This window comes from Camelus dromedarius, chromosome 15 (genome assembly GCF_036321535.1).
Source record: "Camelus dromedarius isolate mCamDro1 chromosome 15, mCamDro1.pat, whole genome shotgun sequence".
Lineage (NCBI taxonomy): Eukaryota > Metazoa > Chordata > Mammalia > Artiodactyla > Camelidae > Camelus > Camelus dromedarius.
This window is the reverse complement of record NC_087450.1, coordinates 42106732-42167769: the sequence shown is the minus strand read 5'-3', so window position 1 is coordinate 42167769 and position 61038 is coordinate 42106732. Positions and strand designations below refer to the sequence as shown.

Below are 61038 nucleotides of genomic sequence, written 5' to 3'. Positions count from 1 at the left end.
AGACCAAGCCCTGCCTGACGCCATGTTTAACACCCTCACACATTTGCAGGAGAACAGAGGAGAAAGCCAATTTCATTTAAGAACATCTTCGATAAAGCAGTAAAAAATGATGAATTTTAGAAAATCTCAACCTTTGAACTCATGCCTTTTCAATATGCTGTGCCGGGGAAGTACACGGACCGAGAACCCCTGGTGAGATCCCTTCCCACTTGCTGCTTTCCTTGGCTCCCCAGAGGGCAGATTTCCAGCAGGTTCTGGAGAGCAGATCTGGAGCAATTCCAGAGTAGAGCTCTCCAGAAAGTCTGCGACGTTACCTGGCCCTCAGTGACTTCTCGGCCGTGCAGGAACCACAGCCATGCCCTCTCTACCAAAGCTTGGATCAGCTCTGGGTTTGGGAAGGGGGTTCTTTCTTGGTCCTCCTATCTCAGCCCTAGGGATAGTGGTACCCTCGTATCTACTATGGTTGCTTTATTTAGCTCTCTTATTACTTCCTATACCCCATCCCTCGTTAATCCAATCCCGTTACAGTTAAAAAGTCTTTATATGAATGTCCCTGTTCAACTTACTATGTGGTTTCTCTCTCCTGGCTGGACCCACAGTAATATCCGTACAATAAGATGGTTTCCTCCACAAGGACCATCCCTGGAAAGGAAGCACTGGGCCTGACAGCTCTCCAAATGTTCAGTAAGATTCCATGGTGGTAGAAAGGGTTTTTTATAGCTCCTGCCCAGACAGCCTGGTCTTGCATGGGGTGCATCTGAGCTGGGGGGGCCTTGCTCATTCACAGAATGCCCCGTGTGCTTCTTGTGCCCTCTGTATCACGCATCTCACAAGACGGATGGAACGAGATGCCTTCCGGCTGAGTGGGGGAGGGCAAAGCCAGGGAACAACTCTGAAGTCGCCTATTAAACCTCTTCCTTCCCTCTCTTCCTCTACCTCCCTGGGGACTCTACTGAGGAAGGATGGCTCGGCAAGACCGCAGGGTCTGGGGACACCTCCTCTGCACCCCTGCCTGCCCCAGAGCTGCCCTCATCCTGGTCACACTCTCAACCTGGCCTTTGTCCAGGTCTCTGATGACATGAGATAGGACGGGACAGCCTCCTCCCCTCCCCTCCCTTCCAGAATGGCCTGTTGTACAGCCACCAGGGTTTGGGTTGACAACAGGCTTGACTGCAAAGGCACCTATCAGGCCCTTCTGGGGTTCTGAGAAACTTGACGAGACAGCTCAGAAAGAGTTAAGTCACAAGAACCTTGAGTCAGTTACTTACAGTTTGAAGCTTGCAGTCCTCCCACCCCCAGCCCCCGCTTCCCCATTCTGACCCCAGATATGGGGGAGGGGGATTACCTTGCTGCAACGGTAGCCTCCAACTTCACTGTCTATGAGCTACTTGAGTCACCAAACAGAAGGGCTCTCAGACCAAAGCAAGAGGCTCAGATCACATGGTTAATTGAATCAATTTAAAACGCAGCAAAAAGCAAGGCGTACTTAGGATGTTGTGGAAGGACCACAGGACTGAATCCTGGGCCAGGCACTGCTCGTATGTCCTGTCCCTCCGCACATCAGCCCTTCCTGCTGATGGCGTGATCACAAGCACTGGAGCTGAGACTTGAGTAAGGAACCCAAACGACAGAAGGTGCTGGGCCTAACCACACAGGGGCTCTATCAGCAAGATGGGGCAGGGGTGGTGGGGCACAGCTGCAGCCCACCAATTAGTCAGCTGAAAGCCATAGCTGCCTACCTGCATTTCTAGGGGTTAGAGTGGGACCATATGGGGCATCACCAATGGGCGGCTGATTGAAGATTGAGTGCCTCATGAGTCTCGTGTATGTCTGGTTTAGCCCGAATATTTGATGCTTCATGGGCCTCATGCATATTTAATGTGAGTCATGAATATTCAAGCCTCCTCAGCTCCATCATCCCTTCCTATCCGCGTTCACACCATGGTTCAGTCTCTTTATCTATGTCTAACACGTCTCTCAAGCCATTTGCTTCTATACTTAGTTTTCTCTATCCTCCTTGATTGTTTCTCTTACTTTTTAGAGCAGAATCCAAATTCTCCAATAATCCAGCAAATGCACATGACACAAGGTCTGTCCAGGAGAACAGTAACCCCCAGACCCAACTTTATGATTTGCAAGGGTCTCTCATGCTCACAGTCTTATTTAATCTTTGCCATCATCCTGGGAGGCCGGAGTCACCAGCCCAAAGCAGAAGATGAGCTCAGTGGTAAAGCGTGTGCTTAGCATGCACAAGGTCCTGGGTTCAATCCCTAGTACCTCCATTTAAAAAAAAAAAGATGAATACAGTGATACTCGGAGAGGTTAAATGACTTTTTCAAGGCCACGCAGCCTCACATCCAGTTGGTGGCAGAGGGTACATAGGCTCAAGTCATCTGGCTTCTGGTCAACTATGTTGCCCATTTCACTAGCCCACCCACTCTGGATCATTCTCACTCCCTTAAGAACACCAACTTTCACAACAGAGCTTGCAGGATTCAGACCTCACAGCCTGGACAGCCTGGCATAGTGTGATGTGAAGAAACCATCAGTTCTGGAAGCCTGGGTGTCGTTCACACATGCACTCGGACAGCCACGAGCTGACCTCAGCAACAATTTCACAGGCCCCTTTCCAGGCAGTGCCTGCAAATCCAACTGGCCTCTGGTTTGCTCTGTTTCATAAACCACTTACCTTCTCCCCCAGTGGAATACAGGGGGCACTGCTGAGTGGAGGCCTGGCTCTACGCTAAGCAGCTGACCTACATGATCATGTGATCCAGTCTCCCTTGGGACTACAGATACATCGGCAACTCACCAGAAGTAATTTACACTAGTAAATGGTGAAGCTGGCCTCAAGCAAGCATCTTTTTTTAAGCTCAGCCTGTGCTCCTGGCAAATTTATCTCCAGCCAGAGGCAGATTTAGAAGTTATACAGTCCAACTTCCTCCAACTGCACACATAATTTTTGTAAATAGTTGAATTGAGAAGTCAGGGAACCATCTAAGGCCCCATGGAGAGTTTTTCAGGAGAACAAAAAACACTCAGACTCCCTGCCAAGGTGAGGCCCTCCTCCTTCCACCACCCCACCCTGTTGGTGTCCGGCTGTGCAACTACTGTCTGCGTTTTCTTCTGTAAGCAGGAGCAGCTACACGCATCGAAGCTTAGGATGGAGATGAGGACCGAATAAGTAGGCTTGACCTTGGCCTGGATCTGGCCCAGGACCAGCCCCTTCCCACTGCTTACAGAACTTCCACTGCCACTAACACCCTAAAAGCAAAAGTCCCTGGAACTTTGCTCAACTTGTTAATCCCTCTGGGAGGATGAACTCTGAATGTATACGAGAAAATGATGCCCAAGACCCTGGAATGTCAAGATACGAAGAATGTCTTCAGACAGGGTCTAGTGAGCTTTTCAAAAGTGGTTTAAACTGCCCTCTTGGTCAGGGCATGGTGCTTGGCATCAGAGTGAAACTGTACCTCATGCGACACCAGAAGGACCCTTCTGGAGGAAAGTTGTATGTCCCTAAGCTAACTTTACATACTAATATTTTCAGTTAAAAAACTCAAATCGATGTGGACTTTTTAAATAACTCACCTTAAATTACTTCAAAAATCATTCATTCATTCAATAAATACCAAATGTGAGTTAGGCACTAAGCCAGGCGCTGGGGTGCAAGAATGAGTGGACTGGGAGAATCGTCAAAGAGATGCATTTGAAACAAGGGCTTAAAAACATAGTTTGCTTTTTTCAGAAATGAATAAACTGTATACAATAAAATGCAGTGCATCAATTAGAAACTAAGCAGGAAAAAGGAGGCAAGAAAAGGACAGTCAGTCCCTGTGGGGCTAAAGCTGGGCTTTTGAGCTGAGTCAGGCTGGCAGGACACTAAGTCAGCTAGGGTCTCCCAGACTGGAGGCTGAAGCTGTCCCCTGCAGTCAGGCACCCAGGAAAGAGCTCTCGTGTGGGGACAGAGCGCCATCTAGTGCCTGCACAGCCTCAGCACAAGCCACCATGAGGGAAGAAAGGTGACTCCCTCTGGAGGAGAAATCAGGTTAATCTTTTTAAGTGCACTGGCAAATGCCAGACATGTTCAAATGTCGTCTTATGAAACTCATCCTGTGAGGCTAGTATGGTACTCACCGTCTTACCGATGAGGCTGCAGAGATTCAGAATGGGGAAGTAACTTGACACAGGTCCCTGGAGCTAAGACTGGGATTTGAATTCATTTCTTCAGACTCTGAGGACCCTGCTGACAGTGGTGGAGAGGAAGGGATCGAGCATCTCATGACCAAGCTTGAAGCTCATGGCTGATGCCTCAGCCCCTCAGGAGAGAGTTCAATGCCAGGTGTCAGCTGAGGGAGGCTGGAGGCTGTAGAGGGATTCGAGGAGGTGAGCTGCCCAACTGGAAAAATGCTCGGAGAGCCGACATAATGCGCGAGGAGCCAACATGGAGTGAAACAGCACTTTCTTCCAGTATTGCAGCTGGTGGCGCGCGCGGCAGGCGGCGCTCAGCACTTTCTTCTGGTTCAACAAGATGGCGCGCCCCGGCGTGGGGCACTTGTCCTTTTTATATATACATATACACATACATATATATACACATACACACATATATAGATCTATTCTGCCTGCGCATGCGTATTGTTCATAATGCTGACTCACGAGACTGGCACATGCGTGGTGGTCATGCTACTGGCGCATGCGTACATTTACCTTTTACGAGGTGCAAGCTATTGTGAACTTTGGCCTGGGCCCCACGGCCTACTCACTAAAGGCTAACGACACCAAGACAGAGCTTGCCGGGCCCCCAATTGTCTGTGCGACCTCACTCCTGCCACTACCCCACAAGCTAAGCTCTCGCTGCTCCTTTTCTAAACACACCATTTCCTTCCTTGATTCTGTATCTTTTTTTTGCCACGTGCAGGACCCTCTATCTGGAACCTTGCTGCTCTCCTTTATTGTCTCTATTCTTTAAGACGGCTAAGCATCACTCCCACGAGGCCTCCCCTGACCTTCTCAGGTTGGCCTGGCACCTGCCCTCAGGTCTTCCATAGCACTCTGTGCATGCCCATCACAGTGCACCTCAGAGCACCTGTCAGTCATCTGTCACCCCAGTAGACCATGATTCTGTGTCCCCAATGCCTCACACAGCACCCGACCCACTGTAGGAGGCTGACACGTCTTCTGATAGATGGGTAAATGTTTGAACGGCTGGCTGACTGGACAAGTGGATAAGAGCTCACTTCCCAACTGGCCTTACCATGCCAGGCCTCATCAGCACCACATGCAAACCAGCTGAGTTAACCTACTGATCCAGTCAGTGGAGATCACTGCAAGGACGTCGGTCTAATGGACAGTAACTGCATCCTGGTCATGCCTTCTCCCTACTAGTGTCAGGTTAGTCCTAGGTCACATCTAAATTAGCCAGCAGAGTTTCTGAAACATCTGCTGGTCATTATGGTCTCCAGACTGTATCTGTGGTCCAGAGAACCCCTCGCTGACACCCTAGGGCTTCAATGAGTAAGCCTTCTCCTGCTTCCGAGGTTCCAGGTGAGCAGAAGGCAGAGTTGCTGTATGTTTCACTTAAAAGGAACTTCAATAACAAGATGGCCCCTTTCTCAGAGGTCCCTGGAGCTGGGACCCTGGCACTGGAGACGGGGGCGGCCCTCCTGAGGCCACACTTCACAGAGGTGGTGACATGTCCAGAGAGGGGATGTGGAGGAAGAAGAGGAAAGTAGAAATGGAGTATAACAGCTTGAGCATTTCAGAAGAGTGGTCAGGATGGGTGACCATGCCTTGAAAACAACAAACAAAAATAAATGTATATATTCCTTTTCATATTTTTTTCATTATATAGGCTATTACAAGATATTGAATATTCCCTGAAATTAATACAACATTGTAAACTGATTATACTTCAATAAAAATAAATAAAAGTACTATCTATTTATGAATTGTAAAAAAAAGAATCTAAGAGGTGTTTAGGATTATGGCTAAAAATGAAAATTTAATAATAATAGTTCATATTTCACAAATTACTCATAAAGTACAGAACCTTTAGGAAAAAACCCAAAACCAAAAATAAATAATAATAGTTGTAGAAAAAAAATACTTGAGCTGAGCAAGGGAAAAAAGAGGTGCTTCGTTTATCAAGTGCCGACAGCTTACCAGCATTATTTACTCTTCATGGTGACCCAGTAAGGTAGACATCTGGGGCTGCATTTTGCAAATGAGTCACCTGAGGTCCCACGTCACCCAGCTAGAATGTTCCTGCCCTACCTCCCCTCACTTTCATCCCTGCTGGATTTTGTACCTGCCCAGTCCTGGGGACACTGGGAGGGAGCTGGTAACTCAGGCCGTAGGGCCGGCGACCCCAGGGGGCCAACTTCCCAGAGCTCCCCCAGAGCTGGGCACACAGCTTGTCCCTCCACCAGGCCGGGCAGAGCTGGCCCTCCTTTACCCACCTAGTACCCACAAAACTCAGTTTTTCCTTTTTTATTTCAGTATAAATAGAAACACCAATATTTCATGGGGAAAACATCGGCTCGAAAATCTCAGAGGCTGAGATCACTCTAACCCAGCGTGATGGCAGCGGGAAGGTCGTGCTCCTTACAGCCAGCTGCTGACTGCCCTGCCCTGGGCCTTAACTGGAATCTGGAAGTTTCTCTCGGGTGACTGGGTCTTTATACAAAACATGAGAGAAGGGAAAGTAGAAAAGCAGGGATAGAGAAAGGGCAGGTATTTTAGCCCCCTCTGGCACTGTCCTTTTCTTTTATCAATTAGCGTCATTGTTCTCTGAGATTTGAAAGCCTAGGACAGGCTCCCCCGGCATGTGTGACTGCTTGGGCTGGACCTCTGGACAACACAACCTTCTGGACTCCCTGACCTCACCTCTCTTGGAATCTAAGGACCAACTCCTTGTTCCTCCTTTCCTGGACTTTCACCTGCTTCCACACCTTCCATCAGCTTGGTCATGATAAGCTTTGGCTTTTGACTTCTGGTGTCCACCACTGATACCCACCACTCAGACCTGCGGCATGACTTTATTCTGATGCTTGAACAGTCTATTCTGTCCTAGGTTTTTCCCTTCCCCCACACCCTGGAGTGACAGAAGATGGGCAGGGGCGAGGTAGGAGGGGGAGGTGGCTCTGCCCCTCTCTCCAGTACTCAGCTTTGGGGGGCGTTGGAGGGATCAGCAGGGGTGGAGGTCAGCAGGGCACACGTCATCTCTGAGTTGCCACAGTGGTACATAAATTCAGGGTAGTGAGGATAACACATGAGTGTCAGGGGGGCAGCTAAGACCCCCCAGAAGCCAAAAGGGGGAGGTCTATCAGATTTAATTAATTTGGACATAGATTCCTTCTGCACCAAGCAGAACCATCACACTGTAATGCAAGAGTCATGAACGGGATAAGGGTACCACCTTCCTACCACCCCAAAAAATCTGCAAAATTGCCTTCATGGAGCAAAGCAACAATTATTTAATAAAAACAAATATTTACAATGGCAGAGTCTAAAGACACAGATATTGATAAATAAATAGACATACAAATCTTTAAAAGACTATAAATACGTGATCTCTACAAAAGTAGTAATACCTCATTTACTACTGTAGATGGTACTTTATGGCAAACCATTTTACATTTTATCATTTGGAATAAATAAAAGTTTTTCTAAATAAAATGCTTTCCTACTTCCTTGAGCCATGCTTTGAAAGTGCTCTGTCCCCCTGCAGAGCCCACCTACCAGGCTGTCACATTTCCTCTAGTTCTGCCAATGGACACTCTTTTATCCCCTTATTCAGCCTCCTCCTTTAGCTGGAGCTGGAAACCAGATAGCAATGTTTTTTAGAATAGTTTGTAAATTAATAATAAATAGAATTTTAATGAATGGCTCTGGGTTGCTAACTTATGAGTAAAATGCATGGGCTTTGGAAAATGGCCACTGCTGTGGTTTTCCACCTGGGTTCTGCGTTGTTAGGGATGCTAGGAAAATGAGGTATCTATGTAGTTCAGAAAGATAAGATATACCAACTGTCTACAGATTAACTCAATGATGTAGCATGGATTTGTTGTTCTTTGAAGTAGATTTGATAGCCCATAGGTCAAGTAAATAGACTAACACCCATTTGAAGCAGGAAGCCCTTTAAGAAGTCAGGTGTTTTAAATCCACTGGTACCTCCCCAAGTCCAATCATCTGGAGACATTGTCAGCAGATCACCCAGTGACCTCAGGTGCCAAAGCCAGCCCATCTCACCTAGTCCCTGCCAATTTTGTCATTTTCTGTGATCTTGAAAGCTCAATATATCCCCATCCCTCCCTCAAACAGTTAAAACTCAGCCTACGCCTCTATCAATTTATAGATGCCGGTACAGATGTCCACAAATGTATCATTCCCTCTTCAGACATTGAAACCTAGACTATTACCCCAAATGTGATGACACTTGGCATGTCTAAGGTCATTTAAGTTGGACATCCATGGAGGCAGCATTGTATAAAGGTTAAGCACGCCAACTCTGGAGCAGATTGATTAAGCCACATCTCTGCTTGTGGCAAGGTTGTGATCACAGGGAAAGAGCTGATCTTTACAAGTCCAAGGTGATCATTACTATCTCCCTTCCCTTTTTGCATGCTGGCCATCCAAAGTGGGTGATCTGCAGAAAAGAAGTCTTGCCAGATGAGAAGGTGATGGCTGGAGATGTGGTCCAGCCAACTGCAGGTGGGTTGAGCATATGCTGGTCTCAGCCAAAGTCCACCCTTAAGCCATATGCAGAGTCCTGAATGAGGGCCGATGGGCGTCCAGCCTTCTCAGGTGTACAGAGTCATCATCAACCACTGGAATAATAGGAAAGCAAATTATGGTCTGTTCAGACCCATCAGTTAAGGATGCTTCACTTCACAGTCACCAGGTCCTAGAGCCTGACACAGGACTTGGGGCCTCCTCCCTCTCACTCCTGGGAAGCCTTGGAGACAGGACATTAATGGATGGTTTAGCCAGAGGGACCTCACTATCCGGTAGTAAGTATAAATCAACCTGAAATATAATCAACCTTGACTTCTCATGGTGCTTGTGAATGATGATAGCCAAGATACAGGCTGATTCTATATTCAATTCTCAATGCAATTTTCCCCCATGAATTCAATTTGGCATGCTCGTGACAGCAGTGTGCAGGTGTGGACCGACCAGGTAGCAGAAATCCATTAGCACATATTCTCTGTGTTTACATTTATGGGCCCATTTGTCTGACAGCTTTATGTGGGTGTGATGAGTGGTCCCTCTAACTCACACGGGGGGACCTCTGGGGAAACCACTTCCCAGGTCCATTACATAAAAATGGTGATGCGGATGCTGGAGATGATGAAGATGATGATGGTGAAGTTAGCAACAATGTCAGAGAAAACCCCAGAGGGAAACACCATCAAGTCGGCTGCCAGTCCCTGTAGACTAACTTGGATTGCCTTGAGGATCTCCTCAAGGAACCAGAGATGGTCAGAGCTGGAGAGAATCTTGAAGACCCAGCCCAGCCCACACATAGGGAAGTTGGGGCCCAGAGATTGAATGTGATTTGCCGACAGTCCCACAGGTAGTTACAAGGACTGCTATGGCTTCAACCCGAGTCTCGGTCCAGCTCTCTTTCCATGAAAGCACGTCTCTTTCAGGAGCCTGCTCAGGCTGTGGGTGTCCTGTTGTCCCACTCTCTCTGCTCTGAGCCTGCTGCTATGGAAGGATTGCTTGGGATCAGGAGGGGACCTTGGGTATCTGTGGATGTGGATGTGCTCAGAAGATTCTAACCATTGCCCCTCCAGCTGCATCCTACCTTCACACTCAAATATGGGAGCGATAGAGGGGGTCCCTATATCTTAGAAGATTATTACATAAAATGGACATCTGAGGTCAAGGAAGAAATCTCAGCTTTTACTAGTCCCTTTCTAAGCTGCCCAGAGGCTGTGTTTTAGAAAGAAAGGGCAGAGGACCCAATTCCAGACTCCAGTGTCTTTGCAGTGAACACCACCTGGTCTCACACCTGGCACAGCGGAGGTGCTCAGTGAATCCATGCAGCCTGAATGATCAGGGAAGACAATCAGGGTCAGACACAGATTGGTTTCCTCCTCAGCATATCACTTCATTCATTCAACCAACATTTATCAAGCACCTACTACGTGCAAAGCAATTTGGGAAGAGGACACAGAGACAAGATGGGAACCCCTGCCCATATGGGAAGGGTTCAGCCAGCCCTTGACAGGAGGTTTATTTCTAGCCTGTAGGTTTTACCTGATCTGACTGTGATCTCTTCAGACTCCTCTGGACCCAGCTTCCCCACTCTCCCCACTCCAGCCCGGAGCACACATGCCATCCCTCTCAGCCGGGCCTTTCCTCTTCTCCACTCTCCCTGCCTGGCTCCTAGTTATCTGTGACGTTTCAGCTTCGATGTCACCTCCTCTTGAAAGGCCTCTGTGGAAGGCTTGATCCAGCCAGCTCCCCTACTACTGTCTGTGCTAGAGTTGATTGCCAGTCCAGGTCTCCACCCTTCTCCGGGTCTACCCTCTGCAAGTGACTTTGAAGTTCCTCTCCTGGCAGAGGGGAAGTGGGCTTGGCCATAGGACTTGCTTTGGACAAGAGAAGGGGTTGCAAGGCACAGCTGCCAGATGGGAGCCCTGGCATCAGAGCCCCTGTGTGTTTTAGTGGCTCCCCTGTGCTTCCACATTGTCCTAAGATGAGCGAGCCTGGCCAGAGCTTCCTCAGTGAAGGAACCCTGGCAAAGCCCCAGCTGACCCACCGATGCATGAGCCAGCTGAGACCCGCTGATTCCCCGCCACGTGCCAGGGGAGCTGAATAAATGCTGCTGTCACCATTGAAGCTGTCTGGATCTGTTATGCGGCGTGATTGAGGTCATAGTTACTGGGCACTGAGTCGATCTCCTGTTCTTTGCACATGTGCCCAGCACACGGTGGTTGCCAGTGATATCTGATGAATGGATGACTGAGTGCAATTAATACAGCCCTGCATCCTGAACTCAGGAGAAGAAAGGGCCCCAGAACCCTTCTCCTTCACAGGACCCTGGACCTGCAGCGGCCACCTCTCCCTAAGATAATGTTAGCCAAGCCAGTGGGGAAGGTCTTACCTCTGGCTTCTGGAGGTATATCCCTTTGCCATCTTGGGTCAAGTTTTGGAAGACATCTGTGAAAATGCGGCAGAAAAGAACACAGCTAAGGTGTGTGTGTGTGTTGGAAACATTAGGGCCTAGTTCCTCCCTTAGGTCCCCTCACCCAGCATCTCAATTTTGGCCTCTGGGCAATCACGTGGCCACACTTATTATAAGCCGGCCACCTCAAACCTTTGCCCTGGAGCAGACAAGGTAGAGCCCAGCTGCAGGGGCGCACAGCACGCTGGCTGTGATTTCTGCACTGGCAGCTGTCCTCTCTCATGCTTGAAGTGGGGACAGGTGGGCAATCCATGAGGAGTGGAAGCCCCCGGGCCCCTTTTCCCCAGCTCACCCTCCATGTTCTCCACACGCAGCATCAAGTGGACGAAGCTGACAAAGTCCATCTGGAGGTCGGGGCCGCCGTAGCGGATAAGCATCAGCTGGCAGACGTCATCACCGAGCACGATTCCTGCAGCGAACACGCTCCCACCGTGGGTGCCAGGGCCTCACACCCAGCTCCCCTCCCACCAGAGGCCCCTAAATTGTCCCTCGACTTCCTGAACCCTAACAGCACAGGATCCTCTTTTACAGGGATCATTCTGTATCATTCAATTACTTAGCCTCTTAATTTTATTTTACCTTCATTCTCCATCTTGGTCCCCTAGGCAACCAGCATGAGGATCTTTTTATCAAGTGAATCACTAGCCTTCAAGGCAGGAAGGAAGCAGTCGGCTTAGTGGTCAGGAGCATCTCCCTTGGAGCCCAGGAGCCCTGGATTTAAGCCCCGGGCAAGTTACTTAACTTCTCTGAGCTTCAATTTCTTCCTCTGTAAAGTGGGGCTTATAACAGGGTGTGGCAAAGATTAAATGGGAGTGAGGATGTTCCAGCCTTCAATAAATGTTAGCTGTGATCAATCGTAGTGATGATAATAAATGTTTCAGTTATTTGCAGATCCTCGTCTCTGGGCCTCGAAACTCAGGGAGTAACTTTGCTTGTCAGAATTACTGCAGGACTTCGTGTACCCCTTCCCCAGCCTGCCTGGTGGGTGTGTGCCCTGGTAGCACCAGAACCCCAACCACTCCCCGCCACCCCGTGCTTACCTGCCTCCCTCATGGCGGCCCGCAGCTGGGCCCAGTTCAGGGATCCTGACTGGTTCGTGTCTTGCTTGTGGAAAACCTCCTATGAAGAAGCCACACCAAAGGCTAAGGAAGCCAGCCATTTCCAAGCACTGCCTGAGAGCTCCTCGCACCCCAGGGTCAAGGCTGCAGGACTATGAGGCTCCACCTATAGGGCCAGCTGCCCCAGCGAGATTAAGGCAGAGGGTCCATGCCAGGACCCCACCCCCTCTCCCAGTTCTCCTTAAGGCTTCGGACTGAGAGCAGTCTTTGTGTCCCAGGGGATGGACAGTGCGAGTATAGGTAAATGTGCATAATCTAAGCACATTATCCAGACTCTGAAGGGCTTCCAACTTTATGACTCAGGAGATGGGGGAGAGTTGTGAGTAATGATTGGAAAAGCAGAAGGGGGCCAATTTATGAAGGACTCTAAATGCCACGCTAAGGAGTGGGGACTTGATCTGAAGGCCAGGGGGAGTTTCAAAAAGCTTTTAGTAAGGAAGCGACATGATCGGATTTGTCCTTGAGAAGTTCAGGAGACTACTGCCACAGGCTCTCTGAGTTTGGGAGAGAGGGGAGGGCTCACTCAAAGGACCTTAGAGAAGATTGGGTGAGTGTTTGGGCAGGAGGGCTGAAAGGGAGAGAAGTATCTTATACAACTTTGCAGAACTGCCATTTCTGCACCATCCCATGGGACATGTGGGGAACACCTGTTCTTACCTGATAGAGCATCAGCTGCTTCCATAGGTCCCTGAATTCCTGGATACTCACGGTGCCAGATGCATTAAGCTGATAGCAGGGTTAAGGTCAAAGCCACCAGAGGAGTTTCATCCACAACTCTGGAGGCAGTGATGGGCCCTCCACAGAGCAGTGTGCCACTTGGGACGGCCCCATTCAATGTTGGACATCCCTAGTTGGCTTCCCCTGGCTGTGTCAGTCCAGCCCGGGGCTCCCTCGCCCTTGCTGGGAAAGGATAGAATGAGCTGGAGTATAACTGCACTGGGAGGAGAGGATGGTGGTGATGATGGAGATGCCAACAGCCACCATTTAGTGGAGCAGGGCATTTTGACATGGCCGATGTGATGTGATTGAAATAAAAAATAGTAACTTTTTTTCATTGTTGTCAAAACCAACTCATGGAAGGAGTCAGGCATAGAGTGGCTGAGAATGCCTCTTATATTTATTTTTATGAACAAAGCTCAATGGTTGGCCCTGTAGACCATGTCCAAATGCACCAGAGAGACTGGGTGAAAGATACCACCCCACGCCACCTCTGTTTGAGCCCTGACAGTGAGCCTAGCACCGAGCTACGCACTTGACTATGTACTTCATTTTCACCTAATAGGTGGGGTAGGTGCTAACTGCCCCCGTTATGGATGATGAAATGAGGGCTCAGAGAGTATAATCTTGTCCAAGTTCATACAGTTGGCGGCAAGGCGGGGACCTGCCCCAACACCTGCACACCTGACCACCATCCCCTCCTGCAAAGTTTCTGCAAAGACTTTTTGTATTTGCAACTTCCCTCCTCACACTATGCTTTCTATGTGCCTCTGGAATAGGGGTAACTAAACTCCGATTAACTTCTCCACCTAGAAAGGCAGAGGGTTTGCTTGAAAAATCAGTTGAGAACAAGAAAAGCTGAGTTTGTGGCGCGTCACTGAAATTCCCGAGCTCTGGTTTCCTGATCTGGGAATGAGGGCCACCATTGACTTGTCACCAAATGGAAAACTCAGGCCCCCTAGGCTCTTGTGAAAGCTTCTTGTAACCTGGAGAATTGTTACTAGCCCCAACCCGCAGCTGCCTCCTCCTATTAGGAAATAAGCATATTACTATTATCAATAACCATATGGATCCCTTATTCGATGACAGTTCTGTCCTGAGCACTTGACATGGGTCATCTCCTTTGCATTCTCATACCGATTCTCCGGAATAGGTTTTACTACCATCTTGGTGCTGCAGGTGAGGACCTGGGGGCATGATGAAGCCAAGTGACTTGTTCAAGATCACAGAACTAGCAAGTGTCAGGGTTAGGATTCCACTCCAGGCAGCCTGGCTCCAGGGCAGAGCTCTCAAATAGCAGCAGGCATCCACCTCCAACCCTGAAAGGATACATCCAGTAGGGCCAGGATCCCCTGGCAGGCCTCGAGGCTGAAGTGAGGCTGTGTGCTCCCTAGACCTGTGAAGGAACAGAAAGAGTCTGCATGGGGCTGGCCCAGGACTGTGTGGCTCTTTTCTGAACAGGGAGAGGAAGTGCTGTCTAGGCTGGCCATGGGTTCAAATAACCACCATCTCTCTTGGGGGTGGGGATGGGCAGGGAGACTGAGAGCAGTGGAGACAGAGAGAATGCTTGGCGAGGAGTCCTACACCCATAGAACACAGTAAAACCCTGCAGAGAACACCCTGGTTTTGCTTACACAGTGGGTCAGATGAACATGGCCTGACGTTACCTGGTGGGGCCAGGACCAGAGAGTCCTGGACTCCCCAGCCTGAAATGGCAACTTGTCCAAGCTCCCACCCAAACTGGGGGATTCTTTCCTCAAATGTCTTGACAGATGTCAGTTGCAGGAGCTCACTTTTTCACATGGCTGGATAGCTCCAAGTCAGGAGAAATTTCACACGTTCATTCCAACAGAAGCTCCTGGAAGATTCACTCACTAAATCCTATTTTTGCTTCCAGAAGCATATAAACAGGTACTGGACCCTCTTGGACTTCTCCCCTCTATTCTAAACATCTGAACATGTCTCCACCGGTTCCCTAGATGAAATGGTTTCTAAACCCTCACCTGCCTCTTCTGTGCCCTATGCATTGCCAGCATCTCTCCAAAATGTGGTACCAAGACTAGAATGCACATCTTCAGATGCAATTTGATCAAACAAAGTACAGTGGGTCTATCACTTCCAAAATTTTCAGTCTGCATTTCCCAAATTAGGCTCCAAGGGAGATATTTTGCAAAGAAAGGGTTTTGAGTTCCAATAAATCTGAAATATGTTGTATCTACAGACCCTTTTTCGCATTCACCAGGTACCTTAGCATCTGACAGGTGCTGAAGAGCCCACACTGAAATTTTCTTTAACATGGAATTTCCTGAGCGTGAATGACCATAGAACTTAACCCCTTTCATTTCATGGAACACTTACTAAAACCTCTTGGGTTCTAATACTTCTTGAAACACAATTTCAAAGACACACATCTAAATGCTTCCATTAAATACTGTCTGAATGTGAATTAGTTTATTTAGCAGCGACTTGAAACTGTTAGTACATGTTAAGCTTGAGGTCAACTAAATTAACCAGGTATCTTTCAAATAAGCTGCCACAAGGTGAAGGCTCTTCTGTTAGGAAATTGTGCAATCAATTTTTTAAACATAATAAATGGCAATTTTTAATTATCATCCTGACTCCATTTCATCTTTTTGGCGTGGGCACAGCTTGTGGTGAACATTTCTGACTTTCAATTCTGCTGTCTATTAAATTAACGATTCCTCCCAGCTCAATGCCGTCTGCAGATTTGATAAAGCCTGCAGATCCGATGTCTTCTTCCAAACCGCTGATAAAAGCTGAGGAAGTAAATGTGGGCCAAGGGCAGAATACAAAGGCTCTCCTCTAAATGTCTAAATGTATAGACTCCAACCTATAACACAGAATTATCCCTCTAGTTTTAGATTTATATAACTCTTGGGACTGATGGTAAAACTTGTGAATCAGAATGCTACTTTCCATCATTTGTTATGGGAGACTTTATCAGTTTGCCAGAATCTACAGTAGCTCTCTGATCTATCTATCAGAAACCCTCTCAGAGGAATAAATCAAAGCAATTTGTCCATACATTCTTCCAAAAAATTATTTTGCATACTTGTGGTTAAGGACTTAAAATTTAAATGTGCAGAAGCCACCTTTTCTAGATAATTTCCCAAGAATTTTCTTTTGAGGAGGGGTGGGGAGGGGTTACATCTCATATTCTATAACTTCTAGAGCCTTCTCTTCTGGCTCTTTTATGATACCTAAGTTTGGCTTTAAGAAACCATCTGGAAATTATACAGTCTCTTTCTTTTTTCCTTTATTGAAGTCTAGTCGGTTTATCATGTTGTGTCAATTTCTGGTATACAGCATAATGCTTCACATCCATATATATACATATATTCCTTTGCATATTCTTCATTATAGATTACTACAAAATATTGAATGTAGTTTCCTGTACTACACAGTATAAACTAGTTGTTTATCTATTTCATATTTAGTAGTTAGTATCTGCAAACCTCAAACTCCCAATTTATTCCTTCCTGACCTCCTCCCCACTGATAACCATAAATTTATTTTCTATGTGTGAGTCTGTTTCTATTTTGTAAATAAGCTCATTTGTGTCTTTTTTTTTATTTTTTAGATTCCATATATAAGTTATACCATATGGTATTTTTCCTTCTCTTTTTGGCTTACTTCACTTAGAATGAAGATCTCCAGGTCCATCCATGTTGCTGCAAATGGCATTATTTTATTCTTTTTTCTGGCTGAGTAGTATTCCACTGTATAAATATACCACAATTTCCTAATCCACTCATCTGTTGATGGACATTTAGGTTGTTTCCATGTACTGTGCTGTTATGAACATTGGGGTGCATGTATCTTTTTGAATTAGAGTTTCCTCCAGATATACGTCCAAGAGTGGGATTGCTGGATCATATGGTAAGTCTGTTTATAGTTTTTTAAGGAATCTCCATACTGTTTTCCATAATGACTGCACCAAACTACATTCCCACCAGCAGTGTAGGAGGGTTCCCTTTTCTCCACACCCTCTCCAGCATATATCGTTTGTGGAAAAATTTCTGAGTGATACAGTACCCTGGACTGGAGTTTGTTTGGGTTTGAAGTCTTGACTTCATATAAAGGAGAAGCAATCACACATCTTAGGTAGCAAATATCCTTTAACTGTTTGGTTTACTGTTTCACTTTGAAATCCATTCTCTTCCCTGCAGAAATCATATTCTCTCACTCAAAATATACATATAAAATATTTTTATATGGACTTTAAGCTTTCCTAATAATTTATCCCAAGCTTCATACGAAGACATCCACATTACCCATTTGCAGTCCTCGTAAGTTAGATGTGTTCCCTCCAATCAGATTTTTGTAAGTTGATCAATTTAAATACAAGTTCATCAGAGAGCTGCCTGGTAAGCTAGTCAATACTTAATATTTATTTGCCAGGTTAAGGAAATGGGTGCTGCTCTTCCGCAGGGAATTTATATGCCAATAAAGAAATACTCACCTACTCTTCTCAATCTAGCAAACTGGCAGAAATCTTCCTTTTCACTGCCATATATCTCTACACGCCTAGCTAAGCAGAAAAGGGGGCTATTTCCCATAAATTCCTTTACCTTTGTCAAACCACATGACCCACCATGATGTCAGACACAACTTCCATGGGGACCAGAGTGCAGTAATTCACATGGCCCACCAGAACAAAGAGAAACAGACCCAGGATTCAGAAAAGTTGTGTCCCCTGAATCCTACAGGATGACTCTGAAATACTCACCTGACCAGGGCATGTGGTTCAGGACCTTCTGCAGTTGGACAGCATTTATTTCTGGATGCTAGAGCAAAAGCAGAGTGGCAGGAGAAAACCGTCATTACTGAAGGGTCGTTAGATACAGAAGGGCCACAGCAGAAGCGGGCTGGGAAAGGCCTCGCCCGCCTGCATCCTCAGCGCGGCAAATACGCCATTTCTGGACAGAATTAGCGACATGGTAATCTTGCACGTATGGCACGGGACTAGACACATAATTAAATCTGGGATTTCATAAGCACTTCCGCAACAGTTTTTAACTGGGTGTCAAGTCCAGAGCACCCCAGCAGGGCAGGACTCTTAAGAGGTAGACTAACAGAGAGCAGTGATTCTCAAACTGGGTTCTACAGAGCTGCTTCAGAAGTTCAGCAACTGGGTTTTAATTTTATTCTTGATAAAATATCCTCTGCCAAAAGTCCAGATTTCAGTTTTAGAGTCCATAGGAAGCAACTCTTCACACAAACATTTAACTTTCACACATATTAATGAAACATAAGTACCATACATTTGGACTTAGAAAATGGATATATATTCATAACATGCAGTTTTTATCTGTTTTGTATACATTAAGATACTCTATGAGACTGCATTTGATAAAAGGACTATAGCAGAAAACGTTTGGAAACCCTTGATCTGGAGGAAAACTTCTGTAAACAACACATGTAAGATTCTGATGTATCCTCTCTGACAACATTAAGCAAAACACCAGTGGTGAGAATGAGGGAAGATGGAAGGGTGGACATCTGGTGAATTCAGTCAAGAGTGTTACCAACACTGGAAGCTCATGTTCCTCCAGTTTTAATGACATCACTCAGATGTCACACCCAGACGTCCTGCCCTGTTCTTAAACGGATTCAGTGTCTGGCGGCTTAGGGACAGGGTCGCCCCCAAGCCCTGCACTCACATCGCTGGCCTCCTGCTGGTGGCTGGATCTGGGTCAGCCCAAGGAAAGAACTCAAAGGGATCAAGTGTGTAGCCTCCCTCCTCCCCAGCGCCCTCCGGTGACCACCCACGGGTCTTTCTCCTTGGGCTTCCCTCCCCCTGACTCCGAGGGCATGTCATGGCCAGGCTCCACCCCCTGCTCCTGACCCTGACTCTCACCTCTGCCATATTCCATTTTCTCAGGGATTAAAAATTAATCAATGGAGCTTCCGAGGATAGTCATGCATGTTACAGGAACTTCCTGGACTCAGTGGCTTTACTCATTTGTCCAAAAACTTGAGGGCTCTAATAGAAAGTGGCAGTCTGGGGACTGGGAAGCCTTAAATCACAACTTATACACGGGGTTTGGCAGATGTGAACCCATCCTCCAGGGAACTGTAAGCTCCACAGTGTCCCCTGCCCCTCGCTACCACCCCAACTGACCTTTTCAAAAAGTTTGGCGAAGAACTCATCCTGCCCTTCATTTTGGTCCACAATTTCCTAGAGGAGCAGACACACAGGAAGACTTGGTCATTCTCTGGATGAATGGACCCTTGTGCACGCACTAATGGCTCACGGGTCCCTGGAATCTGTAGGTCTGAACTTCAGCACTATCTGACATTTCCTACCATAGCATTCACACACATTCCTTGTTTCTCCAGTTCTTGCTGACTTTGGGGACAGAGCAAACTGTGGAAGGGGCAGAAGAAACACCAAGTGGAGGGAAACAGAAGAACGTGGAGGAGTGACCCATGCACCTGGGGCTCTGGGCCTTCAGTGCCAAGGACCTGATGAAAGGGCAGTTCTCCTGGGGCAAAAACAGCAGAACCTGGGCCCTCTTAGTGGACCGTAGATACCAGAATGTGTGTACCACAGAGCAGGGTCTGTGGGATCTGGATGTGAGCAAGAAATCCACCACCCTGGGTTTATAAACAGCCTCCGTCATGTGGCATTCCATCTACAACTCACCTTAGAGAAGATGACATTTGAACGCCTGCCAATTTCACTGGAGAAAAAGAAAGACAGAATTACTTCTTGGGGATCATCTTGGGAAGCTTTGGACCAACGTTCTCCCTCGCCTGGGAACTCATCTTCCAAGCTCCTTAGCTGATGTGCTAGGTGGGCCTTGCCCAGCTCTCACTCCACGCCCCCCTCCCCGTGCAGCGTGCAGTCTGGCTCCCGGTCCAGCTTATGGCTTGTAGCTCCCACACACCCCGTGCCCCTTCTCACCTCTGGGCCTTTGCTCATGCCGAGCCCTCTGCCCGGTGTGCCCTTTCCTCCCCCAACCCTCACCTAACAACCCTAGTTCGGTTAGACTATGTTAAAATTCAGCAGCCTGACAAAGAGGTGAGGCCTGAGATCAAGTCAAACAACCTATGCCCAGAACATGTAGGAAGAACTGGGTTCCAGGCATTCAAGAGCTGGCACGTCAGAACAATCACAGGCCAAATGTAGGCCTGCCTCATTTGACTGTGTTTTTTCCAAATTACAGGTTTGGGGCAACCCTGCACCTAGCAAATGTATTGGCACCATTTATCCAACAGCATTTGCTCCCTGCATATGTTTCTGTCACATTTTGGTAATTCTCACAATATTTCACACTTTTTCATAATTATTATATTTATTATTACTTATTTGTGATCTGCGATCTTTGATGTTAACTGTTGCAAAAAAAATTCTAACTCGCTAAAGGTTCAGATGATGGTGAGTATTTTTTAGCAATCAGGCTTCTTAAATTAAGGTATGCACATTTTTTTAGACTTCATGCTACTGCACACTTCATAGGCTACAATACAGTGTAAACATAATTTTTATATGCACTGGAAAACCCAAAAATTCCTGTGAGTCTCTTTACTGCAATATTTGCTTTATTGCAGTGTCTAGAACTAAACCTGTGATATCTCTGACGAAGGCCTGTAGTAAGTTCGGCTGGGATGTGTGTGTATTGATTTGTCTGAGCCTGACGGTTGATGACAGCCTCCCTCATCAGAACAACCCCTATGCATCTCTTAGAAGTCACCACCTCCCTGAAGCCTCCCCTGCTTCCCCCAGGACCATGGAAGGTTGGCTCAGCTGCTCCTTCCCGATGTTCCTCTAACACCCTGTGCAGATTAATGCCAGCCCTGGACACAGTGTAACAGAAATAGCTGTTCATACATCCATGTCCTGCCCAGATTCTGAGCTCCTGGAGGTCAGGGGCCAGGCCTGTTCTAGCTTTTTCTCTCTATGTCTATAGAATGTTCATTTGTTAGAAGGAGAAAGGAGAGGAAGGTGTGAAGGATGCTCTCTGCGTAGAGAGCTGCCCTGCTCTCTGGCTCACCCTACCTCTCTTCCGTGTTGGCCACGGACACCCCCATCCTCTGCCATTTCCACCTCCCCCACTTCACCTCGCCAGGCCCCAGTGGACCCCAACCTCCAGGAGAGGCCTGGGCCCTTACTAAAAGACGTGCTTCCTGGAGAAGACTCTGAGGACGAAGGTAGACTCCTGGCGGGCCTCAGACGTGCAGGGCACGATGAGGTACCTCCCCGGCTCCAGCCACAGCTCCCGGCTCACTTCTTTCTCCCTGAGAAATTCCTCAGGCCAGCTCAGGGGAGCATTTTTCCAGAAGAACTCGGGGGGCAGTCTCCTCTGGTCATCATAACTCTGCAGGGGGAGGAGAGAGGGGCAGTCGAGGTGATCACCCAGGGCTTGTGGCCAGGCCTGGGCCCCTTGGCCAGGTGCCAGAACTAAGATAGCCTCAGATTTGCCAAATCCAACCAGCCCCAGTGGAGAAGGTGATAAAGGAGTCAGGGGTGGAGAGAAAACACCACAACATGTCTGGAGTGGGCACCTTTGCTGGAACCCTACGTGGGGCTGAATAAACAGACAGCAATTGATTTGACCTTCCATTAAAAACAACATCATATATAACATGAGGTGAGGAATGTCACTGTGTCTGCACTTTCCAATTTACAGCTGAGGGTCTGAGGCTCAGAAAAGTTAGGTCATCTGCACAAAGTCACCCAGCAGGTAAGTGTATCAGCCAGGACTGGAATTCAGGGCAGCTGAGCTCCCATGGCCAAGTCCTTTTCACTTCCTGATGCTGCCTCCATGTCTGCGATACAATTTCAAGGCTGATTATGACATGATCGTGGTCACAGAAACAGACGGACCACCAGCCATCTCCTACCCACCTTGTGATAGCTCCATACAGATCAACTGGACGTTCCGCCTCATCTCAGTGAAAACAGCCTTGTGAAGGGGATAGGGGACTGGCCCAGAGCTCAGAAGACCCAAATCAGGGCTCTGGTTAGGATACTGCCCATGCGTGCATTTTGTTTTCTCTCATATTTTTATTCTCTCTTTCTCTCTCTTCCTCTCTCCTTCATTCCTGTATTTCCCCTTCTTGCCCTTTCTCTCTGGCTTCCTCTCCCCTTTATTCTCATGAGGGCTGTGGAGGGAGAGGAGGTCCATGTGGGAGATGCAGACAACTGCTGATAAAGACATTACCCACCACATAAAGATGTTTTGCAGATTCTGCTTAGGGCTGGGGAAACAAAATGTATCTCCTGATGATAAACGCTTTCTTTTATCAGACTAGGAGAACTAGAGAATCATCTCATTGCCATCTTTGCCTTGGCTGCCAGGAATCTCAGAACTAAATTTTATAATCAGCTATAGTAACTGTTCTTGATTTAGTGTTCCTGGCAGAATTAATGGCTCTCCTACCCCTCATCAACTTATAACTTTTTTTCCTGCCTTTTGAATTTTGTAACTGGTTCATAGTTTTGCTCTGTTTATACTTTTTATTGTCAGTTGACCCAAATTCTATTTAGGAGAGGTGTGATATAAATAACTTTTTCTTTTAAAATTTATTAATAGGCAATTAATAAACTTTGGGAGCACTCAGTGTTCCCTCGGGAGGGAAAAAAATGTTGACCCAAGACACCCAATGCAAATGGTTTCTTTATAAAAATGCTCTTACTTAATTCAGTCCAATCTGAGACAGTTATTTTTCACTCCTGTTTTCTTTGGGCAACAAAATAGTATCTGCCATCCTTCAGAGGCTGGGATACCTCAGGTCTTCTTAACTGACCCCTCGAGGCCGCCACAGCAGCTGAAATACAGAGCTGTTCTTGCCCTCTGCCCATGTTTCTGTTTCATTTCCCAAGCCTTTGTCCCTTGTTCCCTAGGAGGTAGGCTGCATGGTCGCCTGATGTCCCATATGTTAGAGATCTATTTTATTACAGGCTTCACGACTCAGGCAAGATTGTGATTTATCGTTCCTCCTATGCTGTGACAGTTTTCAATATTAGCCCTAGGTATTTATGTAGGGATTTAATACATTCTAAAATTTATTGGCTCTGCATCAGGCTCAGATCTCCCTAGGAAAGCTTAAGGACTTTGGCGGGGCTCGCGGAAGGTGGGGGGGGGGGGTGTCCTTGGATGAAAATAGGCCAGTGGATGCTCTTCCACACACACAGGCAGCCGGCATTATCATCAGACATCCTCGTAGCTCCTTGCATAAGGCTGCTGCAGTCAAACTGAACCTGGCCACATGGGACACCACTCCCAGCCAGGACCAGCCGGTCAGGGGTGGAACTCACCTTGTTCATCTATAAAACAAAACAGAGAGGCCTCATTAGGCAGTGAATCCAGCTCTTTCACAAGCACAAACTCTAATGGAGGCAGATATCTAAGAAGACTCTACCCAGAGGCCCCTTCTCCTTCCACAAAACTTGCTGTTCTGGTTGGTGACATTTTAATCCACCATCAGAAATTCTAGAAAGGGTGAGGGAAGGTAAGCTTGGCTTCTGGAGAGGGGCAGAGGGAACCAGAATTGACTGTACCAACTGTGTGCTGGGCACAATGAGAAGCACCGCTTATCCCCGCTTTATAGATGGAGAAACTGATGCTCAAATAAAAGGTGGTGACTTGTTCTAGATCACATGCTCCCAAGGGACAGAGCTAGGATTTGCAGGTGTGGTAGACAGAGAAGGAGGTGGGTAGACAGACATGGATGGTGAAGTGGACAAGAAACAGGAAGGCAGGATAAGGGCTGGGGACCCCATGTGAAGCTGCGGGCGCCAGACGCCCACCTACCCTGAAGAGGTAGAAGCCAATGGCGAGGTGTGGCTGCTGGTTGCGATGCCGGTGCCTGGGCTTCTGGAGCAGAGACACCAGTATGCTGCAGGGCCCCTGGAGCTTCCTGCCCTCCTGGGGCCTCCAGACGGACAGCAGGAACTGTGGGTTCTTCCAAAATGTGTCTGGGATGGAACACAGCAAGGTGAGACAGGCTCCCCCAGCATCCCGCTCACCACACCAGGAGAGGAGCCCAGACACGGGGCACCTGTCCCAGGATTCCCACCCGAGGTCCATCTGGAGAGAGCCAAGGTTTCTTCCACCTCGGCTCTGTCCCCTCTTACCCACCACCTCCACCTCAGGTTCTTCTCTGGACACACGAACAAGAGTTACTCTTACCACTGCGGCCCTCTGTCCAGCGCACGGCCTGGCATAGACTTCGCGCCCCATAACACTGGCTGCCTGAGTCAGTGACTGTGTTGACTAACTGAAGGGAACCATGCCCGGGATCCCAGAGGAGCTGCACTTTAACAGGGACCATGCCTTAGCTTATGGACAGCTTCAGCCGTTGGGGGCAATGCTGTGGGGGAAGGGCAGCCAGAACTAAGGCTGCCCTGGCCCTGCTGAGATCATACCTTCCAAATCCTTCCTCCCAGAGATGGCTCACTGCCTCCATTGTGGGGAAGGAAACATGGTCCCGGAAACTCTCCACCTAGAGAATGTGTCCACGGTCATCTCCTAGTGACCTGGTGACCTTGGAGTTCTTGATCTTGTTTCTCTACCAAACTCTAGGTAAGGAGGGCTGATACATATGATACAAATGCCCTTTCAAGCCTGCCTGTTATGGGGTGGTCACTTCAGCATATCAGTGGCCTTGTCCCAAAACCACAGAAAGATGGAACCCACCCTTCTACTATGCATGTGCGCCTGTGGCCTCCTGCTGCTGATTAGGAAAGGGAATCCTCTGGAAAGATGCACCCCTAAGGGAATTTTACGCCTTTGTGCAAATTAGGACAAAGGTGCCTCATCTTGCAGGGGGACACAGCCCAGGGCCAGAGACACAGCTTAGCCAGCAGAGCCCTGGGCAGGGCACCAGCTGCACAGCCACCCGCAGTGGCTCTGCCCACAGCCCCACCCTTGACTGGAAAACTGCCACTTTAGGCCCAAGAACCCCTGGCCCCTCTGCACACACTCACCTTGGGGTGACTTCATCTGGCCACCAGCCGTGGTCCCCTTCTCCCATCTCCCCTCCAGCATGGTATACGACCACTTCTGGCCCACCTCCTGACTCAGTAGGCCTGGGCTCAGTTTACAGATGACCAGAAGCATGAAGTGTGCTTTAAAGTCCCGCAGTGACATCCTGTGCAGAGGGAAAGGGGACAGTGCAGAGATGAAGGAGGTGACATCTCATCAGGACCAAAGGGGAGGCTGCAACTAAGCACTTGGCATGCCAGCCCTATCTCAGACCAGGGCCCCATCCTCCACGCCCTGTGCAGAGCTGAGCTGGCTTTGGACCCCTGAGAATGGGGCTGGCTGGACCAGTGTAAGGGCCCATAATGGGGAGGTGATGCTACTGAGAAACCCCATCCCATGGCTGGAGGCAGCCTCCAACAACAGCTGCCTGGGGGAAATGTTCCTGTTTCACTGATGGTGGGGGTAAAGTGGAATTGAGGCGTTCATCACTAGTCAACTGACTTATAAATGTTCAATGAGAATTGCAGAAACCAGTTCCCAATCATATAAAAATCTACACCAGCTCCTGGCCAACATTGTGACCTGAGGTATAGGCTGTCTGAACCAGCTGACTCTCGGTTTACTCTCTGAAACCTGGAAATAATAGTACCTGCAGGGCTCTTGAGTTCAGTGACCACTTCAGGAGAGACAGAGAGCCGCAGCAGTCTGAAAAGGGTGGGTGCGGGGAGAAGAGGGGGCCACGGGGACAGGGTGGAAGTTAATAGTAAGGGCGGAAGGCGGACAAGACAGGGAACAGGTGGGTCTCATGTCAGAAGCAGCATCAGCTGAGGTGTCCGGTGACCTTTCACAAAGAGGGGTAAGAGGCTTCGGGGCGGATAGGAGGGGCGCTCTTTGGCTCTGGAGACACAGGCGCAGTGGCTTAGGAAGGGCAACTCCTGGATCGAGCATACTGAGGGACACAACAGAGCCCAGTGGAAGCTGGAAAGGAGGGGGCGGCCACCCCCCAACGCCCTGCTTTGAGTGCCGGCTGAGCTCCATGCTGGGGGTCACCACTGTGATTGTTTGCCCTGTTAGACTGTGAGCCCCGAAGGGTCTTCCTGATGTCTGTAGAAGAGACGCCTGGCATACATAAGGCACCCTGTAAATGTTTGCTGGGTGGATTTTCTAATTTAGGCTAGGGCACGTGTCCCAAGTCCCCGAGTTGAATACCAGAATTCTCCATCATCTTCTTTTCTCAGTAGCAGAATCTTCTCCTTGGGGCTCAGTAGCTCCCATGTCCTTGAGCTGAAAACAGGAACATTTTTATGAGGAAAGAAAAGATTGTGAAGGACATGCAAGAATTTCTTCCAGTAAATTCTCCTCATCTTTATGCTGCTTGTAGGCAAATAAATCTCACATCCTATATTAGAAAAGCAACATGTGGTGATGTTAATTCATCACTTCCTCTGAGCCAAGCTCTGGGCTAGGCTCTTGATGTACTTAATTTCATTTAAGGCTAACAACAACTTTACAAAGTAGGGGGTTTTATTGCCATTTTAGAGATTGGGAAACTGAGGTGGAAAGCGATTCGGTCACTTGCTTGAAGTCACAAGGTGATTAAATGTCAGAGCTAGCCCTGACTATGTTGCTATTGCTTGTTTTTTCACAGTCCACATTTTTGGATTTCTGTTTCTGGCCATAAAGGAGTAAAGCTTTCTTATATCACTTCCCCACTATAAAGTTAAAAATGGGACAACATATAAGAAACAACTGTTTCTGGACCTTAGACAGCAGGAAGCACAGGCGTGTGACCCCAAGAGGAGGGAAACAAACGAAGTAGCCTTAACACTGCTGAGACTCCTGCCTGAAACTAGTCCCTGGACAGTGATGCAGGGAAGTGGACCCGAAAAGAACCTAGCATTCCTGCCGAGGGGAGGAGACAGAGCCTGAAGTTCAGGGAGGACAAGACAGTTAGAATTTGCTGGGGAGAGCGCCCAAGATGAGGGGGCTGCACAAAGAAGGCACTCCAGAGAACTTCATCGGGGTTCCCTTGAGTCTTTGTCTAAAATAAAATCTATGCAGACATAAAGTGAAACCCCACAAGGCTGGACTGTACCCAGAGCAATTCCCAGAGCTGACACCAGGCTGGAAATCATTTGCACACCCACTAGCCAGAGTCAAAAGACCTTACTGCACACATGGGGTTTTTAGCAGAGAACCCAGAGGGTGTACACCTTAGTAGTGACAGGTTTTCTAGATCTTTCCCAAAAGAAAACTTCAAAGCATCAATATGATCCCTAAGCAACTACCTGCCAGAAAAAGCTCAAAGTTCTTTAAAGGAATACAACAAAATTCAGCACTCAGAAACTTAAATTTACAGTGTCCAGCATCCAATAAAAAATTACTGGGCATATGAAGAAGCAGAAAATGTGATCCATGATCAAGAATATAAATAGATCTAGAAATACGAGAGACATGATGGCATTAGCAGTTACAGACATTAAAACACCGATTATAACTATGTACCACTTTCTCTAGAATGTAAAGGAAACTATGAACATGATAAGGAAAAGATATTCTCAAATGGAATCTCTAGAACTGAAAAATATAATATCTAAAATGAAATATCCTCTGGATGAGACTAACAGCAGATGAGACTGTGGGATAAAGCCCACTGTTTTACTTAACCCTTATCACACCCTGGCTCAAAGAAGGTAAGAAGCTTGCCTAAGATCACAAGGCTAACCAAGTTAATTTAACCCACCATCTTTCTCAAATGCAAGCATGTGTTCTAAAAATACATTCACTACCTACAACATTATGATGCTGTATTTCCCTAATACTTTAAAATGTATATATATATATCTTTGGATATCATTTTTTCCACATAGACCCAGTCCCTCTGACAATCCTCTTTATTAATGTATAATAAATAGAGTGCAGTACATTCTATCAGGAGTAAAATTTAACTGACTTTTCTGAGCCTTCATTTTTTTCATCTATAACAATGATTAAGTGATAACGTATATGTGAAAATTCTTGTGTACGCTAAAGTGTGATGGGGAGTCATGTAGAGTTAAGTGTTATAAATCTTCACAGCCAGAGGGAGACAGACGGTAGCACTTAGCCTGCCTTTCTGCCCAACAGCCAGTCCGTAGCCTGTGAAGCCCGCATCCCTTTGGAGTTGATTTCAGGCAGAAACAATCAGAATATCCAAAGGCTGTTATGTAGGGGTGAATCTGGATCTGTCTACCTCTGACTCAGCCAGCCCACAAGGGCCCTGAGCCGTGCCAAGGAAAGGACAGGGACCAGATGCCAAGGACCTTGCTGAGTCATGCTGTGCGACCTTAAGGAGTTCACTCAATCTAAGCATCAGTTTCTTCATCAGTAAAATGGAGATAAAACTACCTGCCCTATAATAGCGTTGTTTGGAGGAATAGATGAGATATTAGAAACTCAAAAGGCTTAGCACAGTGCTAGCAAGTTCTCAGTAAACATTAGCTTTAATTATTATAATGAATGATAAAACAATCCATGTGCTTAAACATCTTACAAATGTGAGAATATGTATGTATACCTGAATCACTTTGCTGTGCACCTGAAACTAACACAATACTGTAAGTCAACTACACTTAAATAAAATAATAATAATAATTATAAACATGAGGGAATTGACCGTCACAGTCTGGAAGCTTTCCTGATCCAGCCTGAGACCAAAGAATGCATTTGAATTTGTGTGCTGATGGCAACTTCCTTTGCCGACTCCGCTGGTCCCACCCTCACCCCTCCCAGCCAGCCTAAAAAGCTCACCTGTCACTCCAGTCTCCTTTCCATTCCACCTTCCCCCAGGGGTTCCGCAGCTTGACCAGATACTCAGGTCCATGTTTGGAGGTCACCTGCATAAAATGAGAACCAGTTCAGGTGGCTGGGCTGAGTGCCAACTGTAAATGTTGCAGATACCAGGGTGAGATTCCTGCCTGCAGATGAAACCTTGAAATGAAAGACCAAAGGCCCTGGGAGTTGGTAGAGGAGAAAATGGCTCTGCTACTTCCTAGCTGTGACACCTAAGGCAAGTTACTTAAGCTCTCTGTATCTGCTTCCTGATCTGCACAAGGAAGCTAATAATCACATCTACTGCAGTGAGTTGAATGGGAGCCCCCTCCAAAGATCAGTCTACCTAGGATCTGTCAATGTGATCCTATCTGTAAAAAGGGTCTTCCTTCGCGGATGTAATCATGTTAAGGGTCTTGAGATGGAATCAACCTGGATCAGGGCAGGTCCTAAAGCCAATGACAAATGTCTTTACAAAAGAAAAGAAGAGGCCAGACACAGAGGAGACGGACATGTGAAGATGGAAGCAAAGACTGGAGCTGTGCATCCCAAGCTCAGGAATGCTGGGAGCCACTATGAGCCAGAAGAGGCTCAGAAGAATTCTCTCCTAGAGCTGTCGGAGGGAGAACGGCATTAATGATGCCTTGACTTCAGACTTCGGGCCTTAAAAATGAACTGAAAGAATAAATTTCTGTAGCTTTAAGCCTCCCAATTTGTGGCAATTTGTTACAGCAGCCCTGCAGCAGGAGCAGACCTCCTCAAAGGACCATTGTGAGGCTTAAGAAAGATAACGTTGGTAAAGCAGGTAAAGATAGTACTTAGCACACAGTGAGGGCTAAATCTTGTTAAGTAATTTTGTTAAATGTGTACATAGAAATATTAACAAAATAAAATTTTGTTAAATAAATATGAAAATAAATTAAAAGTTCTTGGCATACACACAAACATGACTGATGGAAATGTGGGAGGAAGAAGTCAGGTGTGAATGGAGTTGAAAAAATTTGAAACAGAGCTAAAGGGAACTGGAGGACTTTGGGGAAGCCATGCGCACTAGAGACCAGCGAAGGATCTTTCAGATTCAACCTACTGATTCCTTATTTCCATGCTTTGTTCCTGCGGCTCCCTCCATCGGGAATAGCTCTTCCCCCCTCACACAAATCTACCCATCTTTCAGGGGCCAGCTCAATGGCACCTCCTCTATAAAGCTGTTTCTGATTTCCCCCCAAACCAACCAGGTGAATGTCTTCTCTCCTCCCTCTGAACTCCCAAAGCCTTTCATTATTGCTCCCTTCTTTCAGTTTCTACTTTGCGTCCCCACCAATTTCAACTATGGTTTGCCTCCGTACTTGTGATTTGTAAGCTCTTTGTAGGCAAGGTCTCTGTCTGCTTCAACTTTCTCTCAATGTTTAGTAGAGCTCAAAAGATGGACAGCAACGGAAGGAAACTAGGAGAGGGTTGAAAAGGAGCATGTGAGAAATAAGCAGGAATTTGGAGGGAAAACCCAGATAGAAAAGCTATCATTGGCGGCCCAGGGTGAAGTGAAGGTCAAAGCAGGGTTGTGAGGTACAGCAGGCTGATTGGACGGGGTGGTGGAGGTGGCAGAAGCAGGATCCACCCCTTTCACCCCAGAGAAGAGGCACAGAGGTAAGGGAGCCCACCACCTGCTTTGGCAGGTCCAGGAGAGAATTCATCCCCTAGACTGGGCAGAGATGATAGCATCCACCAAGATGAGACAAAGCCTTGGCGAGTAGTCCCTGGAGAGAAGGGAGAGGCTGCAGGGAGACAGAGGGGCCTGGTTCTACCCACCTTCCTGATCCCCGTGAGAGTGTAGGCATGGCCGTCCACCAGCCCGTTCTCCAGCACCCTTTCCTTCTGTAGAGACCAGAGAGCTCCCGTCAGTCCTCTGCTGCGGTCAGCTTATGTGGGGGTTAGGGGACCTGTTCGACTGGAGTGAGGGCCTATGGGGAGGGGTGGGAGAGACCCACACTGTGTTTCCTCACAATTTTCAAAGCTCTTCAGCACCCAGTCTCATCTGAGCCTTTCAAGAAGTCAGGGTGCCATTCTGCACTGATTATCACCCCAGTTTACAGAATGCAACTCAGACTCAGAGCTGCTAAGTCATGTGTGAGGTTGTCAGGGGAGGCAGGGTTCTTGTCTGTTATTAAATTAGACAGCCAAGGCTAGCAGTGCTGGTAAATTGCCCTGCATGTGGTTGACACTTAAGAATTGTTAGCTTCCCTTTCTGTACGCCATCTGTATCCTACTGTGGTCTCGCCTACTCGGAGGGCTCAGCTCTGCTGTTCTGGTTTGAACATCCGGACTCTGGGTGCGGGAGCTGGTGGAGTCTGGGGGCCCACAGTGAGGAGAGGAGCAGCTGGTGGGTGAGGGGGAAGGGGACCAGCAGGGGAGGAGGACATCCTGCCAGTGCCCGGCCCAGTCTCACCCCTGAGTGGGTCTGGCAGCCAATGAGGGTTCTGCTGTAGGTCGCTTGGGTTAGGATATCCCAGAGGTTATCAGGGGCTTCTGCCAGTTTGATGGTCACTGTCACCCCTCCGGTGAAGTCCACCAGGGCTTCAGACACCTGCCCACGCTGCAAGTCTTCATAGGAGCCAGAGAGCCTGTCCAGGGAAGGAATAAACATGGGATAAGGGAAGGGTGATTACACCGTAGCCAGGGATGGGCCACACAAGTCCAGTGAATCCCCTGCCTGGTTATCCCCACATCACATGTCTGCTATTCCTTCCTTCTATCCCAGGGGCAAAAAAGAAAATACACATTTAGAGTTTCCATCTCTATTAAACAACTCCATCCATTAGGGACAGGCAAGATTCCTGAAAGCTTGCTCCCATGGGGTGACCGTTACATGTGTCACTTCTATATTTGCTGAGATGGGACTCAGGATCTCACTTGATAAACTCTGCCTGCCTCCTCTTGCCCTCCCTCAACATTGACAAGAGGGAGACAGAGACAGAGAGGAGGGAAGGGCCGGGAAGGAAAGGGGGAAGGTTTCTGGTGGTTGCCTTACTTAGCATAGGCCTTTTCCAGAAGAGCTCCCCAGAACAAGTTCTTGTAGGTGGAAGAAACAAAGACCAGCTGGCCGGCCTCATTCACGGGCAGTCGGTCATCAACCACCACTGGAACCCACTTCCCGAAGTGCCAGAACTGGAAGGAGAGAGCGCCCTCTGGTGAGCAAGGACTCCCGTGGAGGGTGGTCAGCCCAGAAAGCAAGGATGTGACTCTTCCAGGAACTCTCTTTCCTAAGGCCTCCTGCAGGCTGGGGCACCAGAAGGACACTCACCCAGAACTGGAAGATGCCAGCATACTTCTCAGTAAAACTCTGATTCAGGGGAACGACGCGACTCAGGATGTCCTGATGCAAAGTCAGAGCTTCCAAAGCCGCCAAGAACCAGCAGTCGCCTAAGCCAGACAGCACACAGTATGTGCATGAATCCGCTGTACAGGCACGTCCAGGACTCAAGTGTCTGCATGGACGTACGGGGCAGGTGTGCATGTGCTACAAGTGGCTGCGTGAATCTTCTGAGGACTTACTGCATACAGGAAACGCCTGGTCTCAAGTGCTATCCTCCCTGGGCTCGTAACCCAGTTTAGAAGGGGATTATATCCCAGGGAGGAAGATGGTAAGTGAGCAGAGTAGGGGGTGGGCAACATTGTCTGGAACCCAGACTTGACACCAAGGACTGAACCATATTTCTGGACCAGCTTTTAGCTTCCAGAATGCCCCAACATCAGGAACTTGGACCCAAACACAACCAAACTTTTCTAAGTCCTGCTTCTGTAACTGATTTATGGTCTTCTGAGAAAGCCTCAACCCTCTGGACTCCTTTCTCTGTCTGTGAAATGGGTATCACTACACAAGTGCATTCCCTTATGGCCAAGAGTTTTTTCTATTCCTGTAAAAAGAAAGTTATGTTGAAGGCAGGTCTGCTTGGATTCTGGGGCATCTGGTGTTGGGTGTGCCAAGGACTCGTTACAGAGACTAATGCAGAGTGAGCATATTGCCCCAAGGTGAAACTTAGACCTGTAAACTGGTAATGGGGATGATCGTTAGGTAAGGTTGGGCATTCCCATACATCCTCAGAGGACCAGTTGTTATCGTTGACCTGGCAAAGGGCAGTATGTCACGGTGGAGTTCAGGGTGGCCATTTCCCCCTTGGGGATCTCTCGATGCCCCTCCTCCCGCCCCCTCTGCCTTGGCTGGGCGGGGCTTGCAGGTGTCAGGTATGTGTCTCAGGGGCTGGGCAGACTTACCTACCAATCCCTGGCACAGATCCAGCCTTCTGGCCTTGGCAGAATAGAACTGAGGATTGCTGTGCAGCTCCTGCGGGAACAGATGACACTGTCCTGATTAAGAACAAGGAAGCTCCTGGAGCTACGGTGACCGTAGTTTCCCACATCCCAACACTGGCCTTATGGGGACACAGATGTATGTGTGAAGTCAGGGATGTCCCAGAAAATTTGGCATACAGATCCTGCCCACTGTATTTCTCATTCCTTCTTGCAGCTCATGTTAAGTCAGAAACCCAGAGAACTCTGTATGGATACTGAGAAATAGCTTGTACCAAAAATGCCTTTTCTTGGAGTGCCTGTTCAAAATGGAAGCATCTTCAATGGAAATGTTTATGCCAGCTATAAAATTCTGGTTTCTGAAGTGGAAAAAAAAAAAAGTGAACAAAGGGCCACAAATGGCAAAATATCCTTCTTTCTTCTGGGTGAGTTTAGTCCATCACATATATATGCTGCATCTTCTTTATCCACTCATCTATTGATGTGCACTTAGGATGCTTCCATATCTTGGCAACTATAAATAATGTTGCTGTTAATAGCAGGGTGCATGTATCTTTTTGAATTAGTTCTTATTTTGTGGTTGGCTTTATTCCTTTGATAACTATGTAAGTTTAAAAAGCTAAAGCTCTAAACTTTCCTAGGCACAATGAACAATGCATATATGTAAATTCAAAAGATATATGCAGTATATTGTGTATATGTATTCACATGCAATACATTGTATATGTGCAGTCAAATTGTAACAATTCTACCTAATAAAACTGAAAAACGTGGAAAAAATGGAAGCATCCCTTTTAGAGGGTGTTCTCATTTTTCCTAGAGATCTTTGCATTCCCTCACTCTGCCCCTACTTCTCCTTCCCACTCCCCAGTCCCCAGGCCAGTGGCCTCTCCAGCTTCCTTGCTGGGATGCAGGCTGGGGAGGGGTGGTACAGTCTCTGCTCCATGGAAAGCCCTAGATCCCTCCTTCTTTGCAAGGGCACCGTTCCGTCGAGGTCAGCTGTGTGGCACACTCACTGTATCAGCAATTCCCAAGACTTTCTGGGGGAAGGAGAATCTCGGCTGCCAACTGGTTTAGGAGGCTTACTTGGGAATTTTAAACACAACGGGGACTGATTAAGTCTGGGCTGCAGGCTCATTCAGTGATGGCTGAACAGGGCACAGGAAAGGGGAGAATCTGTAGCCCAGCTTAACTTCATTTTGTTCTCTAGGCGTGTTCTGGAAATCTTGGGTGTCAATCACGTTTGGGGGAGCTGGATTGCCTGGGAACACATTAAGAAGTTGCGAACGAAGGAATTGTTGATGGAGCTTATACCGTGAAGAATGCCTTGTAAAGTGACTAATAGCTTCTTCCTTTAGGTGTTTTGCGAGCCTGATTAGGGGGAGAGGAGTGAAGATTGGTGAAACTTTGTCTCTCTGGCAGATGGTACTGGTGACTCAGATGGAGCTCAGCAGGACCCTGACAGATTTCTGGCTGCAGCTGCTCTGTGCTTCTGGGCAGGGTGTGAGGGAGAGCTACCTCCCAGACCCCTCTCAGGGTCATCCTTGGGTGTCTCTGGGAAATGGGAATGTGAGAACTTACCCAGGGCGCTTCACGTGGGGACTGATGACAGTGAGTAAGCCCTGAGCCCTGGGAAGGAAGGTGAGGGTTGACCCACTGAGCATGTGCGGCCCAGAAGCCCCCTCCTGGCCCCCAGCCCCGGACCCTTTACCGGAGGCCGCCTCCACTGCAGGCGGCGCGGCAGCTTCCCCAGCAGGGCCCCGCTGCCGATGGAGCGCAAGGTTGCTGGGAAGCTCTTGTCCTCAAAGAGGCAGCCATCTCTCAGGCATCTTTCCAGCAGGGACTCGTAGTCCTGTTGGGGGAGCTGCGAAGCGCACCCCGTGAAGTCCTTCCGCCCCAGCTTCCAGCTGCCGCAGAGAGAAGGCAATAGAGACATGGCTAGGGACCTGGCGAATCCGAGGGCCTGGGATGGCTCAGTTGCACCTGAAATGAAGAGCGGAGGATGATGTTTCTTCTCTTCCTGTTGAGGCTTTGCCAGGCCCACAGGGAGGAGGAGAAAGGAGCTGTCAGAAAGAGACTGAAGCACGTGGTGTATTCTTATCCAGGAAAGTGGTGGTCCTAGTGTTTCCCTTAAGTGCTGGGGTTCCTGGCCAGGGTTGTGGTCCCAGCTGCCACAGAAGGTCCTGTGCGAAAAAGGGGTCTCCCCAGCGTTAGGGCTGAGTCCTGGCCCTTGACTGTGCCAGTGTCCCACGGCCACTCCCGCTTAACAGGGATACAGGGAGGAGAGGAGCAGGAGTGGAAGCTCAGTTCACTTGCCAGACATGGAGGGGACGGGGCTGCCCCTTCAGTGCTCCTTCCGGGGCCTCAGAGCTCACACACATCCTTCCTCCCGCTCCAGCGTCCTCCAGCTTCCCTGCAAAACCGCATCTTTTGCTTTCCTCCTTCTACATTGTCTTCAAAACTACTTCCTTGATGACATTCTTTGGCAATGTGAAACAAACAAGCGTGTTGTGGCAAATGCTGAGAATTACCTGTACCTCCCCATCCACCCTTTTTTCTTACTAATAGAATCCCAGATGTGATGGTCCAGCTACAAAACTTGATTTCCCTGAGCTTCTTGCAGGACAAGGCAGACACACAACATACTGCTGACCAATGAGATGAAGGTGGATGTCTCTTAGGTGGGGCTTTTGGAAAAACTATGACTTTCCTAACAAAAAAAACAAAAACAAAAACAAAAGCAAAACAACAACAACAACAACAAAAAAAAAAACAGCTTCAGTTGGTACTAATTTTGACTCCCCTCCTTTCCCCGTTCTGGAAAGCAGATGTGATGCTTAGAGATGGAGGAGCTGTCTTGGGACCATTAGGGAAAATCTGCATGCTGGAAGGAGTCTGGATCTTAATGACTTCTTTGAACAAATGCACCAGCCTTGGGTGGTTTGCCTCTAGACCTCTTATTACATGAGAAAGATAAACCATTAGCTTACGTAAGCCAGTGGTAGCCAGACTCTGTCGTGTTCTTTGTCAGTCACTGGATGTATGCCAGTTTCATGCAGTCATAGCACTGTCAACTGATACTCAATGGCATGTAAAATTTTGCACACATTTTGGGGGGTCAATGGGTCCCTCTTTTGAAGCTTACCCATGAGCTTCATATTAAGAGCTCTGCAAGCCATGGGCCCTGCCAACCTAAATACTCCAGCATATCCTTAGATCTGCATCTACTTTTGTGCAGTTATGATTGGTTAAGTCCATGATTTTTATGACCTCTATTATTTGCATCCTTATCCACCTAGAATCAGAAAATGTCGGAGCTAGACTAAGCCTTGGAAAACATGTAGTCTGGTATTTCCTGAAATTATTTCAGCAGTGGGCTTCTTTCTTCAAATGAAATCCTACAGAAGCTCAAGGGTGGAGGCTTAGGTTTGCAGGCTGGACCCCAGTGTGTCTTTGCAAAGTTTCTCATTCTATGGCTTGGAAACCACCAATCTTTTCCAGCTCCCTTCATTTTTCAAGGGGTAAAGCTGAAATCCATTCATCCATTCATTGACCAAAAATTTAACTGGGAATTTATCATCTTCCAGACTTGAGCTTGGCACCATTTTCCAGAGACAGTCCCTGCCCTCATGGCTCTTACAGTTGTGTGTGTGTGTGTGTGTGTGTGTGTGTGTGTGTGTGTGTGTGTGTGTGTGTGTGTGTGTTGGGGGGGTAGTCAAATGATCTTCTCAGTGCCACACGAGGAAATTACATTAGAGCCAGATCCAGGACCCAGGGCCCTGACTTCCATTACTGTGTTCAGACCTCAGTGCCAAGAACTCACATTTGTGTGAGGTATGGCCCTTGGGACAGAATGTATATGCACTAAAAACCACCTACAAACAGGTCTATACTAAGTATGGGGATTCCCTCACAGCTGGAGAAGTGACCTGAAGGTCCTCTTCATTTGTCAAGATCTTGCCACCCTCCAATGTTCAACTTGATCCCTCCTCCAGGAAGCCTTCCTTGAGTGCCTGGCCTTCACTGAGCTTCCCTCATCCTGACAACCTACTGACCCACTGCCGACCCCATAGGACACCATACTGCACTCTAATTGATGCTTCTCAAATGATCACTAGTGAAGGACCTATATTCTTTGATTTCCAGTTTATCATAGAAATTTAATGGAAATGAATTAACAGAAAAATAAAAAATGTTTAAGATATACAAAATACAAGCCCTTCTCTAAAAATTTCAGATTCAACAGAAATAAAATTGCTGTGAAAGTTTCTAAACACTTAGTTTTCTACTTAGCTCATCATGCACTGCTCATGACCAGTTCATGGAATGGCCTTGTCCTTGGACCCCACAGTGGGCTCTGCTCTGAGTGAGTCATGCACTGGAACTTCCCCTGCCTAATACCGGTCTGTTATTCCCCAGGGGATTAACACTGGTAGACCGCTGTTAGTCTCACACCCGTACCACTCTCTGAGGTCAGGACACTCCGATTTCAGGCTGTTCTTTTTTATCACAGGTGCTTACACACTTCCTGGGGGCAGACCCAACACTCTCCCAACCCTAGTTATACGGATACAAAAGCTGTTATTCTTGGTCTTGTGTCTTCTCCTGAGTTTTTCTTCCTGTTACAGACTATCAAGCAAAGCTTTTCCAGTCCACTTCCTTACCAACAAGTTCTTTCCACCACATTTACATTTGTAAACATGAGGCCACACAAAGACAAAGTCTTACTTTTTTTGTTCTTCAAGCCTGAATAGCAATCCTTCACTGCTCCTGATGTGACAGATGGTAGCAGCGGGTCCCTTGGCTTCAGAATGCGACCCAGGCTCATGCCCTCCTTATGGGGCTCTGGGTCACACTCAGATTCCTCTTCGAACTTGAAAACATTGCATCTTATGACAAGCCTTGGCGCCTTGTGGGGCATACCCAGCACAAGATCCTCTCACCCTCCAAATTTCAGAATGAGGTCACACGCACATACATCTCATCTTTAAAGAAGTATTCCTAACTCATCTTAAGAAGAGTCTAGATCCAGACGTGGCCAGTTGGAAGTTCTTGCATGTCTTCTGTGTGTTACAAGCTGTGGAAGAAACTGTCTCATTCCCAGATTGTCACAGTTCTCTGCAAAGGGCCAGATGGATCCTGGTCATATTTGGAAATTGCATTTTAACTTGTAAGTGAGCAGTGTTGAAACAGGCCCATAAAGCAAGATGATGCAGATAAATAGGAAAAAGCCAAACGGGGCACAGATATTAGAGCGTGCAGCCCAAAGACATGCTACCTGTGTCTGGGAGTTTCCTTGGCTCCCCACAGGGAGTTAGACTCCCCTGTCACGTTCTCCAGGTCAGGATTCATTTGTACTCTGCCAATCAATATTCAGAGCCTCAATCTTCACTTTGCCATAGTGGCTGTGCTTGCCTTCTCCAGAGATGCTGGCAGAAGGGAGAGCTTTACAGTGGTGGAGGTATCCCTGGTTCTTATGACCCCAAGGGGGCCTTTGAATGTTAACTGGCTGGTGAATGTTAAGAAGCACCACTGGGTGAGACACTGGGTCTGTTTCATGCCTTAAGTCCCTGCCTTGATACTGAGTTCATTCATAGGTTTACTGAGAACCTACTGTGTGCTAGACACAGCGCCCATGCTGGACACATACACTTGGCCCTTGACCCCCCAATAAGAATAGAGTCAGGACTCTGAAAAGGAGACAAAAGAAAAAAGAACCACGTCCCCACTCACAGGTACTGTAGACCTGTAGAATCTTCCCGCGGGATGATTGATTTCCAGGGAACTCTGGCATCTTGCCACAACCCCCTAAGTTGTCTGAGGTAAAATTGGAATAGAAACCTCCATTCTTGCACAGTGGCTCTGTCTACATGATAAAAGGCATCAGATTGAAAAAATGATCAATTCCATGCTCTGGACAGTTGGAGCACAAGAACAAGACTAAGTATCAGTCCTGCCTGATTTATCTTGGGCAGCAAGGTACTTCTTTTGTGTAACAGGCATTGTTCCCTGCTAATGGAGCACCACGTTTGGAATTAGAAAACCCAGGAGATGGCCAGGGTTGCCACCTCTTACTTGTGTGGCTGTGCACAGACCCCTGACCATCTCTGAGCTGGCCACGTAACCTGTAAAATGGAGATGACATGTACTGTGCCTACTCTCAGGACTCAAGGTGACAACAATGTGAAGTGGCCTGAAAAAACTCTAAAGCAGGGGTTGGCAAACTATGGCCCCTGGGCCAAATCTGACCCACCTTTGGTTTTTGTAAAAAAGTTTAATTGAAACACAGCCACACCTCCCTGTTTATGCACTCTCCATAGCTGCTTTTGCAACATACAACAGCAGAGCTGAGTAGGTGGAGCAGCGATCACATGGCCCACAAGTAAAAATATTTACAGCCTGGCCCTTTACAGAGAAGTCCGCCCTAAAGCACTACCTAACCCAGGAAGAGTGTTGTTGCTTGACATCAGGCACAAGGGGAAACTAAAAGGAGAAATTCACAGAATCAAATGTGGTTAATTGATCCATCACCAAGAATTTATCTTAATGCAGTGGAATTGTATCTCCAATTGATTCATTGAGGTTTTTTTTACAGACTCGTAACATTTATAGTCACATTCGTGTCTCAGAAAGATTTAAAGATGTGTCCTGCTATTTCTCTCTGCTAAAGCCTAGTTTCCAACACATTTTTTACAGGGGTGGACATGAGGCATTCTTGAGCAGTTTTCAGATGGGTTTGTGGGTACTGACCATGAATAGGAGAACCCACAGCTCCGTGTACAGATCATGACCTAGCCATAAAAGGGGGAATGATTTCACAAAATTAATGGTTGGAAAGGATCTTGAAAGTTTACTATTTAGATATCTGCCTGCATTTAGATTTCATTTTTAGTAGAAAACCCCAAGACATCGCCTTTCAGGAAACAGTGAAGAAAGTGGTCCAACTATGAGCAACTGACGGCTAGGATAGCATTTTTCCCGCCTGGATTCACAGAGCCCAGCATGGTATTATAAATAGAGAGATGGCTGATAAGTGTTTGCTGACTGAATGGATGGATGTTTCTTCATTTGTAAAATGTAGAGAATGATAACGCCTGCCCTCTCCACCCCTCCTGATGTGAAGCTGAAAGCAGAAGAGGATGTGAAAACTTTCTGGGAGCTGCCAACCACTTGCTGCTCTTCTGTTGTTCTCTTCACATCCCTGGAACTGACTTAGGCTGGCATTTGCTTTCAGGGGCCTCCTTAACAGCACCCCCCCCCATCCAGGCTTGCTTTAGGGCTCCACTCTGGTGGGGGTGTGGGATCTAGGGCAAGGTGCCCTGGGGAACAAAGTAAAATCAAGATCAGCCTTCAAGAAAAACAGGAGTTTCCTTAGGGACCACGCACCTGGACAGCGGACTGGGGAAGTCAGGGACAGAAGAGGCAGGAAGCTCCCTGCCTTAACTGGTGATGCAAGGGGGTCTCTTGGGTTGATTGCATGCCTATTTGGAGATGTGAGAACTTGGCTGGTGGAGCGCCCTACCCACTTCCAACTGCCCCATCTTCCATATGTCTCCAGGAGACACTACCCAGCCACAGATCTTTGTAGAAGTGCAGACATCTCCAGACACCTCCAGACACCCCCAGAATATGAGGGTTCACCTGGAGTTGCCATGTAGCAAAGTCAGCTTTCCACGGGCTAAGGAACATTCACTTGGCTCGTGTGAAAGCCAGACCCTGATGTTGCTCTTTGCAGATGAACCACACATCAAGCTAGGAGGAACTTGGTGGCCACCCCCTTTCAGCACCCCTGTGTAGAGGTAGGGCCTCTGAACAGTTCCAGGGGCATCATTTGTGCACATCCTCCTTTTTACCTTCTTACAGGCTCCTAGGCTGGAATCTCACCTGCTTCTGGTTTTACAGTTCCCATCCAGGATATGGCATCATCCTAGTCTTAGAGTCAGTCGCTGATTTCTCCACCACCTTCCTCACTTTTAAAGGACCCACATTTGAAGTTTTTTTTTTTTTCTCTCCTTTCTGGGCATTTCAAAACACGTTTGAATAGAAAGAAATTTTAAAAACAGATATAAATGAGTGTCTCATATTTTTTCAGGAGTATTTGCATCCTAAAAGGGTCACAGGCTTTGAACTATAGCATTTGATTAAATAGAGGGAGTTTTTCTCCCTCTGATCCACACAGAGCATGACCTCAAATCCAAAGTGGTCAGGCTCTCAGGGCTTGGGCCCCTTTCTGGGTAAATAACCCACAGCACACACCCTCTGCTCTACCCCAGCATACCTTCCGCTTGCGCATAAACACAAGACGTGGCTTGCCCTCTCTGGTTCACATTGCATCCATTCTTCAAAGCTCATCCCTTGTTTGCCATCCTCCCCAGAGCCTTCTCTGGCCTTCGAGCACATTTCCTTCTCTCCTTACAGCTGAGTTCCCTCAGTGAGGCAGATTTTTTTCACCCCAGGAAAGGTATTCTAAGGACCTCTGAGTTTGGGTGACAGGGGGAGACTGTTGTGAAAGGAGAGGCCACAATCTTGAATCTGTGATGACCTAGCACTGGAAGTGGGGAGGAGGATACTGTGTAACAGCACCTCCCAGCCCCTGAAAGCTCGGTCCGGACCCGAGAACCCATGGCTTCACATCTCAGGCTGTAATATCCACTACTCCAGAAAATCGAGCTATGTGCTTAGAAACCCAGGCAACCCTTTGGAAAAAGGAAGTCAATCAAAAACATCTTTTAGGAAAACCATTTGGCAGTCAATACTAAGCATAGATACGTCCTCTGATACAGGAATTCCTGGGTATAACCCAACAGAAATGCTTACGCTCATGCCCCCCAAACATGTACAAGGATACTCACAACAGTGTTATTCCAAATAGCTCTGCTCTGAGAACAACCACAAGCCCATGAACCTGGGTAAATAATAATGGGGAACATTCACATAACAGAATGCTATAGAGTGTGGAGAATGAACAAACAAGAACTACACGTTACCATACAGATGAAAGTCACAGACTTAGTACCAAGTGCAAAATCCAGACACAGAAATTCTATGATTCTATTCACATAACTTTCAAAAAAAAAAAAAAAAAGGGCAAAACTCATCTATGTGTAAGAAATCAGTTTCCTGGTTACTCTTGGGGTGGAGAGATTTATCCTGAAACCAATTATGCCTCTAATAGTTAAATCGACTCTGTTCCTTCCTCCTGATTGTTGTGATGGTCAGGATTTACAAGGCAGATTGAAAAGGGATAAATTCAGTTCATTTAAGTAAGTCTTTATTAGACACCTCCCCACGGGCCCTCAATGGCAGGGGTGCAGGAGGAATCAGAATTTCTGCCCTCAAAGAAGTCACAGTCCAATGAGAGAGCTCCCTTCTCTTCCCTGTGAGGCTCACTCTGTGTGATGGTCAGTACCCAACCCACCCAAGAATCCTCACTCTAGGAAGTCAGAGAGAGGCTCCCACCCTGTCAGGTCTGGAAGCTCTCCCTAGATGGAGAAACTTAGGCCCACGTCACTGGTTCAAGGTTAGGATCACAGCCCTAGCCCTGACCTCCTGTAGCCTGGGCCAGGCATGTCCAGAACAAAAATGCTTAAGCCAAAGCCAGGCTTTATCCCACCTGCACAAACAGTATCTCCCTCTGCCTTCAGAGGACAGAGTTACACACTCAGCTGACAGCTGACGACCTTCCTCCACAGTCATCCAGACTCTCAGTGAGTTTTCACGATGCCCAGAGGCCAGCAAACTGCTCCAGTTGAGGTGATTTCTAGATTTCTCACCTAAGCAAGGGCCACCCCTTAGCACCACTCTGACAAGTATCACACGAGGGACCATTTCGCTCTCACAGAATGCGAGTATTGTCATCGGGGTCTTCTTAACGTCTGATTTCAGAGGATGTCAAACCAGCCTATTGGCACCCAGAGAGCAGGACCCACAAGGCCCCAGGCCCCCTCCAGCCCCCTTCCAGAATTGAGGAGGCTCAGAAGACCCCTGGAAGGGCCTGAGCCCTGGGAAGTGACAGCACCTAGCAGCATGAATAACTCTACCAAATAAATATTGATGGGATTCAGAGCTGGAGGGACCTCAGGGATCACCCAGGTCCAAAGATTCCCTTATTTTAATGAGGAGACTGAGACCAAAGGGCTGAAGTTTACAGTTCTAAGTTACATTGATAAGCAATCGCACAGCTGAAAACAAAATTCGGGTCTCCAGACTCCAGGGTTCTTTCCATATACACTCTGACCTGCAAAGCTCATAGCCGGAGAAGCAACTCCCTTTCTCTCACCTTCTGAACCCAGACGCTGCAGAGGCCCCTTGGGGCTCTGCGTTAACCTGGACCCACCCTTGGATCTAAAGAAATTTACCTGTACAGGAGATCTTGCTTCTTTGAGCAACAGGACAGGCTGTAATCCCAATGCAGAGAGAATCCGGCTGCCCGAGACCACATCTTATATGTGGTCCTTTCTGTACTCAGGTGTTGTGCTGAGTCTGAGTTCCCGCCTCCCAGGGCCCTGGCTCCTCCCCGCAGTGTTTTCTGAAAGGGAGGGGAGCGCCTGGGGCTTTGTGATGGTGTTGTACTAATCCGATTCCTTCCTTAGAACATCATACAAACACAACTTGTTCCAGTAATGCTTTGAACAGAGAGTTAGTCATCCTGTCACTTGCAATCTAGGGAGGGTATTTGGAGACATGACTTAGAGCAGGAAATAGTGTTTATTACTTTCTTTCATAGTCTTCAGAGTTTGATGCAGCTCCCAGGGATGTTTCCTGCTGAGGAGGAATTTTGTGATTCCTCTGTGCTATTGAGACATCTTTCTCTCTCCCTTCCCAAATCTACACCCCAAATCCCACTTTTCTGCCAGTTTTGTCTCCATGGCTTTGACCACTCAAAGCTAGAAATGTTCACCTCTATTGACTATTCCCTTACATTCCCCACTGGCGATTCCACCCTCAGAACACTTCCTGGCACTCATGTGGTTGCTCTGCTGTGAAGACTTTTCCTGCAGTCCTACCACCACTCTCACAGATTTTCATCATAGGGATTAAATCAGTTCTAGCTTGTCTGACTCCAGGCTTGCACACATTGGATCCCTGGGACCTCGAGTGGTGGCTGGCACCCAGAAGGTGCTCAGTACATGCCAGTGGAATTAAAGAGTCCCTTACCTCTAGAACTTCTCCCTCCTGACCCTTTCTACCTGCTTCTCTGCGGTGGCCTTTTGCCCTGACTCTAATCTCTCACACCTCAATCTTTTTGTACAACTATCACCTCATTCATCTTATGAATACTGATAATAATAGCTGTTATGGATTGAAGGTTTGTGTCTTCCCCAAAATTCTTATTTTGAAGCCCTAGCTCTACAGTGTATCTGTATTTGGAATAAGGAAATAAATGAGTTTGTAATGATGGGGCCCTGATTTGACAGGATTAGTGTCCTTATAAGAAGAGACATCAGAGGGCTCTCTCTCCCTCTGTCTCTGACTCCCTGTCTCTCTCTCGTTGTGCACTAATGGAAAGCCATAGGAGGATCCACTGAGAAGGCAGCCATCTGCAAGCCAGGCAGAGAACTCTCATCAGAAACTGATCCAGCCAGAACTTGATCTGGCACCTCTAGCCTCCACAAGCATGGGAAAATGAATTTCTGTTGTTTAAAGCCACTAGTCTCTGGTATATTGTTACGGCAGGCTGAGCAGACTAAGACAATGACCAGCATTTATTGAGCCCTTCCGACACGCCAGGTGCAATGCTAAGCACACTGCAGGCAGAGCCTCTGAATCTTCACAACTTTGTGAGGAAGTACTCTTATCATCCTCCCCTTTACAAAGAGGAAACTGAGGCCCAAAACAGTAACTTAGCCAAGATAACTACAGCTAGTAAACAGCAGAGATGTGGCTAAGTCCCAGGGATGTCATATTCCACTAACGTTTCGTCACGTTGACCAACCAGAGTAACCATCTCTGTTACTGTTGAGTCAAATCCAAAGTTTTTCTCCTGAGTTCAAAGCTCTTTGAACCCTTGGCCCCTTTGATAAAGGAAACTTCAATTTCCTTTTCTGAAAAAGTCAGTTCATCTCCAGCTTAAGGCTCCCATCAAGTCACGTATGTGAAAATGCTTTCTAAAGACTGCACCGCTCTATCTACATCTGTGCAGAGGACTGTTGTTACCACTGATCCCCGGCATGTCTCCTGGACAGGACTTTTTCATTCTCATCTCCTCATCCTGCCCCTTCATTATCTGCTCTCTTATGTTTGTCATTACTTCAGGGACTTCTGGCTACAGGCTGCTTCTCCTCCTTTGGTACCCTCTCCACCGCTTGCACAGGGCTGGGAGTCACTCTATGTCAGAGTCGTTTTTATTATGGTCGTCATTGGGCTTATCATCATTTGTGCAGAGGATGAGCAGAGCCTTCCAGATAGAGAGGGTGAGGCCTATGGGTCATGTTCTCCTTTGACGGTTCTTGAGAATTATTGTCCCGGGTGAGGGAAACAGATGTCCAGGGAGGCTCACTGGCCTCTCACATCAGCCCTGAGATTGCTGGCCTTTCAGAGGCCCTGTGTCTCCTTCCCAGGCTTCTGTTTCTCACCTAGCACACACCTGAAGAAGGTAGCGAAGCCAAGTCCGTCTGGGGATGAGTCTGCCTATCTTCGCACAGCGGGTGCAGTCCCTGACCCGGAAGTGGGCTAGGGACCAAAAGTGGGTTGACAAATTTGATTTATGACTAGGAATTCATTTTCCCATGGAAACAAGCCTTGAGGGGTGAGGGACTTGCTAGGACTTCTTTGGTGGCTTATATAAGCTCCAGATAGCAGGACCTGAGCACTTGCTGGATGTCGAGGTCCTAGAAGCAAAGCCGGGGGAGAAGGGAAGGGCTTCCTCACCAGTGCTGTGCCGCAGAGCCCTGGAGAAGGGATAAGAGTCAAGAAATGTGGATTCAGGCCTTGGTTCTACCACTGACTATGTGAAGCTGAGTAAGTCATTGCCTCCTCTGAGACTCAATCACTTACATAAAACAGGAAAGCAGTGTTCCATCAGCTCTCTGCTTTCTGTTTTGACATTCTATGACTCTGCTTGGGAACTCCTTGAGCAGTCAAAGGTGGGCAAGTTCATCTCTTCTTACTGCACTCTCAAGACGAGCACTCCACCTCCAGGTAGGAGATTCCCCCGACTTCTGGGCATGAGTACCCCCACTTCCTGGTCCTCTTCTTTCAAAGAATCCAAGCACTCTACACAAGCCTGACCTTCCACAAACTTAAGGTACTCTCTAAAGTATCTCCTTCCTTTTCTTCCAAACATACTTCTCATTCTTTTAGGGTCCTGGAAAGCAGTCTGATTGAAATTGTTCTCACTAACGTGTGAATGGCTCACAAGTCCTTATTCTCACCATAGGTATTGCATTTTTTTTTAAGAGAAAACTCATTACCCAAATGAATCCTTGATTGTCAGAATCTCAGGCAGTGAAATCAGAAGTGAAAAAGTCCAGGAGAGGAGTAAGTTAAGGTACCTAGGATAGTAAATAGTAACTGCTCAAAAGTGTTTATTCTTGCTCACATGGAACATCTGTGTTATTTAATTAAGTTCACATCAAAAAACAAGTAAAACTGCTATGGGCTCAACACAATTGTAAATGGGAAAAATTACTCAAATACTTGGGGTTAAGATCGAACCACTCCCGACAGCAATTCCCTTTTCTGCAAATATAAGAGTAAAGCAAGAAAATCTTGAGATGTTAGAGCTCTGGCAAGGGTTACTTTTGGCAGCCCTAGAGACAGGGATTTAAGGTCCTGGTGGTTATGGCAGCACCAAAACTTCATAAAATAAGTTGACAGGTTCTACTATTATTCTCTGAGGTTTCTTTCTGCTTTATTTTTGTTCAGTTGGTTACATTTGGTGAATGTATTTAAATAATAACATAACACTGCTAAAGGGGGAAAAAAAACTAGGAACTCTGACATCATTGAAATAGGGATACAAGCAGTTGTACCTCTTTTGAAAGCAATTTGGTTATAAGTGTCAAGAGAATGAATAATGTTCCAAATGATTCCATTTATAAGATATATATTAAGTAAATAAAACTGTGGATGAAGAATTATATACAAAAGAGGTGTTCACCTTTCATTGATGACCACTGAAACAGAATATATAATTCTGAAAGATAGCTTTTATTACTGTTGACAATAATTCTGCCAATGACTTCTATGCCCATTATTGAATATAGTTAATTAAATTATGGAATTTCCATGTAATTAAATATTAGCTTTCATTTCTATTTAATTATTTGAATCGTTTCCCAGGATATGTGAAATACTCATTGTATAATATTGACGAGGAATAAAAGCAGAGGATAAGTAAATATATATTGACAGAAACAAGATAGAAAATTACACCCAAATTTTCATGATAACTTTTCGATTACAAGAAACAAAAGATTGAGAGAGAAAAAGAGAGAGGAAAGGAAGGCAACAAGGACAAGAAGAAAGGGAGACTAAGAAATTTTTAAAATATATTAGTAAGGGAAAGTGAATATTCATACCAGATATTAAGATGTAAGATTACAGTAATTTAAATGGCATTTTACTAAAAATAGACAAACAGCTCACTGAAACAGAACAGACAATTCAGAAATAGTGCTTATATTATCCCATAATTTATAATAACGTATCTTTAACAAGACTTGACAAATCAAAAGAGAATGGAAGACTATTCAGTAGAGAACTGGTAAAGAATCTGGAAATAATTTTAAATACACTACCACCACGTAACTTTATATTTTAAAAAAAGCTAATAATGAATTAAAACGTTACATATAAAAGTTTCAAACTACAGAACAATTTCAACAAAATAAAACTCAAATTCTTGAGCAGGGGAACTCTTTCTAAATTTAGTGTAGCAATAGAAGAAATTACAAAGAATAAAACCACTAGCTTTTGCTATAAAACAATTTTAAACTTCAATAAGTAAAAAAGAATAATGTTATAATCAAAATTAAAAAGCAAAATACAGACTAAATAAAATAAAAATAAATATAATTTTTAAATAGAGAAAAAGCAAGACATAGCTGCTGAGTAGCAGACTTTTAAAGACAGCAGTAGGCTCAGACTTCCACTGTTGTCTGCTTTTGTATTTTTAAATAATGCCCACTCTGGAGAACAGTATGGAGGTTCCCTAAAAAACTAAAAATAGGCTTACCATTTGATCCTTCAACCCCACTCCTGGGAATATATCCATAAGGAACTCTAATTCAAAAAGGTACATGCACCCCAATGTTCATAGCAGCACTATTTACAATAGCCAAGACATGGAAGCAACCAAAATGCCTATTGACAGATGACTGTTTAAACAAGTTCTGATGTACACGCGCGCACACACACACACACACACACACAATGGAGTATACTCAGCCATGAAAAATAATGAAATATTGCCATTTGCAGCAACATGGATGACCTAGAGATTATCACATTAAGGGACTTAAGTCAGACAGAGAAAGAAAAATACCATATGATATCACTTATACGTGGAATTTTTTTTAAATGATACAAATGAACTTATTTACAAACCAGAAATAGACTCACAGACATAGAAAACAAACTTATGGTTACCAAAGGAGAAGGACAGGGAGGGATAAATTAGGAGTTCGGGATTAATAGATACACACCACTATATATAAAACAGATAAACAACAAGGACCTGCTATGTAGCACAGAGAACTATATTCAATATCTTGTAATAACCTCTAATGGAAAAGGATTTGAAGAAGAATATGTGTGTGTGTGTGTGTATATATATATATATATATATGAGTATCTATATAAAAATATACATATATATTTATATATATATAAACTGAATCACTTTGCTGTACACCTGAAACTAACACAACATTGTGAATCAACTATACTTCGATAAAAAGTTGTTTGTTTTGAAAAGGAAAAAAAAAGGTTGGAGACTACAGCTCCAAACAACTAACTAACTGACTGACTAAATGACTAAATAAAGCCTGCTCATATCTTCTGCCTTTACCAGGCTCCTTCTGCCTGGACACATTTGGTGACGGTCACAGTCTTGTTGTTTCACAGTCATTGGCCAACTGCAGGCAATTCACATTTCCAGTCTCCCTGCTCATCAAGAGCTCCTTCCACAATGGGTTGAATCTGGGGCCTCAGCAGCTCTGAGACAAGTTTTAAGAAAGACGAGAGCTCAGCCTTCTTCCTCAGGGAGTTTCCTCTGTTGCTCTCTTGGTGGGGAGACAGGCAAGATTCACCACTCAGGAAAAATGTTCAGGACTTGTGCTGGTTCCAAGGTCCCTCTGGATTCCTGTGCATTCGGCAGATCACTGCTTTGTCACTTCTGTTACCCAAGGGAGGTTATTTAGCGGGATGAGGCCATTGCTATACTGCTTGTAGTCCTGGATTGATGTATCTGGGCTCAGAACCAGGAGCTTGCTCCTGGTTTTGCTTTCATCAGGAAGCTAGGAGCCACATGTGCCACTCACCTCTCAGGAGCCCTGGGTAAGCTCATCTCTTCCTGACATGATCATCGCACCAGCCACCTGCCCATTCCCTCCTATCTACTGCCTCAAGGGTTAAATTTTTTTTTTTTTTACAATTCAAGAGATTTTGGTAAGCTGCCTCACACCTTTTGTGGGTTGAGGGGAAATGAAGCAGGATGATAGACAGCTCTGTTGAGGATGCCCATGTGAAGATGCCTTTCAGCCTCTCTGAGCATGAGTGTCCCTCTCTGGGAATCATTCCTGTCTTCACTTTCAGGATTGCTGTGGGGGCTAGATGCTACAAGGGCAATGCCCACCCTCTAGAAATACAAGTGCGATGAAAGCAAAGCCTGATAATGAAGGTGGTGATGGGAGGTTTTCTAATTATAGCTCACATCTTGTAAGTGACAAATGCCTTGCCTTTGGGAGATGAGGTTCTTAGACTGAAAACTGAGCTGAAGGGGCTCATCAGGCAAATATTCGAACGAAACCAGACATCCACCACTGCCTCCCATGGTGTGGGCTTTCCTTCTTGTGATGTTGGATGTATCAGGTGAGCTCTGCTCCTGGTACGCTTAGGGATGGAAGCATCCTTCTGCCCATGAGAGCTGCCATGTCTGATGATAGACACATGTCCCAGCAATTAAGGAGATGTGACAGTAAGTATGAAGGGGGCAAGCTGTCCTTGGATGACCAGACTCTGCCTGTTACTTCACCTTCTTTTCTGTTTATACACTTCCTGAGTACACTTTCTTAATCTCCTTATTTTTATTCCAGATTTCCCTTTCCTTGTATGCACTCAGTTTTCATTCATTCAAGGGGGAAGTGAACTAGTAGTTACAGTAGTTACTGTTTACTGAGTTTTATATATATATAAAATTATATCTATAGGTAGATATTTATATAGAGATCATAAAACTGTATTAGGTCCTTGAACTACAGTGTCAATGTATGCCCACAACCGTGCTGTGCAGTGTCATTCTTAGACCTGATTTCACAGATGAGGATGCTGACATAAAAAGAGGTTAAATAGCTTAGCCTAATTCTCAACAAGAGGAGCTGGTTCAGCTAATGCACTTTTCCTCTTCAGTGGAGTTCAACAAAATGAGTCAAGGATGGTTTACTCATCTGGTCAGGGCCAGGCTAGTAGGGGCCCCAGCTCTAGGGTTGTGGACGCTGCCCCCTCCCCCGGAACTGCCCTCCCTACTCCTCTACCCTCCCCAGGTTAGAGTCAAGATTTGAGTTTTTTTTTTCCAGGTTGCCACTGCAGTTTTCATCTTCTTCTCCCTCTGGCCAGACTTTGACAGTCTTGGTGAGAAAGGGAAAAAAAGGGAAGAGAAGGGAAAAGCCCAATTTCCTAGCGTCAGCCCCAAGGGCCTGGGGTGAATGCCACACATTCCACTGTTAGTGATTGTTGGAGCCCACGAGCCATTCTCAGCTAAGATACAAATGAGCCAAAAAGCATTACTCACTGACTAATGATGTACTAGCTTGTTAAATAGGTCCAAAACACACAGCATGCCCACGTAGTGAATAAAAATAATCGTGATTATTCTATTAAGAGCTAACAATGTCCACCGAGCACTGTCATGTTCCAGGCGCTCACTAAGCACTCCCCATGCATTGTCTCCATTAATGCTGAAAAAAGACTGTTACAACAGAGCTGAGGCTTGGAGAGCGAAGCCACTTTCCCGAGGCTGGCAATGATGTGGGGGGACAGGGACTCTATCTACTGCAGGTTGTCTGCCTGGGAAGCACTAGGAGCCGTCAGGGTGACAGAATATAGGAGCCACTTGCTGGGTTTAAGAGAGGCACCTGGGAGCCAGAGGGGGCTAAAAACAAATGCTGTGTTGAGTAGGGAAAAAATTAAGTCCCAGGGGACTACATGCAGCAGGATATACTTTATTCCAAACCAGGAAACCCCGACAATATGCTGTTATTAATGATAACATTAATTTTAACACCAAGGAAATAAATTCCAGGTCACAGCTGGCTCTGGGGGTGGTGAGGAGGCAGGGGACACGATAAAAGAGGAACACGTAGATAGATGCAATTATTGCTAATTTTTCCAGTTCTTGGGTTGGATGATGGATTCACCAGGAGTTCATTATATTATCTAAACATGTGTTCAATAAAAGAAAGAAAAATAGAATAAAAAAGCCAGGTATAAAGAGTTTGTCTTGACCCACAATTATGAAAAAAAAACTCTAATTTTGTGTATCCAAGGACCAGATATTTTTTACACAGGATGAGGGGAATAACAAATAAACAGCCAAGTACTCATTGTCAAATTTAAGAAATAAAACACTGCAAATATAGTTGAAGTTCCCTGTGTACCCATCTAATTCCATTTCCCTTAGTCCCCAGAGGATACCATTTTCCTGATTGTTTTAGATTCCCTTACTTTTGGGAAACTTCTGTGCACCATGAACAACAGGGGGTGTTTTCTACTTGATTTGAAACTTCAGAGAAGTGGTATTTATTACACTCTGTTTCATAGCCTAACTCTGGCTTCATTTACTCAGCACTATGTTTTAGCATCAGATCCAGCCCCCTCATTTTCTCATTTGGTCAGTATTTTAGTATGTGAAATTTATTTTACTGTATGAACATGCAAATCAAAACTACGTGTTATCACCTCACACCAGTCAGAACAGCCATCGTTAAAAAGTCCACAAACGATTAATGCTGGAGAGGGTGTGGAGAAAATGGAACCCTCCTAAACTGTTGGTGGGAATGTAGTTTGGTGCAGCCATTATGGAAAATATACGGAGATTCCTTAAAAAACTAAAAATAGACTTACCATATGATCCCACCATCTCACTACTGGGCATATACCTGGAGGGAACTCTTAATTCAAAAAGATACCTGCACCCCAAAGTTCACAACACACTATTTACAATAGCCAAGACATGGAAGCAACTTAAATGTCCATGATTGGATAAAGAAGTTGTAGTAAATATATACAATAGGATACTACTCAGCCATAAAATAGAATAAAATAATGCCATTTGCAGCAACATGGATGGACCTGGAGATTGTCATACTAAGTGAAGCAAGCCAGAAAGACAAAGAAAAAATACCATATGATATCACTTTTTTGTGGAATCTAAAAAAAGGATACAAATGAACTTATTTATAAGACAGAAACAGACTCAAAGACATAGAAAACAAACTTATGGTTACCAGGGGGCAAACTGGGAGTTTGGGACTTATAGATACTAACTACTATATATAAAATAGATAAACAACAAGTTCCTACTGTGTAGCATGGGGAACTATATTCAGTAGCTTGTAATAACCTATAATAAAAAATAATATGAAAAGGAATATACATTATATATATGTATAACGGAATCACTATGCTGTGCATCAGAAATTAATACAACATTGTAAACCAACTATACTTCGATTTAAAAAAAAAAAGAGTAAATAAAGGTTTCAAGAAAAAAAAAAGAAGAGGAGGGAGTCAGGAGATCTGAGCTGTAACCAAGGAGAGTGTAGCCAGCCGCCTCCTCTGACAACCCCCACCCGAATCTCTGCAGCTCACCATGCTCCTCCCTTTGGAGTTCCCGCTGGGACCTCAACCACATGTTCCAAACTTTAAATGCTAACTCTGCTCTCTTTCTGACTCCCCTATTTGGTGGGACAGTGTCTCCAGCCATCTTGTCCTCTACAGTAGAAAATTCAGAATTATCCGAGACTCCGCCCTACCCTATTTCCTCTTATTATTGCTTACCAAGATCTGTCAATTCTATGCCATTAAAAAACCCTCTTTAATATGACCTTTCCTCCATTCCGAGTAGCCTGACTCCTACATTTTTAAATAGTTTCCCAACTGGTCTCTTGGCCTCCAGCCTCTTAAGCGCCTCAGTCCCTCCCCAGCACTGCTGCCAGCATTAGCAGTCCCACCTGGCCCATTAGTCTGTTTCCTCCTCGGTGGAGGGGAGTGTATGGGAGCCATCTGCCTTGGCAGGGAGGAGTATTTTATCACTGACGCTGTTTAGAATGGTGCTAATATAAAGCAGATTGACTTTAGTCTTACTATTGTGTTTAAATTCTCTATAGACAATGCACCCCTTTTTGCCTATACCTGGCCAGCTGTTCTCACCCCTGTTATCCTTAGGATGACACTGGAGATATGATCTGCCTTATAGTGCTGCTGTGAATGTGAATTCAAGTAACACTCACCCAGAACTTAGCCCAGGCCCCTGTACGTGGTCAGCACTTAATGTTAACAATGATTAGTAATAATATTATTATTGGCTCCTTATCCCCTACATGGTTCCAGTTTTGGCAAGCAAAGCCTTTTGCACCTGGCCCCAGTCACTCCCTTCCACCCTCCTGAACCCCATACTCTAGTTAGCAACCTGTTTACCCTGCCTTCACCACACCAAGTTCTTCCATGTTCCCATGCCTTTGCAAGTGCTCTTTATGCCTCCAGGAATGTCCTCCTTCTCTGTAGGTTCATCATTTAAGATCCAGCTCACAGTCCTGCTTTCTGCGAGCCTTTCTCAAATTAGCCAGACAAAAAGAATGCCTCCTCCCCTGTGCAGCCGTATCCCTTGGCTCCCATCTCTTTGCAGCCTGCCTGGGCTGGAGCTCTTGGAAGGGAGAGACTGTAGGTGCTCATCTTTGTGATCAAATTTGTAACCGCAGCCACCAAAACTGAGGCCGGGCCATAATACCAGCTCAATACCTGTGGAGGTTTTGCTTGTTTTGTTTGGTTTTGTTGGAAGGAATGAACAAATGAATGAATGAGTGAATGGGAATGGTTTTGACTTCACTCCGAACCAGGCAAAAGGTTTGGGTAGTGACAGTTTTGGTCATTTAGGGTAAGCTGATATTGGACCGTTCTTTCCATGCTCCCAGGAATACATTCCCAAATAATAGAGTATCTGTCTTCCTAAGGGACTGAACTCAGTAACTAAGGGACAGTCTACATTTAAGAGCGAGGAGAGCGTGAAGCAGGTCAACTCTGTCTTCGAAGCTGTCCCTGAGAGGGCGCTGTTCCCAAATCAAACCTCCAGAGGCCGGGACTGAAATACCAGAGCATTCCCACAGGACTCAGCATCTCTCCCTTCCCAGGCAGCGAGCGGTCGCGGGTCCCCAGTGGGGCGACTGCCCACAAACATGGCGCCGCCCTGCTCAGCTTCTCCTCGCCGGGGCCGCCGAGCCGGGCCAGCCCTGCCAGTACTCGGGGACTTCCTCCGCGAGCCCGCTTCCTGCAAGGCTGGCATTTAAATCGGCGCCTGGGGTTGCAGGCTGCGGCTGCGAATGCTGAGCTGTAAGCGGGCTGGGCAGCGCCACCGCCTCCACTGAGCCTCTGAACTGGCGGGCAGGAGCAGAGTCAGAAGCATCCCTTACCTACATCCGAGCCAAAGCGAGAGAGGCCTGGGGAAGACCGGGGACCCCCGCACCTGGCATTTAATTGCAGGTTTGACTTTATTTCCAAGATCGCAGTCCCCCTGCCCAGTCCAGATATTTTTCCTCCCTCCGGCCTTGGTTGCTGGATGAATCTGGGGCTGGGCTTGGTCCCAGGAGTAGGGGAGGAGCGCGTTCCCGGCCCCGCGCCGTCGCCGCAGGGACCCCCAAGCCGCGCGCCCCGGCCATGGTGAGGCTGAGCCCCGCGCTCCGGTGAGGCGGCGGCGCGGCTCGGAGCCAGGAGGGCCCGCCCTGCAGGACACCTCCCTCGACGCGGGGCTCCGTGCCCTCCTGCTGGGACTGCGCGAGGGGGCAGCGAGTGGCGACCGCGATGTTCAGCTGGCTGGGTTCCGACGACCGCCGGAGGAAAGACCCCGAGGTCTTCCAGACAGTGAGCGAGGGGCTCAAGAAACTCTACAGGAGCAAGCTGCTACCCCTGGAAGAGCACTACCGCTTCCACGAGTTCCACTCGCCCGCGCTGGAGGATGCCGACTTCGACAACAAGCCCATGGTCCTGCTGGTGGGCCAGTACTCCACTGGGAAGACCACCTTCATCAGGTGAGACTCCCGGGACCCTGGCAGCACACCCTGCCCCCCCAGCGCTTGGGCCCTCTGTCACTCCCGATGTCCCCTCCTGCCTGGGGACAAACCGGAAGTCTTCCCTTGAAGGCTCTGAAGAAATCTTTGTGTGGCAATGTCCAAAGCTTACCCCACAATTTCATTGTGGGTCCCCCACCCCGTCCTACCTAGTGTCTTTCCACTGCACTTAGCCCTTGGCTTAGGTGGTCACCTTGAAGTGTTCAAGTTCGGCGCCATCCCTATTCTTCCCATCTGTTGGATGGTGAAACTGAGACCCAGGAGGCACAAGTGAGAAAGCTCCTGGTTGCAAGAGTACCTTATGCTGGTAGACGTGTTTATACCCGCAGGTTGTAGGGACATGCCTTTGATAGTCAGAACCACTTCCCTTGCCTTTTAAGTCTTCAGCCACTCATATAGGGACTTTTCAGTTGCAGCTGAGGATGTGGGCCCGAAGCTTGTGGCCCCCTGTCTGGTAGAGCCACTTGTCTTTCTTTTATCAGTTTCCTCCTCTGAGCAGAGCTCCTCCATACAGCTCTCAGAGACTGGAGAGAAGCAGTGTTCAGAAGCAAATGCTTTTTTTCTTTTCCCTTGATCTTAATGGCTCAGTAATCAGATTAAAGCCTTTTAGAGGTGGGAGGGATATTGGCAATAGTCTCATCCAGCCCCTTGACTTGTTGGGGTAATTGAATCAGAGAAGTTAGATGAATCGCCCAAAGCCATGTAACAGAGTGGGAGGCCAACCTGGGATGCAGGACCTAGGCTCATGGGAGGAGATGGTTGGCTAAATGCCTATAACTTTGAGGGTCAGTCATCCATACCCTTGAATTACAGAATCCTTGGGCTGGAGGGATCCCCAAGAAGTCAGTTTGTCCACCCTGTATTCAGAGAGGTCTGCATATTGGCCACCAGTGTCATTAGCATCTTTCGTATCTTTAGAGGACAGGCTTCATTCCAGTCCTTAGTCCACACAACCTGCCATCTTCCCTGGCCTCATTCACAGCCATTGGAAGCTGTTGAGGGTGTTTGTGGCCCTCTGTGTTGAGAGTCAGGCTCGTAGAGAGCGGTGATGGGTTCAGTGACCACCCCCCAAGTCAGTGGTGCTCATCTCCTACAGAAGGTTTCAAAGCAGGGGTGCTCATGTTTCCATTCATTGACCAAGCACCTGCAGCATGCAAAGCATTCTGCTTTGTTTGGCAAAGAGAACAGAAAAGTTCACAGTCTGGTTCCTGATTTTCTAGATACTAATTTTCTCCAGCACTCAGCTTTTAACACAAGCAGGGCATGCGCCACAATACCATGTCAAGTCTGAACAAAACACCTGAAGACTTTGCCCTTGTGGACTAGACAGCCTGGCACTCAGCAGCTTTGAGAGGCTGAGTGATTGCTGAAGAAGTTGGGTTCCTGGGGGATGCTGGCTTTTGGATACCTTAGATGGTTAGAACTACAAGGACCTTTAGCGATGAATCTAGTCCATTCCTTCTTAGCTTTTCAAAAGGTCTGTACCTACTTTGAAAATCTGATGAAATCTGTGGACCCATCTTTAGAAAAAGCACGTACATCCCAAATTTCCATATAATCTTGAGGGTCCAAGGGCTGCCTTGGACTTTAGGGTAAGAACCTTTGATCTAATCCATCTCCCTATTTTGATAAACACCCAAAGTGCCAAGGGCACTTCAGAGTTACCTGGGTTCTGGGCCAGTTTCCTTTGTAATCAGTGACCTCCACCTGGCGTGGCTGATGCCCTGCAGGGAACACAGGCCATTTACAGATGGCTCCTGCCCTTGCATGGCCTTCCCCAGCCCTCCGGACACACTGGTTATAACTCTTAGTATGTTAGAGCGTCTCCTCTCCTAGCACCAGCACTTACAACTGTGTCCTTAGCTCCCAGGGACCTCATCCAGGGTCTCAGAGACCTCGTTTGCAAAACAGGAGGGGAGATGGGGAAGGTGAGTGTCCCTGGGGGTAGGATCCTGAAGCAGCAGATGTGTTTAAGTGCCTCTTGTCTGAGACACTGTCCTGGCTTTGCCTGAGTCATGCTGGCTGTTAACCGGGTCTAAGAAAGTGGCAGAGCAGGGTTGCCACAGATTATTCCTTATCTGAGGGAGACAGGAGGCCGGGAGAGGCAGATCTCTCCTCTTTCTTATCCTCCCAGTGCAGGAGTTCTCCCTTCCCGCTCATGTCAGTAACTGAATTTAGCTTGTGTATCAAAACCTGTCTCCCTTTGAGGAAGAGGCTACCAGCAGGGGAGGAGGGTTTGGAGCACAGGGAAGTCCTCCAAAACCAAATTACATGTTTTCCTTTCTTCTCATTAAATCCACTGAACAGTTTTTTTTTTAATTGGAAAATGCAGACAAGAATAAATTTGCAGAGGAAGGAAAAAATCCCTGGTCATCCCATGACTCAGGGGAAACTATTTTAAATATCATATATATATATATAGTTTCAGTATTTTTAGGTATTTTATAACACAGTTGAGATCATGCCATAATGTAATTTTGTATACTGATTTATTCATTTCACTTATAGCATGAGCATTTCCTGGGTCAATTAAAGACTCTTTGTAAGCATTATTTTTAAGAGCTATAAGATACTTCACTGTATGCCTTGCAATTATTCATTTAAGCAGCCTACTTCTTTTGAATGTTTTAGGTTGTTTCTCTCTTTTTTTTTTTTTGCTATTGAATATCTTTATATCTCTTTGCACAATATTTTCCCACATATTATGCTGTTTTCTCAGAGTCCCACAGTGAAATCACTAGGCTGAAGGTTGTACAGAGCTTTGAGGCTTTTAAAATTTTTTTTTTTACTTTTTAATCTTGGTGTTTAGAGTCATATTTCTGAGTTGCTTTCCAAGAGGGGAAGTTGGTACAAGAGCCCCTCCCCAAAGCAAAGAGGGCTCCACATCGGGTATCAGCCGGCCTCTCCCATCCCTGCTTCTTGCCTTGAGCGTAGTGATTCACTGAGGTCTGTGTTCTGGCCTGAACCTGCAAGGGACCTTTCCCTCAGAAACAAAGACTTGTCTCTTCATCCCCTGGCCCTTGGCCTTTTGCCTCCTCTCTCAGTTATATGTACTTGCCTCTGGGTCTATTTCTTGTCTCAGGAAGAACATGCAGAAAAGGACATTCTTCTAATCGCTAATTAACGTGCTCTGATCTCTGCCTGAAATAACTTCCCTGGCCTAAGGCCCGGCGACCCGGGGTAATAAACTAAGCAATCAATTGGCCTGGTGGCTGCTTCCTTCAACACAGGCTGCCTCTTCGGAGGACAGTAGCTCTGTGTCCCTCTGGCCCTGGCTGCCTTCCCTCCCGCCTCTGCTGTTTTTCTCTCTTCACTCTTCCTCCCTCTGGCGTGCAGCCTCCAGTCCCTCCTCTCTGGCACCCTTTGCCCCTGGTCACAGAGGTGACTAGCTGGCTGTCGCAGGGGCTGAGGAAGGCTGTGTCTCAGGGACTTCAAGCGAGGCCTGGCTGGACCACGGCGGTGCTGGAGCAGAGGGCCAGGGGCATTGGGTACGAGGCCTGGGTCTCCACAAGGAGATTTGAGCAGGTCTTGAGGGTCGTCTGGCCCTTCTAGAGCGTGACTCGGACTCTAAAGTATGCATGAGCACATGGCGGGGTGGGGTCGGGGGCTGCTCAGCTGGCCCTCCCACCTCCCCCACTTCTTCAGGGGGCTCTTTGCATCCCCCTGCAAAGGTGACCCTGCATTTCCCTCCCTCATCACCTCCCTGGCAAGCCCACTGCCTGGGCCTCAACACCTCCCCAGGCAAGATGATTCTCCAGGAAGCAGAAGGGATAGAGAAGGGGCCGGACTTCCATTCCAGGTAGACCCTCTGACCCCCGCCAGGCCCATCCTGCCAGCCATAGCCCCTGGGGCTCCTCATTTCTGTCCTCCCTCCGAGGTCTGTGGACGTCCTTCTCCCGCCAGGGCTCTGATCTGCTGGTCCCTACGTGGGGCTGGGTGAAAACCCACCCGCAAGGCCTGAGTGTTGTTCCAGGAGCAGCGGGCCAGGGGCGCGGGGTCCACCTGCCTGAGGTCAGCTTAAGATCTGCCTTGAGACTTGGGTGTGCAGAGGGAGGGCATCAGGAGACGCGTGACGGAGGAGAAGGGCCTCTGAAGAACAGGGGAACCAGGCCATGGGAAGAACGCCGGCCGGTTCAGCAGAACCCAGGCTCCGCCAGGCGCCTGCCCCGTGGCCTGGCCAGGAAGTTCTAACCTCTCTGAACCATGCAAATAGTAACCGCCACCTATAGGGTCCCCCTCAGGACTAGGAGGGAGGGAGAACCAGGGTAGGGCCAGGTATGTTCCAGGTGCTGCGCTTGCGGCTTTATCATTCCCTCTCCTCTTCCCAGCGGATTCTCTAACCAGAGAGGCTGAGAGACTGGCCCTCAGGAAGGGGAAGGGACCGGACACCCCCATCTGGTCCCGCCCACAGTGCGGCGGGCCCCGGGGGAGGGGTGTGCTGGGAGCGGGCATCTTGCTGCCCCCTCCCAGGCTGGAGGCATAACCTTGGGCAGTGAGGTGAGGTCAATCAAGACAATCTGGCCTCCCCTCTCCTTTGTGCTGGGACCACTTTGTCCCATGGTGGGGGCTGCTGTGCACCAGGGACGGTGGTGGCTGCTAGGGGAGCATGGAGCAGCTCAGACCTCAACTCAGCCATCGAGTCCCTGTTTCCTACTTCACTTTGTGTCCGTGGGGTGCTCTACAGTCTCCCTAAAGCCCCGTGAGGCCGAAAGGGCAAGTATTATTGTCTTGACCCCTTTTTAAAGCTTAAGTACACGAGACTTAGACCAAGGACACAGATACATGACACGAATACCTATAATACAAAACAGAAAGTGATGCATGCCTTTAGCATCTACCTAAAATATGCAAATTAAGAGCTATGTGATTTAGGAGGAAGAAAGTGAGTAATTAGGTTTGGAGTGAGGTGGGAATGAATCAGTTCAGGCTTCACCGAAGAGACACCAGTGCTGGATTTGGAGTCCAGGTAGAAATGCTCTGAGTGCCCACAGGCAGTGAGGAGGTATTCGTGTTCTCTAACGACTGTCTCTGCCAGTCCGGGCAGGTGTCTGGTATAACCGTTGCTTTTCCCAAACCTCATGTATATCATCTTAAAACCTTCACTCTGTTTCTCTGAGCTCGTTAGAAATGCAGTATTATCCCATTTTATGAACTGGGAAAACTGAGGCAATGGGTTCTTGAAGCCCTTGCCCAAGGCCACATCTGCAATTGAGGCACATTCCTTAACTGAGCAGAGACAGAGGGTCCAGCCAGTCCGAGGCCTCCACAGGCATAGTTTGTGGCCCCAGCCCCTGTGTTCCTCGCCTGGGCACTGTCCCCAGCAGCGGGGAGGTTTGGCCACACTGCTGCAGAGACAGGTCCACTGGGGGCAGACTGGGTAAAGATTCTTGGCCCCATGCCTTACCCAGGGTGCTTAGGTCACCAGTAAA

The 61038-nt window shown here is 47.2% G+C and overlaps 2 protein-coding genes across 2 annotated transcripts in view; one reads left to right on the top strand and one right to left on the bottom strand.

Moving 5' to 3' along the window:
* Positions 1-7712: 7712 nt before the first annotated feature.
* On the bottom strand, positions 7713-32123 carry CAPN14 (calpain 14). Its single transcript, XM_064494233.1, has 18 exons — positions 32101-32123; positions 31246-31420; positions 30609-30671; positions 28782-28867; positions 26202-26276; positions 24995-25158; positions 23820-23983; positions 23324-23332; positions 21175-21380; positions 19706-19742; positions 19181-19237; positions 17786-17843; positions 14367-14431; positions 12976-13044; positions 12241-12319; positions 11493-11609; positions 11120-11175; positions 7713-8831 (listed from the first exon to the last, which is right to left on the bottom strand). The coding sequence occupies exons 1-18, from the start codon at positions 32121-32123 to the stop codon at positions 8805-8807; spliced, it is 1530 nt and encodes a 509-aa protein (XP_064350303.1). The 3' UTR covers positions 7713-8804.
* A 22670-nt stretch (positions 32124-54793) lies between these two features.
* EHD3 (EH domain containing 3) overlaps positions 54794-61038 on the top strand; it is a 25757-nt gene continuing 19512 nt past the window's right edge. The window contains exon 1 of the mRNA XM_010987769.3: positions 54794-55570. Coding sequence (XP_010986071.1) covers positions 55344-55570 — 227 coding nt within the window. The 5' untranslated portion in view covers positions 54794-55343. The remainder of the gene's footprint in view (positions 55571-61038) is intronic.

What these genes read in the sequence shown, in the direction of transcription:
- CAPN14 (XM_064494233.1), bottom strand. Translation starts at nt 32,123, where the DNA reads ATGCTGGCATCTTCCAGTTCTGG. An exon ending in GAAGATGATGGAGAATTCTG is followed by an intron (nt 25,159 to 26,201) that starts GTATTCAACTCG and finishes CCCTCTGCACAG; the next exon opens with GATGTCACTGCGGGACTTTA. An exon ending in TCCAGGAAGCACGTCTTTTA is followed by an intron (nt 19,743 to 21,174) that starts GTAAGGGCCCAG and finishes CTTTTTCTCCAG; the next exon opens with TGAAATTGGCAGGCGTTCAA.